The sequence below is a fragment of the Lolium rigidum genome, chromosome 3 (assembly GCF_022539505.1).
Source record: "Lolium rigidum isolate FL_2022 chromosome 3, APGP_CSIRO_Lrig_0.1, whole genome shotgun sequence".
Lineage (NCBI taxonomy): Eukaryota > Viridiplantae > Streptophyta > Magnoliopsida > Poales > Poaceae > Lolium > Lolium rigidum.
In genome coordinates, this window is record NC_061510.1 from 39,564,285 (window position 1) to 39,625,471 (window position 61,187).

At 43.9% G+C, this 61,187-nt stretch overlaps 5 protein-coding genes across 5 annotated transcripts; 3 read left to right on the forward strand and 2 right to left on the reverse strand.

Moving 5' to 3' along the window:
• The first annotated feature begins 16,733 nt into the window (after window positions 1-16,733).
• Window positions 16,734-22,501, forward strand: LOC124694709 (protein RRP6-like 1). The gene is made up of 14 exons (XM_047227664.1): window positions 16,734-17,042; window positions 17,939-18,094; window positions 18,896-19,054; window positions 19,140-19,223; window positions 19,360-19,439; window positions 19,531-19,581; window positions 19,686-19,785; window positions 20,058-20,140; window positions 20,232-20,277; window positions 20,548-20,635; window positions 20,712-20,881; window positions 20,996-21,385; window positions 21,465-21,572; window positions 21,927-22,501. The coding sequence occupies exons 1-14, from the start codon at window positions 16,734-16,736 to the stop codon at window positions 22,179-22,181; spliced, it is 2,079 nt and encodes a 692-aa protein (XP_047083620.1). The 3' UTR covers window positions 22,182-22,501.
• A 1,001-nt stretch (window positions 22,502-23,502) lies between these two features.
• On the forward strand, window positions 23,503-25,002 carry LOC124701473 (phosphoserine aminotransferase, chloroplastic-like). Its single transcript, XM_047233541.1, has one exon. The coding sequence runs from the start codon at window positions 23,503-23,505 to the stop codon at window positions 24,763-24,765; it is 1,263 nt and encodes a 420-aa protein (XP_047089497.1). The 3' UTR covers window positions 24,766-25,002.
• A 1,920-nt stretch (window positions 25,003-26,922) lies between these two features.
• LOC124694711 (splicing factor 3B subunit 2-like) lies at window positions 26,923-33,785 on the forward strand. Its single transcript, XM_047227665.1, has 19 exons — window positions 26,923-26,950; window positions 28,111-28,328; window positions 28,440-28,556; window positions 28,670-28,798; window positions 28,911-28,973; window positions 29,833-29,940; window positions 30,653-30,730; window positions 30,879-30,971; window positions 31,451-31,537; window positions 31,646-31,747; window positions 31,851-31,970; window positions 32,076-32,138; window positions 32,238-32,383; window positions 32,466-32,559; window positions 32,671-32,729; window positions 32,838-32,877; window positions 32,976-33,067; window positions 33,145-33,214; window positions 33,306-33,785. The coding sequence occupies exons 1-19, from the start codon at window positions 26,923-26,925 to the stop codon at window positions 33,375-33,377; spliced, it is 1,779 nt and encodes a 592-aa protein (XP_047083621.1). The 3' UTR covers window positions 33,378-33,785.
• Window positions 33,786-34,888: 1,103 nt separating this feature from the next.
• LOC124694712 lies at window positions 34,889-37,518 on the reverse strand. Its single transcript, XM_047227666.1, has 10 exons — window positions 37,207-37,518; window positions 36,887-37,096; window positions 36,211-36,309; window positions 36,076-36,117; window positions 35,891-35,989; window positions 35,714-35,806; window positions 35,479-35,592; window positions 35,352-35,384; window positions 35,210-35,260; window positions 34,889-35,127 (listed from the first exon to the last, which is right to left on the reverse strand). The coding sequence occupies exons 1-10, from the start codon at window positions 37,516-37,518 to the stop codon at window positions 35,038-35,040; spliced, it is 1,143 nt and encodes a 380-aa protein (XP_047083622.1). The 3' UTR covers window positions 34,889-35,037.
• An 876-nt stretch (window positions 37,519-38,394) lies between these two features.
• LOC124695747 lies at window positions 38,395-42,491 on the reverse strand. Its single transcript, XM_047228565.1, has 10 exons — window positions 42,272-42,491; window positions 41,891-42,103; window positions 39,903-40,010; window positions 39,778-39,816; window positions 39,596-39,694; window positions 39,416-39,508; window positions 39,178-39,294; window positions 39,055-39,087; window positions 38,923-38,973; window positions 38,395-38,742 (listed from the first exon to the last, which is right to left on the reverse strand). Exons 1-10 carry the CDS (start codon window positions 42,443-42,445, stop codon window positions 38,644-38,646), a joined length of 1,026 nt encoding a protein of 341 aa, XP_047084521.1. The 5' UTR covers window positions 42,446-42,491; the 3' UTR covers window positions 38,395-38,643.
• Between the last annotated feature and the right edge of the window lie 18,696 nt (window positions 42,492-61,187).

Consider the following 61,187-nt stretch of genomic DNA (forward strand, 5'->3'; position numbering starts at 1 on the left):
AAGGAAATATTCTCGTAATTGGACGAAATCAACGCCCGGGGTCCTATTTTTGCACGAAGCTTCCGGAAGACCGAGGGGAAAGGAAGTGGGGCCACGAGGCGCCGCCACACTAGGGCGGCGCGGCCCAGGCCCTGGCCACGCGGCCCTAGCGTGTGGGGCCCTCGTGTGGCCCCCCGCGTTGCCCTTCCGCCTACTTAAAGTCTTCGTCGCGAAACCCTCTGTACCGAGAGCCACAATACGGAAAACCTTCCAGAGACGCCACCGCCGCCAATCCCATCTCGGGGGATTCAGGAGATCGCCTCCGGCACCCTGCCGGAGAGGGGAATCATCTCCCGGAGGACTCTTCATCGCCATGATCGCCTCCGGAGTGATGAGTGAGTAGTTCACCCCTGGACTATGGGTCCATAGCAGTAGCTAGATGGTCGTCTTCTCCTCATGTGCTTCATTGTTGGATCTTGTGAGCTGCCTAACATGATCAAGATCATCTATCGGTAATACTATATGTTGTGTTTGTCGGGATCCGATGGATAGAGAATACTATGTTATGGTGATTATCAATCTATTACCTATGTGTTGTTTATGATCTTGCATGCTCTCCGTTATTAGTAGAGGCTCGGCCAAGTTTTTGCTCTTAACTCCAAGAGGGAGTATTTATGCTCGATAGTGGGTTCATGCCTCCATTAAATCTGGGACGAGTGACGTAAAAGTTCTAAGGTTGTGGATGTGTCTGTTTCCACTAGGGATAAAACATTGATGCTATGTCTAAGGATGTAGTTGTTGATTACATTACGCACCATACTTAATGCAATTGTCCGTTGCTTGCAACTTAATACTGGAAGGGGTTCGGATGATAACCTGAAGGTGGACTTTTTAGGCATAGATGCATGCTGGATAGCGATCTATGTACTTTGTCGTAATGCCCAATTAAATCTCACTATATTTATCATATTATGTATATGCATTGTTATGCCCTTTTCTATTTGTCAATTGCCCGACTGTAATTTGTTCACCCAACATGCTTTTATCTTATGGGAGAGACACCTCTAGTGAACTGTGGATCCCGGTCCTATTCTTTACATCGCATACAATCTACTGCAATACTTTCTTTACTGTTTTCTTCGTAAACAATCATCTTCCACACAATACGGTTAATCCTTTGTTACAGCAAGCCGGTGAGATTGACAACCTCCATTGTTTCGTTGGGGCAAAGTACTTTGGTTGTGTTGTGCAGGTTCCACGTTGGCGCCGGAATCCCTGGTGTTGCGCCGCATCATATTTCGCCACCATTAACCTTCAACGTGCTTCTTGACTCCTACTGGTCCGATTAAACCTTGGTTTCTTACTGAGGGAAACTTACCACTGTGCGCATCATACCTTCCTCTTGGGGTTCCCAACGGACGTGTACATCTACGCGCATCAGTGATCTCCGGAGACTCCTTGTCCCACGTGTGTAAAGGTGACAGTGTGTGCACCGTGTGGGTCTCTTAGGCTATATTTCACAAAATACTTATTCACTGTTATGAATGGCATAGTGAAGTGCTTATTTATATCCCTTTATGATTGCAATGTGTTTTGTATCGCTACTAGTCTATGTGCTACTCATGTGATGTTATTAAAGTACCTGCATGGTGTAATGGTGACAGTGTGTGCATCGTGTAGTTCTTGTCGTAGGCTATGATCATAATCTCTTGTAGGTTATGGAGTTGATTATCGCTATGATAGTATTGATGTGATTTATTCCCCCTTCATAGTGTAAAGGTGACGAGTGTGTATGCTATGTTAGTACTCGGTCTATTTTGCAAAGATCTATTATGCTCTAAGGTTACTTAAACATGAATATCGAATGTTGTGGAGCTTGTTAACTCCGGCATTGAGGGTTCGTGTAATCCTACGCAACGAATGGTGTTCATTATCAAACAAGAGTATATGTAGCACAAATGAGAGAAGTTATTATTTATTATGCGATCAATGTTGAGAGTGTCCACTAGTGAAAGTATGATCCCTAGGCCTTATTTCCAATACTGCAAACACCGTTTATTTACTGTTCTACTGCATGTTTACTTGCTGCCATATTTTATTCAGATTGCTATTACCACTCATATACATCCATACTACTTGTATTTCACTATCTCTTCACCGAACTAGTGCACCTATACATCTGACAAGTGTATTAGGTGTGTTGGGGACACAAGAGACTTCTTGTATCGTGATTGCAGGGTTGCTTGAGAGGGATATCTTTGACCTCTTCCTCCCTGAGTTCGATAAACCTTTGGTGATCCACTTAAGGAAAACTTGCTGCTGTTCTACAAACCTCTCCTCTTGGAGGCCCAACACTGTCTACAAGAATAGAAGCACCCGTAGACATCACCCATCTTTGCCATCTCTCCTTCCCGGTCTCCCGCACGCTAGCGGCGGCGGAGAGAAAATCCCCGTGCGCCCGTGGCCGGCGCCACGCCGGCGACTGCGAGCCCATCATGGCGCCTGCTCGGCGGGGCTTCCATTCCCCCTTTCTTTCTTTTCCTCCTCCCCACCCGAGATCCTCAACAGCCACCGTGGAGAGAACTAGCGGCGCGGTAAGAAGGAGCAGCAGCGGCGCCCCCCTGCCCCTCTTGCCGGCGTGTGCGTGCACCCGAGGGTGGGCGCATCGCCGTCAAGCGGCGCAGAGGTGGTACCGATTTTCTTTGCCGGTGGCCGCGCGCAACAGCAGCAGCAGCCGGTGTACTTTCGGCGGTGGTGGCGTTGTGGCCCCACTGCCCCTTTTCTTTCTCGCCGGCGAGCCCAAGGCCCCGGCCTGTAAGGATTTTTCTTTTTTCCTTCTCGGATGTGATCTATGGTTAGGGTTTTGGGGATTTTCCTTTTCTTTTCTTTACTGTCCCGATCACAAGATCTAAGGCCCTAGTGGCTCTAATACCAATGTTTAATCTCTAGGACCGTCTAGATGTAGATCTAATGCCGGGTATTACTATGTCTGTAAACGAGTAAACGAATACTGGTACTGTGGGTTTACCTTGTCCCTGCGAGTAGGACGAACCCGTGGAAGTTGTCATGGTGGTGATGGCGACGATGACGGCGTGAGGTTGAGGGAGAGAGGTGGCGGCAGAGCTTCCCGTCGGCACTGCACTAACCCTAATCGGTGGGTCGACTGGTGGGGCGAGTGGCAGCTCAGGGTAACCTCGTACCGAGTGCCACTGGCCCCTACCACTCTATATAGTGCAGGCGACAGGGGCCCACCAACCAGCGAACGGTTGGGCGCCCCCGATCAGGGCGCGGACGAGGTCAAGGGGTCGTGCCAGAGCCGTTGGGCTCTGGTGCGGTGGAGATCAATCCTAACATAGTCTTCCTGCAATAAAAATTTAAAAGAAGATAATTGAAATACACAAGCACCACACTATTCAGTTGGAGAAAATAAGTGACAGCGCAGGGTCTATATCATAATCTTGGAGACAACAAATAAGCTCCTACTGTACATGCCAGGCTCCACGACGCAAGACCTTCGTTTCTAAATAACTGAGAGCGCAGGGTTTGTATCATAATCTTGGAGACAAAAAAGAAAAGACTAGCAGGGAAGGGACCCCTGCGGCATTTTATTAAGACAAAACTGCTGAGCTCAACACCTGCTGAGCTGGAACTCGAAAGCCATCTGGTGGACGCCCAGATCCCAATCTTGGAGACAACAAATAAGCTCCTCCAGGTCATAATCTTGGAGACAACAAATAAGCTCCTACAGGCTCCACGACGCAAGACCTTCGTTTCTAAATAAGTGAGAGCGCAGGATCTGTATCATAATCTTGGAGGCAACAAATAAGCTCCTACATGCCAGGCTCCGCGACGAGACAGGACATTCGTTTCTAAAGTAAAACACCACGGTATCAAATAATTGCAAATAATTATTTGATCTAACCTGGGTTGATTCCAAGCTTGGTGAGATTTATAACTTTTTGCAATTCATTTTAAACTTCTTAACATGTTTGTTTTATTGTAGGCATATTAGCTTTAAATTCTAAAGTTTTGCATTAGTTGCATAATTAGCTTCCTTTGAGGAAAGATTAAATTCAATGACTTTTCGAGCCATTGTTATACTTGGAGTACTTTCAGCTTTATAATTATTGTATTAGATGTATGAATAGTATCTTGCTTGTACTTTACGATGAGTTTAGGATCTTCCACACTCCACACTCCACACTGATATTACTAGTAAAAGAATAACTTCTTGTTAGTATGTCACAATCATTAATTTAACTTCAAAGAAAAAAAGAGTAAAGAGAAAGATTACTTGAATTAAATAGCTATGAAAAAAATTGAAAATAAGCTAAGCCAAGTGCTATAATAATTTATGAAGAAGTACACGTTGAGAAATATTTATTTATCTCTCGATTTCATTTGATTGAATATGATGATCCTATCACATACTAATAGGTGATCTTCATACATACTATTGGTACAAAGTTGTGGAAGCCTCTAAGTCATTTGAGATGTGGAAGTGTGATAAAACTTAAGTAGTTTTTTTATAATTGTTTCTTCAAAAGCCTCATGTATTTTAGCGACTCGAGCTTCATGAACATGATGATCTTGTCCATTAAGCTACTATCTTAATCAGGGATGAGAAAAAGTCCAACCTTGGGAAAGTTGATAAATACATTTTTGAAGCATGTTTAAATTATCTTTTTTGCATGAGTGGTGTGGTAGGATTTTGGTATTTTACGGTGCTAGCACGCACCTTTTATGATTGTTCCCACGGGATCCAAAATTATGAGGGTATTGATGAATATATCATTTGGATCTGTCATATTGGACATAAATATGATATTTTCAAGTGATAAAAGTCATTTAAATGGTTTTCCACAGATCTCGGTGAAAGGGCATCGCGAGAGGCTACTCCGGTGGTTTAACAACCCTCGGTATGGGCAGGGACCACCCCTACCGCGCGCCCGTACCATGCGGAATAGAATCCGGCTCGTCAAATACTTTTATCATGCGAAGACGGATCTGATATCCGACATCCAGAGCCACCGGAAATCGCGGAAACCTCACCTCTGGAAGGGATCTGGAAGGGAAACTTGCAGAGGGCACCATCCTTACTGCTACAAGGATCATTGGAGGCTAAGGCATCATCACCATCATCATCATCCGCTGCATATTCATCACCATCATCATTCCCATATCGTTGTAATCCCATTTACTATTGTGGATTTGCACTTGTATTCACCCATACATTTGTATTCAATCCATATTCCTATGATGATGTTGTTGGTTGCTTTCATGAGTGAGTAGTTTACTTTGTTATTGGAAAGATGGAGAAACCCTAGAAATATTATGATATGAAATAAACATGATTTATCACTTTGTTTCATAATTATGTGTTCGTTTTCTCTCTAGATATTACAACAAGTCGACCATGTAATATTTGCCTTCGGTACTAGAGACAAAATTGCCTTTAAACATGTGATAGTATGTACGAGGCTACATGACATAATGTATCGGCATGCTATTCATGTGATCAAAGGATATAATGAAAGATTCGCAAAGCTCATATCAATATCCATGGGAAAACCCATAATTACGAGGGACTGAAGTCTTACTTACGATCATCATAGTGGTTATTCGGAATGAAATAACAAATGAATTTCTATGATTTTCTTTTTATGGAAATCTTCCCACACATGTTATGAAGAAAGATATATATTTATCATAATCGTGACTAATACCAATGTTAGAGGTGGAATCTATATTCCCCGATAATATTTTTCCTTAATGCAGTTTCATTACTATTTACATCGTGATTGTTTTTCTGATTACTTTACTTTTTTAGTCATTACTTTACACACACAACAACTCTCTTAAAACACTCTTACTTGAGCAGCACATCCGTAAATACTCTTGCCCCTAAAGCTAGAGGTGAAAAGAACCTCTTAGTCCAACCACTGTTCCCCAGCTGAGTAACAACAGCTATTAAGTAAATGAATACAGATCAAAGCATTACGCTAGATGATTGTGTTGTTGATCCCAAATAAATCACTAAATATGTACCGTTATTTCCCCTTCCTGTCACTGAGATTTAGCGATAGCACGCCGTTCTCCACTCATTCCATCTCTTCCCTTGATCGATCCGATAGACATGGGTACTTGCAGATCATCGAATCGAGGCAAAGAGATAAGGATACAAGATTTCAAAACTCCTATTCAATCTTTACATATATTATAAGATTATATGCACATAAACGCTGCGAGGATTCACCCAAACCCATAGACCGTGAGGACTACTCACACATAATATCAATATCAAGATCAAAGATAGAAATCATTGTGGAAAATATTTGGGTTGAAATCACAATATTCTTACAATAGTCACCAATTCTGAAGGAGATCTCTATTACAATGGTGATGGCTATGACTATGGAGGAGATGGAAGATGAAATGCACGAACTATGGTGGTGGATCTCCTTCGGTGTGGTGTAGATGGATCTGATGGATGGCGGCTCTGTTTCGCGACGAATGGCTCTCCCTTTGGCGACGGGTGCTTCACATAATTTATAGGGTTTGACCTCGGGAATGTTGCGGCGTGCAGTACGAATGGACGTTACGGGCGGGGCTTGCCCATACCAGTGTACGCTAAACCTTCTAGAACCGCCTTTTGAAGCCTGGTTAACTTTGCTGCACTTGTGATATGATTCTCTTCAGTAATTGCGAGTCCATTTTCCATTGTGACGTGATTTCCTGCACACCATTCAAAGATAGGAGAGATTGCACATCTTTGCAATAATTAGTCATTTGTAACAAATTGAGAGGTAAACTTAGTCAATTTCTTAACTTAGCTAAAGGTTTAATAAACGCGAGAAAAAGTTGCGTATTTCACAGCCATCAATAACCTATATACATAATTGATGGTAAAAAAAAATGCCCGATTAGGTGATACGTCTCCAACGTATCGATAATTTCTTATGTTCCATGCTACTTTATTGATGATACCTACATGTTTTATGCACATTATATGTCATATTTATGCATTTTCTGGAACTAACCTATTAACAAGATGCCGAAGAGCCGATTCGTTGTTTTCTGCTGTTTTTGGTTTCGAAATCCTAGTAAAGAAATATTCTCGGAATTGGACGAAACTTTCGCCCGGGGTCCTATTTTTGCACGAAGCTTCCGGAAGACCGAAGACCTAATGAAGTGGGGCCACGAGGCAGCCAGGGGGTGGCCGGCGCGGCCCGGGCCCGGCCGCGCCGACCTATCCCCTGGGCCCCTCGTGTGGCCCCTCGCGTTGACCCTCCGCCTACTTAAAGCTTCCGTCGCGAAAACCCCGGTGCCGAGAGCCACGATACGGAAAACCTTACCGAGACGCCGCCGCCGCGAATCCCATCTCGGGGGATTCGGAGATCGCCTCCGGCACCCTGCCGGAGAGGGGATTCATCTCCCGGAGGACTCTACACCGCCATGGTCGCCTCCGGAGTGATGAGTGAGTAGTTCACCCCTGGACCATGGGTCCATAGCGGTAGCTAGATGGTCGTCTTCTCCTTGTTGTGCTTCATTGTTGGATCTTGTGAGCTGCCTAACATGATCAAGATCATCTATATGTAATTCTATATGTTGCGTTTGTCGGGATCCGATGGATAGAGAGTACTATGATTATGGTGATTATCAATCTATTGTTCATGTGTTGTTTATGATCTTGCATGCTCTCCGTTACTAGTAGAGGCTCTGGCCAAGTTTTTACTCTTAACTCCAAGAGGGAGTATTTATGCTCGATAGTGGGTTCATGCCTTCATTGATACCTGGGACAGTGACAGAAAGTTCTAAGGTTGTGATGTGCTGTTGCCACTAGGGATAAAACATTGATGCTATGTCTAAGGATGTAGTTGTTGATTACATTACGCACCATACTTAATGCAATTGTCTGTTGCTTCGCAACTTAATACTGGAGGGGGTTGGACGATAACCTGAAGGTGGACTTTTAGGCATAGATGCGGTTGGATGGCGGTCTATGTACTTTGTCGTAATGCCCAATTAAATCTCACTATATTTACCATGTCATGTATATGCATTGTTATGCCTTTCTCTATTTGTTAATTGCCCGACTGTAATTTGTTCACCCAACATGATTTTATCTTATGGGAGAGACACCTCTAGTGAACTGTGGACCCCGGTCCTATTCTTTACATAGCATACAATCTACTTGTTTTACTCGTTTTCTTTGCAAACATCTTCCACTCGATACGTTTAATCCTTTGTTACAGACAAGCCGGTGAGATTGACAACCTCACTTGTTTCGTTGGGGCAAAGTACTTTGGTTGTGTTGTGCAGGTTCCTAGTTGGCGCCGGAATCCTCGGTGTTGCGCCGCATCACATTTCGCGACCATCAACCTTCAACGTGCTTCTTGGCTCCTACTGGTTCGATTAAACCTTGGTTTCTTTATGAGGGAAAACTTGCTACTGTGCGCATCATACCTTCCTCTTGGGGTTCCCAACGAACGTGTGAGTTACACGCCATCAAGCATAATTTTCACGGCGCCGTTGCCGGGAGATCAAGACACGCTGCAAGGGGAGTCTCCACTTCTCAATCTCTTTACTTTGTTTTTGTCTTGCTTTATTTTATTTACTACTTTGTTTGCTGCACCTAAACAAAACACAAAAAAAAAAATTAGTTGCTAGTTTTACTTTATTTACTGTCTTGCTCTCTATATCAAAAACACAAAAAATTTAGTTACTTGCATTTACTTTATCTAGTTTGTTTTATTTACCGTTGCTAAAATGAATACCCCTGAAAATACTAAATTGTGTGACTTCACAAATGCAAATAATAATGATTTCCTATGCACACCTATTGCTCCACCTGCTACTACAGCAGAATTCTTTGAAATTAAACCTGCTTTACTAAATCTTGTTATGAGAGAACAATTTTCCGGTGCTAGTTACGATGATGCTGCTGCCCATCTCAATAATTTTGTTGAACTTTGTGAAATGCAAAAGTATAAAGATGTAGATGGTGATATTATTAAATTGAAAGTGTTTCCTTTCTCATTAAGAGGAAGAGCTAAAGATTGGTTGCTATCTTTGCCTAAGAATAGTATTGATTCATGGACTAAATGCAAGGATGCTTTTATTGGTAGATATTATCCTCCCGCTAAAATTATATCTTTGAGAAGTAGCATAATGAATTTTAAACAATTAGATACTGAACATGTTGCTCAAGCTTGGGAGAGAATGAAAACTTTGGTAAAGAATTGCCCAACCCATGGACTGACTACTTGGATGATCATCCAAACCTTCTATGCAGGACTAAATTTTTCTTCGCGGAATTTATTGGATTCAGCTGCTGGAGGTACCTTTATGTCCATCACATTGGGGGCGGCTACAAAACTTCTTGATAATATGATGATAAATTACTCTGAATGGCACACGGAAAGAGCTCCACAAGGTAAGAAGGTAAATTCTGTTGAGGAAACCTCTTCCTTGAATGATAAGATTGATGTGATTATGTCTATGCTTGTGAATGGTAGATCTAATGTAGATCCAAATAATGTTCCTTTAGCTTCATTGGTTGCTCAAGAAGAAAATGTTGATGTGAATTTCATTAAAAATAATAATTTCAACAACAATGCTTATAGGAACAACTCCGGTAATAACTATAGGCCATATCCTTCTGCTAATGGTAATGGTTATGGTAATTCTTATGGGAATTCTTACAATAATAATAGGAATGTACCCTCTGGTCTTGAAGCTATGCTTAAAGAATTTATTAGTACACAAAGCTGCTTTTAACAAATCCGTTGAGGAAAAGCTTGATAAAATTGATACTATCGCTTCTAGAGTTGATAGACTTGCCTCTGATGTTAATCTTTTAAAATTGAAAGTTATGCCTAATAATGATATTGATAATAAGATTACTACTACAGCAAATGCCATCCAAGTTAGAATTAATGAGAATATAAGATTAATGGCTGAACTGCGAGCTAGGTGGGATAGAGAAGAAAATGAAAAACTAGCTAAAGAGAATAATGTAGCTAAAGTTTGGACTATTACCACCACTAGTAATGCTAATTCTTCACATGTTGCTGCACCTCCTACTATCAATGGTAAAATGATTGGTGTTGGCAATGTTTCTACTCCTAGTGCAAAGCGAACAAAACGCTACTGAAATTGCTAAAGCTGCTTGAAACCGCTTGTGATAAAGCTGCTGAAATTTTTTCCAACCTTGGGAACAATGATCCCATTGCTGTAGCTCATAATGATTTAGATTTTGATGATTGCCACATCTCTGAAGTTATAAAGTTCTTACAAAAACTTGCTAAAAGTCCTAATGCTAGTGCTATAAATTTAGCCTTTACAAAACATATTACAAATGCTCTCATAAAAGCTAGAGAAGAGAAACTAAAACTTGAAACTTCTATTCCTAGAAAGTTAGAGGATGGTTGGGAGCCCATCATTAAAATGAAATTCAATGACTTTGAATGTAATGCTTTATGTGATCTTGGTGCAAGTATTTCGTTATGCCTAAAAAGATTTATGATATGCTTGACTTGCCACCATTGAAGAATTGTTATTTGGATGTTAATCTTGCCGATAATGTTAAAAAGAAACCTTTGGGGAGGATTGATAATGTGCATATTACGGTTAACAATAACCTTGTCCCCGTTGATTTTGTTGTCTTGGATATCGAATGCAATGCATCTTGTCCAATTGTGTTGGGAAGACCTTTTCTTCGAACTGTTGGTGCTTGTTATTGATATGAGGGAAGGTAATATTAAATATCAATTTCCTCTCAAGAAAGGTATGGAACACTTCCCTAGAAAGAGAATGAAGTTGCCTTTTGATTCTATTATTAGAACAAGCTATGATGTTGATGCTTCTACTCTCGATGTTACTTGATTTGCACTTTCGCGCCTAGGCTGAAAGGCGTTAAAGAAAGCGCTTATGGGAGACAACCCATGTTTTTACCTACAGCAATTTTTTGTTTTGTTGAGTCTTGGAAGTTGTTTACTACTGTAGCAACCTCTCCTTATCATGTTTTTGTGCCAAGTAAAGTTTCTATGTCAAAGTTGATGTTATATTTGGGATCGCTGCGCAGAAACAGCATTGCTGTCTGTCACGAATCTGGGCACAGTCCTCTGTAGAAAATTCGAAAAAATCTGCCAATTTACGAGCGTGATCCTCAGATATGTACGCAACTTTCATTAGTTTTGAGTTTTTCCATTTGAGCAAGTCTGGTGCCATCTTAAAATTCGTCTTTACGGACTGTTCTGTTTTTGACAGATTCTGCCTTTTATTTCGCATTGCCTCTTTTGCTATGTTGGATTTATTTCTTTGATCCATTAATGTCCAGTAGCATTATGCAATGTCCAGAAGTGAAAATAATGATTGTGTCACCTCTGAATGAGTGAATTATTAATTGTGCACTAACCCTCTAATGAGTTTGCTTGAAGTTTGGTGTGAAGGAAGTTTTCAAGGGTCAAGAGAGGAGAATGATATACTATGATCAAGAGGAGTGAAAGCTCTAAGCTTGGGGATGCCCCGTGGTTCACCCCTGCATATTTTAAGAAGACTCAAGCGTCTAAGCTTGGGGATGCCCAAGGCATCCCCTTCTTCATCGACAACATCATCAGGTTCCTCCCCTGAAACTATATTTTTATTCAATCACATCTTGTATTCTTTGCTTGGAGCGTCGGTTTGTTTTCGTTTTTGTTTTCGTTTGAATAAGATGGATCCTAGCATTCACTTTGTGGGAGAGAGACACGCTCCGCTGTTGCGTATGGACACATGTGTCCTTAGGCTTTACTCATAATGTTCAAGGCGAAGTTTCTTCTTCGTTGAATTGTTATATGGTTGGAATTGGAAAATGCTACATGTAGTAATTCTAAAATGTCTTGGATAATGTGATACTTGGTAATTGTTGTGCTCATGATTAAGCTCTTGCATCATATACTTTGCACCCATTAATGAAGAAATACATAGAGCTTGCTAAAATTTGATTTGCATATTTGGTTTCTCTAAGGTCTAGATAATATCTAGTATTGAGTTTTGAACAACAAGGAAGACGAGTGTAGAGTCTTATAATGTTTACAATATGTCTTTTATGTGAGTCTTGCTGCACTTGTTCATCCTTGAGTTTGCTTCAAATAACCTTGCTAGCCTAAACCTTGTATCGAGAGGGAATACTTCTCATGCATCCAAAATCCTTGAGCCAACTACTATGCCATTTGTGTCCACCATACCTACCTACTACATGGTATTTCTACGCCATTCCAAAGTAAATTGCTTGAGTGCTACCTTTAAAATTCCATCATTCACCTTTGCAATATATAGCTCATGGGACAAAATAGCCTTAAAAACTATCGTAGTATTGAATATGTACTTATGCACTTTATATTTTATTAAGTTGCTTGTTGTGCGATAACCATGCTTCAGGGAACGCCATCAACTATTGTTGAATATCATGTGAGTTGCTATGCATGTCCGTCTTGTCACGAAAGTCTATCATTTTAGTGGTTGGAGCATGCAAAATTGTTAGAGAAGAACATTGGGCCGCTAACTAAAGCCATGAACCATGGTGGAAGTTTCAGTTTTGGACATATATCCTCAATCTCATATGAGAATAATAACTTTGCTACATGCTTATGCATTTAAGAGGAGTCCATTATCTGTTGTCCATGTTGTCCCGGTATGGATGTCTAAGTTGAGAATAATCAAAAGCGAGAAATCCGAAATGCGAGCTTTCTCCTTAGACCTTTGTACAGGCGGCATGGAGGTACCCCTTTGTGACACTTGGTTGAAACATGGCATGCGAAGATCCGGTAGTCCAAGTTAAGTAGGACGAGGTGCGGGCACTATTAGTATACTATGCATGAGGCTTGCAACTTGTAAGATATAATTTTCATAACTCATATGCTTTATTACTACCGTTGACAAAATTGTTTCATGTTTTCAAAATAAAAGCTCTAGCACAAATACAGCAATCGATGCTTTCCTCGTTGAAGGACCATTCTTTTACTTTTATTGTTGAGTCGGTTTACCTATCTCCTTCCACCTTAAGAAGCAAACACTTGTGTGAGCTGTGCATTGATTCCTACATACTTGCATATTGCACTTGTTATATTACTTTATGTTGACAATTATCCATGAGATATACATGTTACAAGTTGAAAGCAACCGCTGAAACTTAATCTTCCTATGTGTTGCTTCAACACCTTTACTTTGATTTATTGCTTTATGAGTTAACTCTTATGCAAGACTTATTGATGCTTGTCTTGAAGTACTATTCATGAAAAGTCTTTGTCATATGATTCACTTGTTTACTCATGTCATTACCTTTGCTTTGATCGCTGCATTCATTACATATGTTTACAAATAGTATGATCAAGATTATGATGGCATGTCACTTCAGAAATTATCTTTGTTATCGTTTTACACCGCTCGGGACGAGCGAGAACTAAGCTTGGGGATGCTGATACGTCTCCAACGTATCGATAATTTCTTATGTTCCATGCTACTTTATTGATGATACCTACATGTTTTATGCACATTATATGTCATATTTATGCATTTTACGGAACTAAACTATTAACAAGATGCCGAAGAGCCGATTCTTTGTTTTCGCTGTTTTTGGTTTCGAAATCCTAGTAAAGAAATATTCTCGGAATTGGACGAAACTTTCGCCCGGGGTCCTATTTTGCACGAAGCTTCCGGAAGACCGAAGACCTAATGAAGTGGGGCCACGAGGCAGCCGAGGGGTGGCCGGCGCGGCCCGGGCCACGGCCGCGCCGACCTATCCCCTGGGCCCCTCGTGTGGCCCCTCGCGTTGACCCTCCGCCTACTTAAAGCTTCCGTCGCGAAACCCCGATCCGAGAGCCACGATACGGAAAACCTTACGGAGACGCCGCCGCCGCGAATCCCATCTCGGGGGATTACGGAGATCGCCTCCGGCACCCTGCCGGAGAGGGGATTCATCTCCCGGAGGACTCTACACCGCCATGGTCGCCTCCGGAGTGATGAGTGAGTAGTTCACCCCTGGACCATGGGTCCATAGCGGTAGCTAGATGGTCGTCTTCTCCTTGTTGTGCTTCATTGTTGGATCTTGTGAGCTGCCTAACATGATCAAGATCATCTATATGTAATTCTATATGTTGCGTTTGTCGGGATCCGATGGATAGAGAGTACTATGATTATGGTGATTATCAATCTATTGTTCATGTGTTGTTTATGATCTTGCATGCTCTCCGTTACTAGTAGAGGCTCTGGCCAAGTTTTTACTCTTAACTCCAAGAGGGAGTATTTATGCTCGATAGTGGGTTCATGCCTTCATTGATACACGGGACGGTGACGAGAAAGTTCTAAGGTTGTGATGTCTTGTTGCCACTAGGGATAAAACATTGATGCTATGTCTAAGGATGTAGTTGTTGATTACATTACGCACCATACTTAATGCAATTGTCCGTTGCTTCGCAACTTAATGCTTGGAGGGGTTCGGACGATAACTCTGAAGGTGGACTTTTTAGGCATAGATGCGGTTGGATGGCGGTCTATGTACTTTGTCGTAATGCCCAATTAAATCTCACTATATTTACCATGTCATGTATATGCATTGTTATGCCTTTCTCTATTTGTTAATTGCCCGACTGTAATTTGTTCACCCAACATGCTTTTATCTTATGGGAGAGACACCTCTAGTGAGCTGTGGACCCCGGTCCTATTCTTTACATAGCATACAATCTACTTGTTTCTTCTGTTTTCTTTGCAAACATCTTCCACTCGATACGTTTAATCCTTTGTTACGACAAGCCGGTGAGATTGACAACCTCACTCTGTTTCGTTGGGGCAAAGTACTTTGGTTGTGTTGTGCGGGTTCCTAGTTGGCGCCGGAATCCCTGGTGTTGCGCCGCATCACATTTCGCGACCATCAACCTTCAACGTGCTTCTTGGCTCCTACTGGTTCGATTAAACCTTGGTTTCTTTCTGAGGGAAAACTTGCTACTGTGCGCATCATACCTTCCTCTTGGGGTTCCCAACGAACGTGTGAGTTACACGCCATCATTAGGCCGCCCCTAGGGCGCTTAAACACTGCCTAGGAACAAGGCGAATGCCAACAACCTCGCCATTTTATTAAGATATAAAAATCTATTTTTTATTTCACTGATATTACAATGCAATGGATGATTGCTTAATTGCAAGAACCAAAATTCACCTTTAACCTCATTGTTTGAGGCCGATGTTGCATTTCTCCCGCTTCATCTTTTGTTTCATGAAGCTCTCTGTTCCGAACAATCTTCTCCATGGACGGTACCAGATACGCGGTCCTTGAATGCGTGCACTTGGAGCTCATGGATCATCCTCTCGAGCTCCCACCCAATACGAGCACACTCACCATGCATCCTGCCATCCTCCACTCGCCTTGAGCTGATGACCTCAACCCAAATTTTAAAGAGACATCATATATTAGTTAAAGAAAGAACCAATATAAACATTGTATGTTGACGAGGTGACGAACACAAATGCGTCTTTGGAACGACGATGGAGGACTCCGGTGCGGTTACACGGTCCAACGAGGACAACATGTAGGACTTGAGCTTATGCACCATCCCTTTCGCATTCGAATGGAGAAGTGTGGAGAGTGTGTAGTACTTGGTGGTGAAATCTTGGTTTTGCCTTGTCGATTGGGGATAGAGGGGAGAAGTGTGGAGTGCGGATTGTACAAGTGGATGAGATTCAGGGCTTGAGTGGGAGCCGTGCGGCGGAAGGAGTGAGGAGCTAGGACTAGGGCAAAGTTTCACGGGTTTTTTCTCATGGGCCCTAGAACAATTGCGGGCAACTATGTGGGTTGTGTTCGCACATAGACCCATAATAATTGCCCATAAATGATAAGCTCGACTTCGTGTTGGTGGCCATTCTTGTTTGCGAGGCATTGTTGACCAGTCAGCAGGACACGGCTGATCACTCTCCGCCATTTGACCCGCTTTTGACCGTTCCAGATCTTCATTAGAAGATATATGATAATTTTTTATTTCCTCCGTTCCAAATCCCTCGGCGCAGATTTGTTTAGGTACGCATGTATCTAGACGCGTTGTGGTGCCTAGATACACGAACTACTTGGAATGGAGAGCAGATATATTATTTATGTACTAGATAGATTAGGATATTTATTTATTCAGATAGATTACGATATTTATTAGGATATATTGCGGCATTAATTTAGATAGATAGAGATGAGGATATTTATCCATTAATTACCCAACGTAAGATGGGGGTTGCGTAGCGTAATGTACGCATGAACAGCTGACGACGAGCTCAGGGAAAGGCAAGGCGAAGGAAGGCAAAGGCTAGGGGCATAGACACAGAGCGGCGTCGCGTCACGCGTGCCACCTGATCGGCGGCAGCCAAGGCCGCCGTCCCGTCAGGTCATAAATAAAAGGGCAGCCAGGCTAGCTGCTCCTCCTCCGCTGCGCTGCCTGCCCCGGAGTAGAAAGAAACCGCCATCGTCTCCACCGCTCCCCGGATTTCCCCCTGCGCCGCCCCGCCGCGCTCCTCCGCCCCCAAAACCCTAGCTCCTCCCCCGCCCCGCCCTTCCCGCCGGTGCTCCGCCGCCGCGCGAGCAGGGCCTCCGCCGATCCCCAACCACCGCCGCACGCTGCCCCGCCCCACCCAACCTCCGCTTCTCCAATAAATCTCCCCACCACCAACCTCCGCGGCGGCACCGACGCCTCCGCGCCGCTCACCCCCGCGCCGACCAGCTCACCCGCTCCGCCATGGACGGGTCCAAGGCCCCGAGCGAGGGGGCCGCGGCGGAGGACGGGTCCCATGGCGCTCGCGGGGACAGGAGCAAGTTGCCCGCTGCCCAAGACGGCGGCTCCAGTTCCGGCGCCGGGTCCTCGAGGGTGCCCGCCGCCTACGGCGCCTACGACAAGTCGCCGGGGGCCAAGCCCAGGGTCACCTTCCACGATCCCACCATCCCGCGCCCGCAGGATCAGTACAAGATCATGGTCAACAACCACAGCGTGCCCTTCGATCATGTCTGGCTAGACCAGACCGACGACGGCAGGCCTATCCACCCCTTGGTCAGTGCTTCGCTTCGTTTCGTTTCGTCCGTTAGTTGGTTGGTTTTTCTGTGAAATCCGTTAGTTAGTTAGTTATGTGTGCCTGTTTCGTTTTCTTTGGCTTGGTTTGTTCGGCTTGGGGGGAACTGGGAGTTGCGAATGGACTAGAAACAGTTATACCTGCAGAGATTTCTTTGTTGTATCGGTAGTCGTCAGTAATTTGTATCAAGAACCCATACAAGAATAACTTGTATCTGATCGAACGCTAATGGTTTCTTCTAGTTCAGATTCTGTCGAATGAGCAGAAAAGCAGTTCGAGCTTGTTCTAATTTTGGGGGGATGCATCGCATATTTACATTAAGATGGGGTCAAACTGGGAGTTGCGAGTGACCTAAAAACAGTTATACCTGCAGAGATTGCTGTATCTGATCAAACGCTAATGGTCCTTTTCAGTACCTTGGTTTCTTGTGGTTTAGATTCTGTAGAACGAGCAAAAAAGTAGTTCGATATTGTTTTCAATTTGGGGGGGATGCGTCACATATTTACATGGACTCCACAAGATGGGGCCATGATAGCATGTCTCTTTATTCTAGAGTGGAAGTTCGAGATGCCATTTGCATTCAGAGTAGCAGAGATGCATACATTTGCTTATTCTTTTTTTGCTGGACAATTCATTACTTAGCTCGAAAAGGACCAAAAAAGTAAGAATCTAGTTTGTTACAAGACAACTTATGTGGCCGTTGGTTTTTGAAAAGGTAAGGGCTCAGGAATCTCCTCAATATAGATTGACCTGTACCACTCAAAAAGTGGTATGGTGTTGTGCTTTTCCAACTCATGCCTGTTTGTTCTGAGTTGTACATTGATTGGCCTGTGTGCATGTACTAAAAATTGATGTAAATATACTTGTCTTATTGCAGGAAAAACTAAATGCGGAACAGTTTATTGACAGAAATGCTCCTGAAACTGAACCAGTAAGGCCAGCTGATGTAGAGGATACCCCGTTTACGCTAGTAGAAGACCAGAAAGGCTTGACAGCATTAGTTAACAAGTTGAAGGATGTAAATGAATTTGCTGTAAGCATTTGTAATTATGTATTGTTTAAATTTCAGATTGATATATATCATACTTGTTTGCTGCCTACGTTGTACTCTATTAAATTTCAACTTTTCAAGTCTATAGTCTTGCGTTCCATGCATTTCTTCTTGGAATTAAAACAAAATGCTTCTGTTGACATTTGTTCCTGCTATCAGATTTTATACTATGCACATAAGCCATGCTGTAATTTTGTCAAAGTAATCAAGTGGAACATGGCTGAGTTTTTGTCAGATGGTAGCTGTTGTGGGATCTAATTGAGTTTGACAGGCATATCCTGAACCATTTGTTCTCTTCAACTATTGAGAGAAGTCTTAATCCATTCTACTTTAGAAGTTTTTGACAAAAGCACTTATCATAGTTCCATAGGTGTTTCTATCCTACCTGTTATCATCAAACTCCAGCCATAAATCCAGTGGGTTTTGTTAATGTTAAATCATTTTACGTCAAAAAATAGGAGCTTATATCGCTGCATTCTACTTTAGAATTCAATGAAATCGATATATTACAGTCTCTTACGTATGCTGGGTAGTTACTTCTATTGTTTCCCTCCCCTGCCTTGTTTTACAGTTGGATTACACTGCCCTGTCTTCCTGCCATGAATTACACATCTTAAATATAAACAAAATTCTATTCCATCTTTTGATTTTTTTTTCTTGTCGTAGAAGGACCCATTTATGTACTTTTATGCTTGGGTCATTTGGCAAGGAACAAGACAACTTCCAAGGCCTTGGTGACTGCTAGTAACGTAACATTTGCTTCATTTTGTGTGCTGTTTTCAGGTCGATTTGGAGCATAATCAGTATAGATCATTTCAGGGTTTGACCTGCTTGATGCAAATTTCAACAAGAACAGAGGACTTCATTATTGATACCCTTAAGCTACGCATAATAATCGGTCCCTACTTGACAGAACATTTTAAAGATCCAACCAAGAGAAAGGTTTTCTTTGACTATCAGATTATGTCGGTCTTTATGCACGTAAATTTCCTTTTAATCCTTTTCCCAATTGTTCTTGGGAAAATAGATAATGCACGGGGCAGATCGTGATATAATGTGGCTCCAACGGGACTTCCGACTATATGTGTGCAATCTTTTTGACACAGGACAGGTACTGGTTAAAATAGGACTGCTAATACCATGATTGTTGATTGTGTGTTTCTGTTTGTCTCTTACTACATTCTCCTCTGAAAGCTATTTTTTGTCATATTAACTTAAGTGTGACTTTCCGGTCCAACACCGATCAGGCTTCAAGGGTCTTAGAGATGGAGCGAAACAGCTTAGAATACCTATTGCGTCACTTTTGTGGAGTCACAGCAAATAAAGCGTACAGCTCATTTACCCATGAATTCTGGACTGATCTTCTTTATTATTTATCGTGAGATTTGTTTCTGACCAAAGTAAGCATTTTCTTGTAGATATCAAAATGCAGATTGGAGGTTAAGGCCACTCTCTGATGAAATGATCAAGTATTGTGCATATAAACCATATTTCCATGCCTTTTAGTTTTGTCGTTGTCCTTTCTTTCTCACTATTTATGTCTATATATTCATTTGAGATTACCCCTATACAGGTATGCTAGAGAAGATACACACTTTCTGTTCTATATATATGACTTGATGAGACTTAGACTACAACAAGAGTCTACATCTGAAAGGGATCTTCTTCTAGAGGTTAAACTTATGTTCTATTGTTTTCCTTTTGGTTTTGATATGTTGAATTCATATAAATGAGCATTGTTTGATGGTGCTTGCTTCCCTGAATCAACCCTTAATTTAGAACTAACAGAGCTTAAAAACTGGCAAGTTGCCCGTTGTGGTGTCCTTTGTATTCACACAAATCTGTGATCTGCATTTACTGATGATTCAGAACCAACTTATTTTCATGTTTGCCTGACAACTGTATAGGAACGGGCACTCTGATCTGTAGTTTTTGGTTACCGCAGGTTCAACAGCGCAGTAATGAAATTTGCTTACAGTTGTATGAAAAGGAGCAGCTGACAGATAAATCTTATCTCCACATATACGGGTTTGTGGAAATCATTTTTTTACATTCAAAATATGTGCTCCACCTTCATAATGTGCGTGCTTATCCCATTAACTCGAGTGTGTTACTACAGGTTGCAGGATCATGAATTGAATGCAAAACAGCTGGCTGTTGTTTCTGTAAGAAATTACATTCTTCGTTATGCATCCCTCATTATTATTCTGTTCTGAATAGACTTGGCATAGTAACATATTATGTGGCACTTTCCTTATAGATGGTTTTATAGTTGTCTGGTATCAAATTTTCTGTTGATCGACTGCTGGCAAGATTTCATAACTTTCGACCACTTAAGTAATCTGGAGTAGTATGCAATGGAGTATAAAAACTTTGTTGATTCTATTCTGCATTCTCATGAAATGACAGTACGGTAACATTCTTTTCATACTCAGGCTCTATATGGATGGAGAGATTTCGTAGCTCGTGAACAAGATGAGAGCACTGGTTATGTATTGCCAAACAAGGCTTTGATTGAGATAGGTATTACTGATTTCTTTGAATCTTGCTGTGCTGCAAAACTTTATGTATTGGCTAACTCTTCTTTTAAATTCAAAAGCAAAGAAGATGCCTACAACTGCTGAAGATTTGCGAAGAATCGTGAAATCAAAATATCCAGTTGTTGATGCTAATTTCGAAATAATCTTGGAAATCGTATGGAATGCAACTGGAGATTCTAATGCCTTTGAAGCAATAGCTGAGCAATTAAAGAAGGTCCAGCTTGGGCAGGTCAGTTAGGCTGAATTTGTGTATTTAATTTTCTCATTTATGTGTTAAGAGTGATAATGGGTATAAACATTGGTGCTTAAGGACTTATTTTGAAATGTATGTGATCTTTTGCAGTTAGACTTGAATAATATACTGGACACTGGTGAAGTTATTGAAATGGCTCCTAGGGGTGCTGATAATGTTAGGATCAGTCTTGATTCAGCTGATCAATATTCCGTAGCTCCTTCATCGACTGCAAATATCAGAGTTACTTCTAACAGTACGGATAATGTTAGGATCAGTCTCGATTCAGCTGATCAATATTCTGTAGCTCCTTCATCGACTGCAAATATCAGAGTTACTTCTAACAGTACGGATAGTTTTACTACTGATGCTACTTTGACTGGTAGCATGTGGCTACACGACAAGAAGAAAACCATACCATCATCTGAAATTAAGATCTCCAGGACCCTATCAGGCCTGAGTAGACCATTTAATAAGGAAGCGATGAGCAATAATAAGCAAGTGAGACATATTTTTAGTATCTGTAATTTCTGTATTCTTGTGGGGTATTTGATTATAGATGTTTTCTTTTCCTTTGCAGGAGACTTTTGGAGCTCTGGTAGCCGATCCAATACCTGTCATGCAGACACCTGTCATGCAGACACCTGTTATGCAGACAGGTTACTTTGGAGGATATTCAAATGAGCAGGTATATGCTCACAAGTCAGAATAGTGATTTTGGGGTGTTTGTAAATGTTCATTTAAAATACTTAATGTTTGCTTATTGATGTATTTTCTTTTGCACTGCTGTGACGAGTTACAGATAGCACATCCTTGGTCTTGTGTTAGTCCGACACTTGGTGCCAATTTTTCTGAATATTTGCCTGTAGTTCTATTGATTATCAATATAGATTTTGCAAAGGAAGCATTCACTGTAGGTTGACTTTAGTATTGATAGGAAAAAAACATATGCCCGTGCATTTGCAAGTTGCCCTTTCAGTTCTGTTAACTCTTATAAGTATTGGAAATGATTGTGACTTTGTCAAGTTGTGTGGCATTGCAGGCTCAAAGCGATGTTGAGTCTTCAGCTTATTACTACACCCAGTTTCCAGAATATAGCAGTTCTGGTGGGTGGATCCCTCAGGATCTTCAGGGCATACCGACCTCTGGGTATCATGATGGTTGTTATTACGGGCATCAACCATCGATAAACCAAAGCAGTACAGGAACAGGTCAGGCTGCTGGTAGAAATAATGCAGGGGGTTTCCAGGACTGGAGGAAGCAACAGTCTTCACCTCATCCGGGGCAACCCAAGTGATAGTGCTCCGCCTATAACTGTGGCACATAAACCCCGCTGATTCATCATCCTGTTGTGCAGAAAGTAGTTATAGAAAAAGAGATTAGAAAACTGAGCCGGTTGGTTTTCGGGACTAACAGAAATGCGAGAATAGCCTGTAACATTTGAGTCGTTGACTGTATGTAGATGCAGGACATGTAAGCTGTCATCTGAATTGATTGTGTCTGTATGTAACAACTGAGACATGGTGTGCTGTGCCATGGTGGTGAACTTGCACAGGTGGTATACTGTAAAACTGGTACAGATAGCAGAGGTTAAAGAGAAACCAAAACTTTAGATACTGAAATTGCTCTCTTTGTTTTGATTGTACCATATCATGCCAATTGCTAAAGAAAAACAGTAGGGTCGAGCTGGTATGAATACGTCTTACCAGAATCTTATTAGTCATCTTGGATGGGAGTGAAGAGTGATTTTTTGTTATTGTTTTGTTTTGGCAGTAGATGAATTGTATAATATTCAACACAAAAGTCGAACATCTCGTGCCTCGAATGCACAAATGTGCGTATCTTGCTCACCAAGAGTTGATTTAAAATGGCAGCTAGTAGGCTCTCCGGGTCAAATCACACCACTCTCAGATTCTCCAAGAAGCAGAGATCGTGTTGGCTACTTGTACTACTGGCACAAGCAGCGGTGTGTCTATTCCGCAGCAGCAACGCCCGTTCTAACAAGGTGTTAGTACAAAAATACAAGTGGCATGAGTAGTATTTTGCTTCAAATACATTAGCAGCTTCTTTCTCGCAAAACTTTGTGGCACTTCCGTGTAAAGTCACCATTTGTTCCACATCAACAGCTGTATATAATCATGCAAAATTATGTCGGAGTCTGGACTATCAGTATTACTTCCTCTTTTTCACCAAAAGTGTCTTAACTTTATCAAAATTTGGAAGATATATCCAAATTTTAATAAAGTTGAGACACTTTTGGTGGGTTGTGGCTCTTGATAATTTGGCTGAAAAATATGGCAAAATGCACTCAAAAAACCCCAAACCACCTTCTTTGACGAGTTGCTCCAGATTTGAGATTTGAAACAACAATCCTAGGATATTATTTTTGAAACAACATATACAAACCTCGCTGTCATGGCAGCCCCAATTTGCAGTCCCCCTTTCCTTTCAAACTTTAATGGAGTTTTTTCCAAAAATAAATGCAGTATATTACAGCCAGCGGCACAGCACCACTACTCCACCAACCCCCGGACTCTGACGCCTCTCCCTCTATAGATCTCTCTTCCCCCGTCCCCTGCCGCACCAACCCACCCAAAACCCTCTCCCCCCATTCCACCATGGCCGCCGCCGCCACCTCCAGCCCCCACTCCATGCTCCTCCACCGCCCCAGCCCGGCCGCCGCCGTCTCCTCCATCCGCCTCCCCGCCCGCGCCGCCAAGATCTCCTGCGCGGCCGTCGCCGCGCCCTCAGCCGCCGCCACCGCCCCCTTCGCGGCCGCCGGCGAGCGCGGCGTCTACAACTTCGCGGCGGGCCCGGCCACGCTCCCGCTCGCCGTGCTCCAGAAGGCGCAGGCGGAGCTGGTCGACTACCGCGGCTCCGGGATGAGCATCATGGAGATGAGCCACCGCGGGAAGGAGTTCGACGCGGCCATCAAGAAGGCCGAGGCCGACCTACGCACGCTCCTCTCCGTCCCCGACACCCACGAGGTGCTCTTCCTCCAGGGCGGCGCGTCCACCCAGTTCTCCGCCGTGCCGCTCAACCTCTGCGCCTCCCCCGCCTCCCCCGCCGACTACCTCGTCTCGGGGTCCTGGAGCGACAAGGCCTTCAAGGAGGCCAAGAAGTTCTCCGCCGCGTCCCTCGCCTGGTCCGGCAAGGACGGCAAGTACACCTCCCTCCCACCCCTCACCTCCATCTCCCAAAACCCCGACGCCGCCTTCCTCCACATCTGCTCCAACGAGACCATCCACGGCGTCGAGTTCAAGGACTACCCGGTCCCCGCCAACAAGTCCGCCCTCCTCGTCGCCGACATGTCCTCCAACTTCTGCTCCAAGCCCGTCGACGTCTCCAAGTTCGGCGTCATCTACGCGGGCGCGCAGAAGAACGTCGGGCCCTCGGGCGTCACCATCGCCATCGTGCGCAGGGACCTCGTCGGCAACGCGCAGCCCAACACCCCCGTCATGCTCGACTACAAGACCCACGCCGACAACGCGTCGCTCTACAACACCCCGCCCTGCTTCGCCATCTACATCTGCGGGCTCGTCTTCGAGGACCTGCTCGCGCAGGGCGGGCTCGCCGAGGTGGAGAGGAAGAACCAGCACAAGGCCGGGATCCTCTACGACGCCATCGACGCCAGCGGCGGGTACTTCGTCTGCCCCGTGGAGAAGCCCGTGCGCTCGCTCATGAACGTGCCCTTCACCATGGCCAAGGGGGCCGACTTCGAGAAGAAGTTCATCGCCGAGGCCGCCAAGGAGAACATGCTGCAGCTCAAGGGCCACAGGTCGGTCGGCGGCGTGCGCGCCTCCATCTACAACGCCATGCCGCTCTCCGGTGTGGAGAAGCTCGTCGCCTTCATGAAGGATTTCCAAGCCAGGAACCCTTGATTTGGCCATCATCCCTCTGGTATTGCTTTTGTAGGATGCTCTGTCTGTTGTTCCTCATATTATAATTAGGCTCTATGCAAGAGCTGGGTCATATTAGTATATTGGTAGTAACTATTTTGCAATGCCGCTGCATTTTGGTTTTCGTGTTTGTGGAATCTCCTTTTCCATTGCTCACCATTGAGATTGGAACATGTTGTTTGGGAATAAAGGTAGATGGTCGATTGTCTTGAGAGAGTATCTGATGCTGCTGACTGCTGTATTCCTGTATGGCTTATGTTGCAGTGGTTTAGTAGGATGGCTTGTTGTTGTTCACAACATAATCAATTTAGATTTGCTATCCATCTGTTGTATTAGTATGGTTAACTATCTTGCAATGCTGCTGTATTTTTATTTTAGTGTTTGCGGAATCTCCTTTCTATAATTCCATTGAGATTGGAATATGGTCCAGGAATAAAGGTAGAGATGGTCAATTGTCTTATGATAGTAGCTGATGCTGTTCACTGCTTATTCATGTATCATTCATAGCTTATGTTGCAGTGAGCAACTTCAGGTTTGGCTGCTTTTGTCCTCTTCAAACAAAGCAAGTTCGATTGGTTTTGCTTGTGTGCTCTTTGATGTCCATTAATAAGATTATCCGACAGACAGGGCATTGTTGAGTATATCTATTGGATATGGTAAATTTGGAGGTTGGTGAGCACTAAGCAGAGTTTGGTGATGAAGCATGCTTGCTGGTTCTAGTGTCGCTTTCTTGACTCTCTCGTCATTGATATTCGATACGATGAATCACCCAAAGATAAAACAGATGTTGGATGTGACAATTTTGTAGCTTTGAAGTTCAAAATAGACCTTTTCAAATTTGAAGTTCCAAATCGCAGGTTAGCAAAACAGCTGCTGGGGAACTAGAACAGCAAGCTGCCTTTTGAAGTTGTGAGGTTGATGTGGCCGGTTGATCTCTCTTTCTGCCGATTCCAAAACAAAAAGTCATTGAGTAGTTCTTTTGTTTGATATCAGCTTCTGATTTGAGTTCCTGCAGTGAAACTGATTTGTTCGATCACTCCATGTGAGTGCTTTTCCCCATTATATTTTTCTATCGTGTATATTTTTCAGAGACGTGAAGAACCTGAAGTGCAGAGTAACTTTTCTCAGGCAATGTTGAAGTGTAGCTTTATATTAGCTGCAACTTTTACCTAAAAACAAATATTAGTAGCCACTTGGTCAGCATAATGTCGTCCACAGAGCCTACAATGCCATGCCGCTCTCCGGTGTGGAGAAGCTTGTCATGTTGGATTTCCAAGCCAGGAACCCTTGATTGGCCATCATCTTCTGTTATTGATCTTGTGCTATTGCTTTAGTAGGATGGTCTGTTGTTCGTCGTAACATAGTCCTATGTGCAAGTGCTGCGTCATCAGTCATCACTTGTATCAGATCTGCTATCCACCTGTAGTGTTAGTATGGTAATATTTTGCAATGCTGCTGCTGTTTTTCGTGTTCGTGGAATCTCTTTTCCATTGCTCACCATTGAGATTGAAACATGTTGTTCGGAGGTAGATTGTCAATTCTCTTTTGAGGGTAGCTGACTGCTGCTGCATTCAGAATACAATTCACAGTTTATGTTGCAGTTTGACCAACTTCAGGTTTGGTTGCTTTTGTCCTCTTGGAAGTAAACAAATTTGGTTGGTTTTCCTTGTACACTCTTTTGATTTATCCGATGATGTGATTTTCAGGGCATACATGTGAGGATTATATTCTGCATATATATAGATTGACGGGTTGGTGAGCAGCAGGCACTCGAGCGTTTGGTGATTAGTTATATTTCTGGTTCTCGTGCCCTGTCTTACTCTCCTGTCACTGATTCGATACGATGAATCACCAAATAAAATATATATTGGATGTCACAATCATTTGGTGCAGCCAATAGCCAGAAATACTTTCAACTTTGAAGTAGAAAAAACACACTTTCATATTGCCGTTGGCAAACAGCCGCTGAGGAAGCAAAACATATGCTAACTTTTGAAGTTGTGAAGTTAGTATTGTATGGCCTGTTGATCCCACTTTATGCAAATTCCAAGGAGGCGGAAGTCTTGCACGAGTACTTCCTTGGATACCAGCTTCCGATTTGAGTTCCTCAATTGAAGCTGTGAATTTTTCGATCACCCCATGCCGGGACTAGTAGATTGGGAGGTTGGTGAGCACTAAGCAGAGTTTGGTGATGAAGTGTGCTTTGCTGGTTCTAGTGTCCCTTTCTTGACTCTCTCGTCACTGATTCGATACGATCAATCACCCAAAGATAAAACAGATGTTGGATGTGACAATTATTTGGTACAACCAAGAACCAAAAACACTTCTAGCTTTGAAGTTAAAAATAGACACCTTCAGATTTGAAGTTCCAAATCGCAAGTTAGGAAACCAGCTGCTGGGGAATTAGAACAGCAAGCTGCCTTTTGAAGTTGTGAGGTTGATATGCCCGGTTGATCTCTCTTTCTGCCGATTCCAAAGCAAAAAGTAATGCAGTAGTTCTTCTGTTTGGTATCAGCTTCTGATTTGAGTTCCTGCAGTGAGACTGAGCAGTTCGATCACTCCATGTGAGTGCATTTCCCCATTATATTTTTCTATCACATGCTACTGTGTATATTTTTCAGAGACGTGAAGAACCTGAAGTGCAGAGTACCTTGATTGGCCATGATCTTTTGTTATTGCTCTTGTGCTATTGCTTTAGTAGGATTGTTCGTCATAAAATAAGTAGGCTCTGTGTCCTCTGTTGCGTCAGCGATGATGTGATTTTCAGGACATACATGTGAGGATTATATTCTGCATACATAGTAGATTGAGAGGTTGGTGAGCAGTAGACACTCGAGCATTTGGTGATGTGTTTCTGGTTCTGGTGTACCTGTCTAACTGTCTTACTCTCTCTTCACTGATTTGATACGATGAATCACCAAATAAAAATATACTCCTATGTTGGATGTCGCAACCAAATAACACTTTCAACTTTGAAGTAGAAAAACACACTTTTCAATTGCCGTTGCCAAACCTCCGCTGGGGCCTGGGGAAGCAAAACATATGCTACCTTTTAAAGTTGTGAGGTTAATATTGTATGGCCTGTTGATCTCACTTTATTATGCAAATTCCAAGTAGGCAGAAGTCTTGCACGAGTACTTCCTTCATACCAACTTCTTTTTTTATCACACCATGTGAATGTTTTTTTCCCTTCATTATTTCCTATCGTGTTAAAGATAAAAAGGCCAAAATATTCGGGCCTGAAAAGGCCGGCCCATCCAATAGAAGCTGACCACTGTCGTTAACTTACCCCCTAATAAAAAAAACAAATATCCCTGAGCCTGTGAGCCATCACCGCCCCGGCCTTTTTCCGAACGCCGACCACCATGGCCGCCGACCTTAGCTCCGACCTCCCCAACGGGACCCCGGCCGCCGCCGACCGGAAGAAATCGCGGGAGAGCGAGCGCCGCCGCCGCCGCCGGAAGCAGAAGAAGAACAAGGCCCCGTCCGACGTCGCCGCCGCCGCCGACGCGGGCGAGGATGACAAGCCCGATTCCAAACCCCCGGTACGTGCAGCGCCTCCTGGTACCCTAGGGCTTGGGTGGGGTTGATGAGCGGCGGTCGTGCTCGCCTGCCGCAGCGGGTCTGACGTCGGGTTATGCTGTGCGCGCGCGCAGGTGGAGATCGAGGTCGAGTACGTGCCAGAGGAGCCGGACCTCGCCGACGGCCTCCTCGCTGACTTCAAGAGCATATTCGAGAAGTTCACCTTCAAGGACTCCCCCGCCGCAGCCGAGGTATACTAGCGTTTCTCGCCCCCATCATTCTCAGAAGGCGGAACCCTATGGAATTTGTAATTCGGCCGCTTTGCAGTGGAATCGATTCTCACTAGTTTGTAAGTTGCTGGTAGGATGGGGAGAAGAAGGATGAGGCTGGCGCCGACGCGGCGAAGAAGGGGTCAGGGTCGGATTCGGACGATGACGAGCAGGACGGCCAGCAGAAGAAGAAGGAAGGTGGCATCTCCAATAAGAAGAAGAAGGTTTGTATAATTTCTGTCTCTGTCTTTCTGTTGTTAACTTACCTGTTATGATCGTTTCTTCTGTGTTGCGAGTTGCTGAAGATAAATTTTGTGTTTGATCTGTGTTTTAAAGCTGGAACAAAGGATGAAGATTGCAGAGCTGAAACAGATATGCAACAGGCCTGACGTTGTTGAAGTAAGCCACCATCCTCTTCATCGGTATCATGCACCTTTAATAGCTTCAATTGATGTGTTGCTGTTGCATCCTATCACATTTGTCCATCTAGTGTTTCATTGCCGAGAGCTTCCAATGCTAGTACTAGATCTGAAGTGAATCCTCAAATTTGACAAAAATGTATCACTTCGCTCGTAATTAGTTGATGAAACTAAAATTGTGTCGTTGAATTTGTTTTGAAGCCATGAACTAATCTCATCTGGTCATATAGTTACCATTGGCTGCACATTGGGTAACAGAAGACTTTGTTTTGTTCTTGGTCTCTAACTGTGAGATATATTCAGCATTATTCAATCTTTCTGTTTTATCTGAGTAAATAATGTTTACCAAGTTTCAAGGCAACTTTGAAACTAATGTTAGGGTGAATTGCTGGAAAAATGTATTAGTAACTTGCGCCACATAGCTATAACTAAGCCTATAAGATTAAGATATATTTCTGTTATTAAAGGCTATGATGGCATGCATTGGTGGTGTGAAAAATTAATCATGGTCATAATAAGGTTAACATATACTCCCTCCGTTTTATGAAACTTGTCTGAATTTTATCAAAATTTGGATGTATCTAGACACTATTTAGCATCTAGATACGTCCAAATTTTAACAAAGCTCAGACAAGTTTCATGGGACGGAGGGAGTATTTCTGTTATTAAAGGCTATGATGGCATGCATTGGTGGTGTGGAAAAAATTTAATCATGTTCATAATAAGAGGATGAAAAAGAAAAGCCTTCACTAAATTATCTGTTTCTCGAACTGCATGCCAACTTTGTAAAATTATTTATGGATTGGCTCCAGTTAATGCAACCTTACCTTTTCTGCTAGGTCTGGGATGCGACTGCGTCAGATCCCAAGTTACTTGTCTATCTGAAGTCCTACAGGAACACTGTACCTGTCCCAAGGCACTGGTCTCAAAAGAGGAAATTCTTGCAGGTTCGTAATGCATCTACCATGAATAAGATTACTCTGTTTTACATAATTATTTAAGGAATACTTGCGTGCACAGATGAATAATAAGATCGAAACACACTTGTAAAAGTAGTTTCCTGAAATTGTTACAGTAGGGTTAGTTTTGAAATGTGTAACATGCCCAACCCAAAATTCACTCAAAGCTGGGATGGCATGCATGTGTTACTTAGGTTCCGTGTTTCCATTATCCAAATGTTTAAGCTTGGAAACACGACTATTGGGCAAACATGCACTTTACGCTAGTTAGCTCAATTTAAAGTGGCAAAGGGTTACAATGGGGTGTATGTTATTAGAAGGGATGAGGGAAAGTAAAGTCGATAAGGTTTTTCCCCTCCCTCTTATACTGATATACAATTCTTGCAGGGATGCTGCAACCTCCTTGGAGCATGGGCTTGATGGTACAGTACTTAAGTGATACTATAGTATAAATCTAAGGTGTTTCAGCTAGTTAATCAACACGAGGCATTTCCTTGAAAGAGATTATGCTCTAGCTAGAATCTGGGCCTTTTGGCCCTCCTTTGTTGCTTGCGCATAAAAGTATATCATTGGCTGATCTCATTGCAATATGCAAATTCAGTTTTATACCTTCAGAACCTTAAGTTTAGCTTTTTTTCCATAGTCTATATTATTTATTTCTTGTCAATCAGATTTTACATCGCTATGCTATTTCTTCCAGGGCAAGAGAGGTATTGAGAAACAACCGTTCCAACTTCCTGACTTCATTGCTGCAACTGGAATAGAAAAAATAAGACAGGTAAATGAATATCTTCGTTCTTTGTACTGATGCTAGGGATGTTGCATCTTGCATGTCCCTTGTCAAGTTGTTAAATATCAGAGCTGTTTGTTATTTGCATATTATTTTATATTTCACAATAGTAAGTGGTTCTCCTAATGCATTCCAGGCATATATCGAGAAAGAGGATAGCAAAAAGTTGAAGCAAAAGCAGCGGGAGCGTATGCAGCCAAAAATGGGGAAGATGGATATAGATTATCAGGTCAGAAAGTTCTGGTTGAGACCAATTAAGACGCGTATAAAGCTCATGCCATATGTACTTTTGTAGTTTTGTTTTCCCATAATGGGCAAGACAGATGCAAGATGTTTTTGTGACATCGAATAGCATATTTGCTCTGCTTTCTCTGTATTCTGTACATCTATCTACATGCATATTTGGTTTGCGAGGTGTTCTTATAAGCTTCTGTCCTGTAAATATGATGTATGCCACTTATTATGTGCTGTCATCTCGTCCCTATATTAAGGCTACTAGCAGAGTAATAGTGATAACGTTCATGTGAAAGTATCCTAACTAATAGGGTACTAATAGAGTAACAGTGATAATGATCATTTGAAAGTGTCTTTAACTCTTAACTAATATTGGGATGTGTTTATTTTATATGTTCAAATTTCAGACATGTGTTTTCTGGCATGATTCACATGCAGAAAAGCTAAGTCTCACCATAATTTTTTGGTGTGCAGGTTTTGCACGACGCCTTCTTCAAATATCAAACAAAACCAAAATTGAGTAGTCATGGTGACCTGTATTATGAAGGGAAAGAGTTTGAGGTATTTTTGTTTCGTTCTCTTTTGATTTTATGATGTGTCAGAAACAGAGATGTCTGTCTTCAAACCTAGCATACCGAGCATAATGTTATACTTCTGTGCACTCAACAGGTCAAACTTAGAGAAATGAAGCCAGGTATGCTGTCAAGAGAACTTAAAGAAGCTCTTGGCATGCCTGATGGTGCGCCACCTCCATGGCTTATAAACATGCAGGTATTGCTCTTTTTAAAAGAACACCCCAAAGCGGCTGTTCATCTGGTTAACTGCTCTTTTTGTCACTGGCCAACTGTCAACTCACACCAAATAATTTTGGCAGAGATATGGTCCTCCACCCTCTTATCCTTCGCTGAAGATTCCTGGTCTGAATGCTCCAATTCCTCTTGGTGCTACTTTTGGTTACCGACCTGGGGAATGGGGAAAGCCTCCTGTGGATGAGGTATGCTACATTAAATTGCGTTTTACGGGCTCGGGTGTAGTTAAATGCTTCTCTAACAAACTAATAAATTTATTTTCTGTTCTATTTGCTTGTTTTGACTTACAGCATGGACGCCCCCTCTATGGAGATGTCTTTGGCATCCTACAGCAGGATGAGCCTAATTATGATGTGTGTATAACCAGCTATTCTTTCTGTATATTTTCTTTGGTTCGTGTGATTTGATCTGAACTCCTAGTTAGCTGACTGTCGTGCTGCATTGTATTCCAGGAGGAGCCTGTTGATCGCAGCAAGCACTGGGGAGACTTGGAGGAGGAAGAGGAGGAGGAGGAAGAAGAGGAGGAGGAAGAGGAAGATGAACCAATGGAAGATGATGAAATGGAGGAAGGCATTCAGTCTGTCGAAACCATGTCTAGGTGCTACAACAATTCTTTGATCGCTTGATTAAGTTCTTTTTTCTAATGTGCTAACTTATTATGCTTCTTTTTTTGTTAATAGCACTCCCACTGGTATTGAAACACCTGATGCTATAGATCTTCGGAAGCAACAGAGGAAAGAGCCTGAAAGGCAAACCGAAAAACAGCTATACCAGGTCACAGGACTACCCTTCAGTTTTGTGGAATTTCAGGCCAATTCTCGTTACAGAGCTTTGGTGTTTCTTTTAGCAGTCTGTAACCTATATTTTGTTCTTTTTCATCTGAAGGTTCTTGAGCAGAAAGAGGAAAGAATTGCAACTGGGGCACTCTATGGATCAAGCCATACGTATGTAACACCAATAAAAGCTTAGTTATCTGTACCATGTTTCTGATGGTTTCATTTATGATTTCAACAATATGCAGAACTCATTTTGTATCTTTGCTGCTTTTACAGGTATGTGGTTGGGGCACAGGATAAAGCTGGCGTTAAAAGGGTGAGCTTTTAAATTTGTTGCACCAAGTATACAAGTACTCCTGAAGTATGCATGCTTTGGTGATTTAATTAAGATTTTCTCGTGGTCCTCTTTTGCAGGTTGATCTTCTAAAGAATCAGAAGTCTGACAAAGTGGATGTCACCATACATCCTGAGGAGCTCGAAGATTTGGATGATGTTTTGGCAGCCAAGTAAGAATAGTTTTAGTTACCTGGTGTTTATCGGTCCGTGACTGTCCGAGACATTAACACCTTTCTGTAAAATCCAGGTACGAAGAAGCACGAGAGGAGGAAAAGCTACGGAACCAGAAGGAAGATTTCAGCGACATGGTGGCAGAGGTATCTTTTCACGGTTCTTGCTATGTGGCAGTTCAACTAGAGGCAAATGCTGATTTTGTTGACCTGTACCTTTTTTTTCTTGATTTTACAGAACGCGAGCAAGAGGAAGAGGAAGCACGAGAAGGACGGGAAAGCTTCAAAAAAGAAAGACTTCAAGTTCTAGATGTCGCAGTCGGGTTACAATTTTTTTTTATTCAGAAGGATGTTTTCCATTTCTTCTTGAAGGCTGTACTTTTAAGATGTATGTATACGTATGCATGTATGAGCTACTACCTCTGGTCTGAATTAATCGACGCGCACTCTGCCTAGCCATTGTTTACTTCTGGCATTACCCGCGTCGATTAATTAAGAACGGAGGGAGAAGTTGTCTGTCGATCGTCCTAGCAATCAGCCTGTCCGTGGGGCTGGCGATGGAACTAACAGATAGATGATGATGAATATGTAGATGATGAATATGTATGCGGTTGTAGTCAATAATTCATGTCAACACCTTATTATGCTGAGGTTAATTGTTAGCACAATATAGTTTTGTGGTGAAGAGTAAATCAACTCAGGCCAGTTTTCAGTTGCACGGTTGGTAATTATGGTGCTGGAATTCCTTTTGACTAGTTGAATATCTTTTTAAATCTATCAGTGCTACATGTATAGATATGCTCTACGCAGCTTGTTACCTTCTTCCTTTTTGGGGGGCAATAACTTTGTGATAAGCATCACCTCTGTTCACATTGTAATTGTTATGTATCAAGCCGATCATGTACTCACAAGTCACAACCTTGCCTCAATTTATTGAGGTCCTCATCTAGTCATCTTCCAGTCTGACCTTAATCCGACGAGCCACTCATGGCAATCAAGGAACTCGTGGTTGCTACAGGTCTATTTTAGAGTTCAAATTTTGTGGGATTGTGGATACATAGTGTCAAATTGTTAATGTCGATTTTTCTTTGACAAGCATAGAGGAGAAAAGGCTCAGGTGCTAGATAATAATTATAGCAATAGATCCAACAAACTGACATGAGCTTAGCAACAGAAGCCTCTGTTAGGACTTAGGAACAAAAGTTACACTGGTTTTGGGCAACAAGTTTCATGACTAGCGATGAATTTATTTAACTCAAACCTAAAATCAGGAACGGCCTGTTGCCATGTTGTATTGTAAAATCCCCCCTTTTTTAGTGGTAGTCACCGAGGTTTTCCAGCACTTGATAAAAAAGGTTCGCTTCTGCTGGATTCCGTAGTGGATGCCGCACGGGTGAGACTCCGGTATGCGCGCACGGGTGAGACTCCGGTATGCGCAGAGAGCTCACCGATGTCGTACGGCACTTGAACACCTCAGGTGGAATCCTTCGTGGGCGTGAATCTCGCCGCTGCAGCACGGTCTCCTCGCCATATGAACAAGGGAGAAAATAATTTAAAAAAAGAATCCTGAAAATGAGGCAATCGGGAGCATTTACATCATTCACAGTGCAGAATCTCCTGAAAGGATATGTATTCATTGGCAATCCGGAGCATTTACACCATTCACAGTGCAAGTGACAACACTTTTGAGGCAAACATGTGTAGAGGGGAAGCAAATGAGGATGATCATGAAACTTCCAAGTATTGGAGGCAAACACAGGAAAACCACGGTGAACTTCATACACAAAAACAACCAATACATAAGCATGTCACATACACACCACAAAATCTAATCGAAGTATTGAAGGTCGGCGCGGCAGGGCGCGCATGGACCATCTAGTACTCAATCACATGTGGCAGCACAGTAGCAAAAGGCGAAGGGATAGTCCGATTTAATAATCTAAGAAACGAAAGCATGTTTGACTATTATCTCAATCTTCATCAGCATCAAGAATTCCAATGACGCGGGCAATGTGTATCTTCTTTATGATATACTCCTCATAGGACTTCGGCTTTTGAATCTGAAAAAGGAAATGAATTCACTAGGTAAACTATCCTTTTCAAAAGCACGCCTAAAGCAGACTCGTAAAATTATCACAGTACCCGCTTATTAACTGCATCTGCAATCAACTCCTTAGCTTTATCCTCTTTAACCTGAAGGTAAGCAGACGAGATAACAACCACATATAAGAACATATTCAAGATGGATTCCAATTGTATATCACATGGAAAAGACAGTACTTACTTCTGGGGTAATGGTTGCTGTGCATGTAAGAAACTGAAGGGAAATGAAATTGAAGAGATAAGCAAATATCCACAAAGGAATATATTAAGTACCAACATCAAATTATCTATAAACCAAATAAGCCCACCTCATCTTCCACCATCATCATGGCTTCCTCATGCTCCAGTGCAGCTTTCATCATATGTTGGCGTAACGGAAACATGTTGAGATTATAAACCTCCCCCAGAGCCTTCTCGAAACTCTGAACATTATTCAAGGGAAAAGCCATGCATTTCTAAGCATATATAAAGTGCATGTAAAAAGGAACCACCATAAAAAAAGTTGCTTTTGCAGAAGACTGGCGTATATTGCAGAGTACTAACCATTCCCTGAGTGACCCGCCGCCAAATCTCAAAATAGACACCATCATACTCCTTAAACCAAAAAGTATCATAAGACATGCTCTCTTTACACTCCTGAATCGAAAGAACGCCACCGTTAAGACACTATATAGTAACCATCATAAGCTACATTAAATTAATGTATGTGAGGGATCCTACATAGTAACCAGTGAAAGCTAAACACGAAGTGATCTTGTGAAAGCTAGTAGCAGCAATCTTAATTGCCTGTAAAGTTCCCCGGGATGATATCTTACCCCACTGAACAACAACAAAGTTATGAGAACACCACAAAAGATATAGAGATAACAAAGTCATTCCAAGATTATTGTGTGACACATACTTACCTTGACAGATGACCGGTCCATATCTACATAAGGTTCCATCCACTGTTTCCGGAGAAATGAAGTTTTTAGTCCAAAGAGATTTCAAAGCATTGTAAAAAGTAAAAATATTTTCATAATATGATCTATGGTGCATACCTTGAGTTGCTTGGATAATTCCTGACAGTACTCCACATACTCTTTTTCCAGCTCATAGCTATGAAGGTATGTGTGGTACTCACTCCACTTGCTGTACCCCTGCATTCAAGGATAGGGAGAAAACTCATTGCTTAGATATCTTTATGTCAGAGTACATAACGTAAGCAACTACATTTTAACTGAAGATATGAAGCTGCAAACAACAATTCTATTTTAACCAGAATAGATGAAGAACTAAAGTAGTGGCTACTATTTATCAGAAAAAACAATTCATTTGATTACAAGAAGGTCATTACAGGCAGTCAAAGAGTCTACCGGTAAACTATTATCCTAAAAAAGGAATGTAGTGAGCAGAGCACCAAGCAACAGGTGAAAAGACCGTTTTGATACTGGCACAATATTTGAGTTAGCAATAAGTTACACCTTCCAGTATGTCAAAATATTATGAACCGATCTGTTTACTAAAGCTCACTAGTCGTAGAATGAACTCAGTATCTCAGTGTAATTGGTGAAAATCTGGTCTTCATACACTTTTCTGCATTTTTTTTTAAAAGAGGCCACCCTAATTTTGGGGAATATAATTTGATTGTAGCAGCCATACAGCTGATGTAATAGGTACAGTTGTGCACAATTGTAAATTGAAGGACTACTCATCCATAAGAAGCCCATGACTAACATGATTTTTAGGAACTAGGCGTTGGTAGTCATCCAGGAAAGAACATGCCAAGTAATCAGGGTGAAAGCACCAATCAAATCTCCCGTCTTGCTCAAAACGCCAGAAGAACCTCTCTTTCTTAAGAAACTCGTTGTTACAGTCATCCTCAGATATATCAAGAATCCTCTTCAGTTTATCGTCACGCAGCTCTTCCTTGGATGCTTGTTTTAACTGGAGAGAATTAATGAGATGGCAAATATGATGATAAAATTAGACGCAAACTGGAGCCGGTAAGATAATTCAGCACATGTAGCACAGAACAAGTGAATTGTGGAGTGAACCTTGTGTTTGTAATATCTGAGGCGACAGAGTGCGTGGCGATCGTACAGCTTAACAAGTTCCTCGCCTTTCAGCCGGACTTTAAGGTCGATCCAAGGAGGTTGACAGGCCAGCCGGTCGAAGTAATGGAGGAACTCCTGCTCGCTGAATGCCTCTCCGATGCCCAACGCGTTAAGCTCTTGGATCAGAAGCTCTGCTTCTTGTACGTCTATGCGTGGTTCCGTAGCATGTAGTACAGCCTCGTCGGAATTGGATTCTTCAGGGTCTAGTGGGGAAGTACCGGCGTCGTCTTTTGCACGGTGCTCGCGCGGCATCTCTTCACCCGAGCACGAGCCCGAGCCCGTGGCCGCCGCCCCTTTCCCCGATTCGGCGGCGATATCTCTGGAAACCCTGACCTATAATCAGTAATCAGAAAACATGGTGGTGAGAACGTATACCTGGCTGTGCAGGCGTCCGACAGATCGCTCGATTAGTAGGAAGACGACTCAGACGAGGTGCCGAGGTGGACACGGAGGAACGGGGCAATTTGATTCTAATCCTAATCCGTTTGATATTCCTCTGAACCTGCTTACAGAGTTTCTTTTTTGTCGATCCAATTGATGGTCAAAGCTTTTCTTAAACCTAATGCACCATGACAGAGGGAGTAATATTATTGGGGTGCGCAAGTGATCATAAATATTGCTCGAGCAATGGCACAGTGGAGTGGACTAGGTACTAGACTTACCATGAGCAATTTGAATCTGACAAGAATTGATCAGTAGGTTCTTTAGTCCCCGTCTTAATTTGCTCGTCACCGAGCCGATACGATGAATCACAAAAAATTAAAAAACATATGTTGGGACAAAACTACTTCAAACATTGGAAGTTTCAAACTGCACATTGGCTAACAGCTGCTGGGCAAGTAAGCAGCAAGCTGCCTTGCGATGGTCTCACTTTCTGCAAATTCCAACGTGGCAAAAGCGTTACCCCCTTGTCAGCTTATGATTTGAGTTCCTGCAATTCCCCAAGATATTTTTCTATTACATGCTTGTGCGTTCAGTCAGAGGTGTGAAGAAGTTCAAGTGTTCACTTTTCTGAATCAATTTCTATGCTTATGTTGTCCGCTTGAATGTTTCTTTGGAACAGTTATCTATTCAGCTGCGTACACCCGATCATGCCAGTCCTTTGGCATCAAAAGCTTAGTTCTCTTTCTCCCAAGGAAATACAAATCGTAATTTACTAATTGACGAACTATAGACTAGCAAGAAAATCTCTGCCCATGAGAAAAATATATGTTAACCAGTACCATATTTGCTCCTAACCTGCATAATTAATCTAGAGCAGTCTATTGTAGGTCACTACCATTTCTGGATATACAATCACACGCAGGCAGCACAGTAGCAAAAGGCTGAGGGATGGTCCAATTTTATAATATGGTAAACACTTGTTTGACAATTATCTCATTCTTCAGGATCTTCATCTGGAGGAAGGATTCCAATAATACGAGCAATTTCTATCTTCTTTTTGATATACTGCTCATAGGACTTTGGCTTATTGACCTGAAAACAGAAATGGGTTTAACTAGGCAGATTGTCTTTCAAAGGCACACATGTAGACGTGATTTCATCTACTCCCTCCGATCCATAGCAAGTGTCGGGGCTTTAGTTCAAATTTGGGCTAAATTGAACTAAAGCCCCGACACTTATTATGGATCGGAGGGAGTATCATAGTTTACATACCAGCGTTTGAACAGCCTCTGCAATTAACCTCCGAGCTTTCTCCTCTGTATCCTGGAGCCAAGCAGACCGGATATCACATAAGAGAACATATTCCAAACACTTGCATATCACATACAAAATACAGGTACTTACACCCGATGCAATGTCTTTCGTGCAGGTCTGGTACTGAAGGAAGTAAGATTAAAAGAGATAAGCATATGCACAAAGGAACATCAGGTTACAACTGCAGATTATCTATTAACCAAAACAACCCACCTCCGTTTCCATCCACATCATGGTATAGTCACACTCCAGTGCACCTTCCATTCTATATTGGCGTAACGGAAACCTGTTCAGCTTACAAACCTCCTCTAGAGCGTCCTTGAAGCTGATCTGAACAGTATTCAAGCCAAAAGTCATGCGCTGGTAAGCATAGTGTTTGTAAAAACAATGAATCACCAATGAATAGTTGCTTAGTTAAACAGAACACTGGTGTACAGTGCACATGACTAACCGATTTTTTAGTGACCCGCTGCCAAATCTCAAAATAGAGATCATCGTACTCCTTAAACCAAGTAGCATCATAGCCCATGCTCCGTCGACACTCCTGAACAAAAGATTTCAACTGTTAGATACTGTACTGCATCATAGCCATTGTAAGCTACATTAAATTAATGTATGGAACGAAACCTACATTGTAGCCACTGTAAGCTAAAGACAGATCGATCTCGTGAAAATCAGTAGCAGCGATCCTGATTGCTTGATAAGCTGCCCGGGTAGTTATGTAATCCCACTGAGCAACAATAAAGTTATGCGGGCGTTACAAGATATAGAGATAACATTGTCATTACATGATTTTCGTATTGCCATACTTACCTTCCGAGATGGACAAGTACAAACATAATCTTCCATCCACTGTTGCCAGAGCAAAAGTTTGTTAGTCCAAAGAAATTCAAAGAATTGAACAAAGAAAATAAGATTTCATAAATATGATTTGTGACCTTTAGTTTCTTGGATAACTCTTCACAATACTTGACATACTCCTTTTCAGTCTTATAGCTACGAAGGTACTTGTGGTATTCACTCCACCTGCCGTACTCAGTACCACCCTACATACAAAAGGATAGGGCGAGATAACCAATTGCTTAGAAAACTTTAGAATGATCGAGTACAAAACGCAAATAACCATAATTTAATTAAAGATCTTAATCGGCAAAAATTGATTTTATTTTAAAGCAGATACAGTAAAGAACTGAACAACAAGGTGAAAGAAAAATTCGTTGGCTGGCACTGGACAGTTTCTAAATTGATATACACAATCCAGTACATAATACTGTGACTGCTTCCTTTAAGACAAATATTACGAAAAAAACACTAAATATAGCATGACTGCACACGTCCGTGTAATTTATCAATCTGGAGCCTGATATACTTCTTTAAGTTTTATAAAGCACGACAACTTAGAGCTTATTTAGCACATATCATGATTTACATTGATCATCGCTCATCAGATCATGGAGACTTCTCGAAACGAAGAAGAGATTGGACCGTTTCGTCCTGTCGCTCCCGCGAGCGCAGGGCGAAACCCTAGCCTTCCCCAACTCCAGCCCCTCCTCCCCCCGCCCCTCCCTCGCCGCCGCCAGAGGGCGTCGCCGGGCAAAGCCCCGGGGCGCCGGCGGCGGCGGGGCTTCTCTCTCCCCTGCGTGGCTGTGGTGGCGCGGGCCGGTGCGGTCGGCGGGGGCGCCGTGCTTCTCGTCTGGCGCGGCGGCACGGTGGCCTGACCACGGCGCAGTGAAGGCGCTTCTCCGGCGGGGTGGCGGCGCAGCTTCTGGCGTCTGGCCGGCTGGCGCGGCCCTGCGACGGCGCGCCGTGGCCATGGGTGGCGGCGGCGGGCCCGGATCCGGGCCGGCGGGCCTAGGTCCGGGCCTCATCGTGGCTGCCTCGGGTGGGTGGCCTCGATGCGTCGGGTCGGCGAGCAGCGAGGGCGCTGGTTCGTCTCCCCGATGTCCTGCGGCGGGCATCGTGGTGGGTGCCTCGGTCCGGCGTCCTCGACTCCTCGGGATGTGAGGCGGCGGCGGGCGGCGTCCGCGGCGTGGAGCTACGGTTCACGTCGGTTCCGAGGTAGTAGCTGCTGTCCCGGGCTCCTGCTCATCCTCCCCCACCTCCCGGACGAAAGTCCAAAATCTTGTTGATTGGGCGGCGGCGACGCGGCTGCTGCGCCGTGACCTTCTTGGAGGCGCCGCCCGGGGAGGTTTCGGTAGGTTGGCGGAGCCGAAGGTTGCAGCTTTGGGCAATGTCGGTCCTTGAGCAGCTGCGGTGATCTCTAGCCCGTATGCGTGCGTCGACGACGGTCCGCCCCGTCCTCTCGTGAGTGCTCCCGGCGGATTTCTCGTCGTTGGTGGATGTCCAAGTGCTCGGCGAGTGCGGCCGGTATGGTGTGATCCTTGTCAAGGTAGTCTCTCCAGGGTGGCGTCGGGTCCGGAGCCCAACACCTCTGCGGCTCTCGGGTGAGCCTCTCTCATGTCCGATGGTTCGACGCCTTCGAACCGGGCGAGAGGGCAGGGCCCTCTTCGGCATGAGAACAGGTTGGTGCTTCGGTGCTCGGAGTTCCGGCTGTTCTCCTCGGAATCAAGACTACAATTCTGCTCCGGGCAGTGCCTCGCCGTGCCTCCGGTCGGTGTCCTTGGTGTCGAACAGCGGCGGTCCGCACTCCTGCAAGCTTATCCTCGCTCGTAGTGCAGTGTTGTAATTCGTTCTGTATGTACCCGTGTATCTGTCCTGCCGTGGTGTGCGTGTGTGGTGTGGTGTCCTGTTGTAACTCCTGGCCGGTTGATGGCTTTGTTAATTCAAAGCTGGGCTTTCGAGCCTTCTGTTTAAAAAGATCATGGAGACTTCAATGTGATTGTAACAGCCAGACAGTTGACTACAATTGACCAATAATTATAAATTGAAGGACTACTGATGCATCACAAGTCAGAACATAACTCACATAGTTTCGAAGGACAAGTCGTTGATAATCAGTCAAGGAAGAACAGAATTCATAATCAGGGTGGATAAACCAATCAAGTGTCATGTCTTTCTCAAAACACCTGAAGAATCCCTCCTCCTCAAGAAATTTCTGATCACAATCATCCTCAGGTTTATCCAGAAGGCTTCTCAAGTTATCATCAAGCATATTTTCCTTGGACGTTTGATGTCGAAACTGTAGATAATGAGATAACCCTTACATCAAATAAAATGTGCAACAGGAGGTTAAACAATGCAGCACATGTAGCATGGAACAAGTAAATGCTAGAAACTGAAACACATGTCATGTGAAGACAGATAGTTATTATATACTCCATATACAGATAAGAGTTGTGGACTGAACCTGGTATTTTAAATATCTGAGGCGATACAGTGCATGGAGAAGCTCTTGCTTATCCATGGCAGCATCTTCCAGCATGTCACCAAGATAAATCTTAGGAGGACCGCGAGGAAGCCGTTTATAGTAACCAAGGAACTCCTCACTGCTGATCTGCTCTCCTATGCAGGAAGCATTCATCTCTTCGATCAATCGCTTCACTTGTTCGCGTGCATCTTCTTCATTGACATGCACAATCTCGTTGGAATCGGATTCTTCGATGCCCTTGCCTGCATCAACCTCCGCTGTGAGGTGTTGGTGCAGCATATCTCCACCCAAGCCTGTGTCAGGCTCCAGCATTGAGCTCTGCTTCTGAAGCACCCCTCCGCTCAAGCCTGTACCAGCCTCGCCTTCACGATCCTGCGCAGTGGTGTTCCCGTGAAGAGCACCCAAGGCGGCAGATCCTCCGCTTGAAGCCGCACCCTTCTTCTCCATCCTACACTCGAGCCCGTGACCGCCGCCCCTTCCGGCGATGCGTTGTCGGCGGCCCTCCGGTCGAGGCCGCAGCAGTGTTCAGTATCTCCCCAGATCCCAGTCGAGCCCGCCACCCACTTTCCGACATGCACCGCCGGCACCCCTCCGCTCGAGGCCGCCGCCGTAGCTTTCTTGTGCACTATCTCCCCACTCGACCCCCTTTCGACGATGCGCCGGCGGCATCCCTCGAACCCTCAACCTAATCAGCCAGGGGCCATGGCAGAGCCGTCCAAATTAATCACGCCCAAATTCCAAACAGTACACATATTACTCCTTCCTTCGCAATTACCTCGAGTTACGGGTTTATAGTTAAAGGTTGACCAAATATTCATGAAAAAATTATAACCATCTAAAACATAAAATCTATTGTGTTAAAATCGTAAAAAAAAATTAAAATTATATGCGTTATAATTTGAGTGTTAATTTTTTTTTAGATTTTTGGTAAACTTTACAAAAATTTAAGTAAACCTAGAATGTGATATAGTTATGAATGGAAGGTAGAAACACCATCTTTCGCCCCAAGGAAGATAGAAACACCATATAGTGCTCTTTACGAAAATTCAATTCGGCTTCCATGTGTATTTGCTCCCTCCACAAATCAAACATATTTTGAAGTGTTGGATTTTTTTGATAAAAAACAGATGCATGTGTTCGTCAAGTTTCGTGAAAATGATATTTTTTATGTTCTATGTTAAGAAGAGAATTTTATCTTGCGAAAAGCTTTAGTTTTAGCACCGATTTTTCTTTTACACACCACAGACAACAAGTCGATTTTGAGAGTGGATTTTGTAGTTACATGGGTGAGGATCTTTTCGTCACCGTCCGTTGTGCTTTGAGAGTCAGATAAAAGGAGGAGAGAGAAATGAATATTTTTATCTACCATGATGAGCATGAATCTCGAAAAGTAAATGAGCGGTGACGAAAACACGCACACCCACGCGTAAGTACAAAAGTATTTCTATAGATTTTTCATGAAACAACTTTACTGGTGGGTAGCACGTGAAGATGTCCGTGCAATTTTTTTATTTAATTTTTTGACATTTCAAAATTTATTTAATATGTATTTTAAAATAAAGGGAGCATATGCTCAAAAAAATGTTATAGCTACTTCTATGACTACCGAGAAAACTCTAAAATAATTAGATTTATTTCATTAGTTGTACATATATACTTATACATGAGTGTACAATTGCCCATCTTTCTTTTAATTGCACATGAATTGCAAATTAATTGAGTAGCGTGGCTAAAATTTAAGCTACTTCTAGGTTGACCAAGAACTTGCCACATAGTAATGATATAATTAAATAACTCGGATAGAAAAAACTGAAGTACAAAACCATTTTAAAATAGCTACATAGCTACTATTCAATTTGTTTCTTGAGGTAGGAAAACATCAGTTTAAAAATTGTATTACAAACATCTATAATCATCAGACTTGTCTAGAAGGTGCAATCTAGTAATCAAATTAAGAAACAACTCTGTTTAAACCCTCGAGTTTGTTAAAATTGTTTTATATGGCCCTTCATACATTTCTAGTACATAGAACCATGATATGTTGACCCAGGGGCGGCACTGGGGCGAACCCTAACCATTGCCTCCAGCCAAATCTTCGATGGCCTCACCTTTTTTTCATCATCTTAAAAACATAAACTATTTTATTGCTCTATATTTTAGTTTTAGTGTTCTATTTTTAGTACCGTACTTTACATCATCTATTAGAGATGCTCCAATCGTGTTTTTTTCTGAGAAGTTGTTGTAATCACATTCAACGTAGGAAAGACAAACCAAGATAAAGATGACGTGAGAACCAACTTGTGGTTGGGTAGTTAGGAGGGTAGTGGTCCCTCCAGCCCACCAATGTTCAAACCTCAGGTTTGACACTTTGGTGTCTCATAAGAGCGAAATATTATTTAGTGGGAGGCGACGTTTTCCGTCTACAGCGAGACGCCTGTGGTGACTTCATCAATCTCAAGACCCGTTGGATGGTGTTTCATGGACTCAGTCTCTCAGAGATGCTCATAGGGTAGGATGCACGTGCATGTGTTTGTAGGGGTGAGGGTATGTGTGTATTTGGAGCGTTCAGGTATATACTGTGTTTCCATGCGAAAATGTGTGGCAAACTCATGTCGATTATGATAAGATGGTGATGGAAAATTGGCACAAAGGGGCTGGCCAATGATACGTCCAAAACGTATCTACTTTCCCGAACACTTTTGCTATTGTTTTGCCTCTAATTTGTGTATTTTGGATGCAACTAACATGGACTAACGCTGTTTTCAGCAGAATTGCTCTGGTGTCTCGTTTTTGTGCAGAAATCCAACTTTCAGGAAAATCCTCGGAATTTATGCCAAAGGTCTTATTTTTCCAGAAGAATTACGGAGCCAGAAGGGCAAGCCAGGTGGAGGCCCGAGGCCCCCACACGCTAGGCCGGCGCGGCCCAGGAGGGGGGCGCGCCGCCCTGTTGTGTGGCCGCCTCGGCTGGCCCCCGACGCCCTCCTCTGGACTACTTAACGCCTTCGACCTAAAAACGCACGGGGGTTAGACGAAATCGCCAGAAGACATCCAGTACGCCGCCACCATCGCGAAACTCCGTCTCGGGACCAGAAACTCCGTTCTGGCACTCCGCCGGGACGGGGAATTGGAGGAGATCATCGCCATCATCACCACCGACGCCTCTCCATCGACCAGTCATGTTTCCCCCATCCATGTGTGAGTAATTCCCCCGCTGTAGGCTGAAGGGGGATGGTAGGGATTGGATGAGATTGGTCATGTAATAGCATAAGATTGTTAGGGCATAGTGCCTAGTGTCCGTAATTGGTACTTTTATGATATTGTTGCAACTTGTTATGCTTAATGCTTGTCACTAGGGCCCGAGTGCCATGATCTCAGATCTGAACATGTTATTGTTTCATGATGATATGCATTGTTTTATGATCTTACCTGCAAGTTGTATACACATGTTGCCGTCCGGAACCCGAGGCCCCAAAGTGACAGAAATTGGGACAACCGAAGGGGAAGGCGGTGATATGAGGATCACATGTGTTCACGGAGTGTTAATGCTTTGCTTCTGTGCTCTATTAAAAGGAGTACCTTAATTTCCAGTAGATTCCCTAAAGGCCCGGCTACCACCGAGTCGGTAGGACAAAAGATGTTGTGCAAGTTTCTCATTGCGAGCACGTACGACTAAATATGGAACACATGCCTATTGATTGATTAGTACTTGGATACCGTTTTATTATTATCTGCAAATGCCCTGCTTTAATTGTTACATGAGTTTCTCTCATCCATGCAACGCCCGTTCATCCATCCCTGTGCCTATAGTATTTTAATCCTGCTGTTTACTATAATCACTACTGATGTCTTTGTTACTCTGCTGCTGTTATTTTACTACTGCTACTGCTATAAAACTGTTACTACTGATAAACTCTTGCGAGCAAGTCTGTTTCCAGGTGCAGACTGAATTGACAACTCCGCTCCGCTGTTAAGGCTTTCAAGTATTCTTTGTCTCCCCTTGTGTCGAATCAATAAATTGGGTTTTACTTCCCGCGAAGACTGTTGCGATCCCCTATACTTGTGGGTCATCAAGACTATTTTCTGGCGCCGTTGCCGGGGAGCATAGCTTTATTTGGAAGTTCACTTAGATTGATATTGTTCGCTGCAAATTCTCCATCATGGGTAAACCTCGCGATACTAAAGTTGCCATATTACCATCCACTACAAGAAAAGGTACAACTCTGAGTACCTCTGCTGCTCTTGATTCACCATCTGTGATAGATAAACTTGTTTCACCACCACAAGCTTCACATGCTGGTACTTCGCTAGATCTGAAAGTTCCTCTTATAATTTTGATGATGCTTCTACTGTACTTGATAATGATGGTTCATTAGGATCTTTTCTAGATGCTACAATTGCTAGGTCTAGACAAATTGAAAATACCGAAACTCCCGATGAAAATGCTGCTACACCCGTTAATTCACCCGAGGTCTGTTGAATACTCTAGTGATGATCCTGATGAGGATTATGTGGAACTTGATGATGATTTTATTGATAAATGCAATGCTACTACTGATGCAAGAAAAATTAAAAAGTTGCTTGCACAACATACTGTTAGATATAAACTGTCTCCTGATCCTAAATTTGCAACATCTCCTATAAACATTAAGGATAAGGATTATGATTTTCTCTTGATTTATCTCATATATCTATTGTTGAGAAAACACCCTTTTGTGGTACTGAAAAAGAAAGTGCTGTAGAACACATGATTGAGTTGTCTACTCTGAGTAGCTTGTTTTCTGATGATGTTAAGAAGCGTACTTATTTCGTTGCTAAAAATTTTCCTTTCTCATTAAAGGATGATGCTAAAACTTGGTATAATAGTTTGCCACCTGATTCTATTAATAGTCCAAAAGAATTGCTTGATGTTTTCTTCCGGAAATACTTTCCTGCTAGTGCTCAACATATTGCTTTGCAGAGAATTTACAATTTTGATCAGGAAGATGGAGAGAAATTGCCTGAGGCTTGGGCGAGATTTTGTTCTCTTATTAGAGCTCGGCCTGAACATGATTTGGAAAAGCATGATTTACTTGATATATTTTATAGTGGACTAACCATTGAGTCTAGGGCATACCTGGATAGTTGTGCTGGTTGTGTTTTCAGGAAAGAACTCCGGACGACGCTGAAGAATTATTGGCTAGAATAGGCCGGAATCATGATGACTAGTCTACACCTGAACCAACCCCGACACCAATATTGAAGAAGAGGGGTATGATTAAATTAAATGATGAAGATATGAGGGAAGCCAAGAAGTCTCTTAAAGAGAAGGGTATTAAATCCGAAGATGTGAAGAATTTACCTCCTATAGAAGATTTATGTAAGATCACTCCCCCTTCATCCATGATTGAGGTACACTCTCTTGAACGCTTTACTAGGGAAGATATTCCGTATTCAAAACCTCCTGCTCAATGCTCGGATGAGTTTGATAATTATATTGTTAAGCAAAATAATTTCAATATGAGAGTAGAGAATCATTTAATGGAAAATTGTCGAGCTATTAGTGAATTGCATGGTATTGTGGAGAGAACCTCCAATGATGTTAAGATGCTTGTTAAACACTTTCATATGGTTCAAACTCAAATTGATCAACTCACTAAAGTGCAAAATGACCTGTTGAAAAATAATTCTAAAGAAAAACATGCTTATGAAGTAACAACTAGAGGCGGTGTTTCTACCCAGGATCCTCTATATCCTGAAGGGCATCCCAAAAGAGTTGAACAAGATTCTCAACGAACTGAAACTAGTGCTCCTTCTAAGAAAAAGAAAAAGAAACATAAAACTGTTGTAGAATCCTCTGAGCTTGTTAATGATCCTAATAGTATTTCTATTTCGATGCTTGAAGCCGAAAGTGGTAATGAACATGATAAAGATAACGATAAGAATGATGCTTCTGATAAAGAAGAGGTTGAAGAAGAACCTGAGAAGCATGCTAAAAATAAAAAGTATACCAAAGAATATTTTATTGCTAAGAAACATGGTAATGAAAGGGAACCTTGGGTTCAAAAGCAAATGCCTTTTCCTGCTAAGAAACTAAAATCAAAGGAAGAAGAACACTATAATAAATTTTGTGATTGGATGAAACCCTTATTCCTGCAAATCCCTTTGACTGATGCTATTAAATTGCCTCCTTATTCAAAGTATATAAAAGATATTGTCACTAACAAAAGGAAATTTCTAATGAGGAGATTTCCACTATGCTTGCTAATTACTCTTTCAACGGCAAAGTTCCAAAGAAGCTTGGCGACCCAGGTATACTGACTATTCCTTGTTCTATTAAGAATAATTATTTAGAACTGCTCTATGTGATTTGGGAGCGGGTGTTAGTGTTATGCCTTTTTCTCTTTATAAGAGACTTTATTTAGATAAGTTGATACCAACTGATATATCTTTGCAAATGGTCGATAAATCTACTGCTATTCCTGTTGGTATATGTGAGGATGTTCCTGTTCAAGTTACTAATAACCGCTTGATATTAACTGATTTTGTTGTGTTGGAAATGCTCGAAGATGATAATATGTCTATTATTCTTGGGAGACCTTTTCTTAACACCGCGAGGGCTGTTATTGATTGCAATAAAGGAAAAGTCACTTTCAATGTCGATGATAAGGAGCATACCGTTTATTTTCCCAAGAGGATTGATAAAGTATGTGGAGTTAATACCATTTCTAATGTGAGAACTATCAAAGTGGGAACTATTGATTGTCCAATATATGAGCCTAAAGAAGAATATCAAACTCTTGTGATTGGATCCATATCAATACAATACAAGGTAACATGATTGACTTGAGGTTTAATTCTTCTTATGTTATGTAAAATTTATTTGGTGACGCGGAAACTAAGTACCTGGGGTGCGGAGGAACTTGGTAGCCTGAGACGTACAGTGAGAAAATTAAGGCAAAAGCTAGAACATCTGCGCCTTAGCTCGATGGGCCGCGGCCCAATGGAGGAGGAACATGTCGTGGTGAAAAAGCTACAAAGGGCCTTACATCAGGAGGAAATATGGATTCGGCAACGTTCCCGCGTCTCATGGTTGAGGGAAGGGGACAGGAATACTTCGTATTTCCATGCGCAAGCTGCTCAACGAAAACGTATGAACAAAATTGAATTCCTGGAACGAGCTGATGGATCTGTGTGTGAAAATGCAGAAGACAATAATACCGAGGTTCAAAAATTTTACCAATCTCTTTATCACTCTCAGGGTTTTAGGGAGATGGATGAACTTCTGGATATTGTGCAGCCAACAGTGACACATCAAATGAATGAAGGTCTGACAAATTGTATACAGAGGAGGAGGTGAAAGCTGCTTTATTTCAGATGGCTCCTTCAAAGGCCCCAGGAGTTGATGGTTTTACTGCAGTTTTTTTTCAGCGGCACTGGAATCCAATCAGTAAAGATGTGGTGCAGGCTGTGCTTGATTTCCTCAATGGAGGAGAACTACCTGTGGGTTTGAATGACACTTCTATCCCTCTCATTCCCAAGGTACGGAACCCGCAAAAATTTCCCAATATAGACCTGTCTCTCTCTGTCCAGTGTTGTATAAGATAGGTGCCAAGTGTATTGCCAATAGACTTCGCATATTTTTGGGGGAGATAATTGGGGAAGAACAAAGTGCTTTTGTCCCTGGTTGCCTTATTACGGACAATGTCTTAATTTCTTATGAAAGTGTCCATGCGATGAGACGAAGGAAAAAAGGGAAAAAGGATTTTTTGTGCTATCAAGCTTGACATGATGAAGGCGTATGATCGAGTAGAATGGCATTACCTACAGGCTATCATGTTGAGGCTTGGTTTCAGCGATGCATCTGTCAGACTTATTCTGAAGTGTGTATCCTCTGTCAGGTTTACAGCTCGGGTAAATGGTGAACTCCTACCTTATTTTACCCCTTCTAGAGGACTGCGGCAAGGTGATCCTATATCACCTTATTTATTCCTGCTCCGTGATACGTCTCCGACGTATCGATAATTTCTTATGTTCCATGCCATATTATTGATGATACCTACATGTTTTATGCACACTTTATGTCATATTCGTGCATTTTCTGGAACTAACCTATTAACAAGATGCCGAAGTGCCGGTTCTCGTTTTCCGCTGTTTTTGGTTTCGAAATCCTAGTAACGAAATATTCTCGGAATTGGACGAAACGAAGACCCAGTGTTCCTATTTTCAGCGGAAGCATCCGGAACACCCGGGAAGGACCGGAGGGGGGCACTGGGCCCCCAGACCATAGGCCGGCGCGGCCCAGGCCCTGGCCGCGCCGCCATATGGTATGGCCACCCCTTCGACCCTCCTGCGCCGCCTCTTCGCCTATATAAAGCCTCCGTCGCGAAAACCCTGACGCGAAGAACCACGATACGGAAAACCTTCCAGAGCCGCCGCCATGGCGAAGCCAAGATCTGGGGGACAGGAGTCTCTGTTCCGGCACCTCGCCGGAGCGGGGAAGTGCCCCGGAAGGCTTCTCCATCAACACCGCTGCCATCTCCACCGCCATCTTCATCACCGTTGCTGCTCCCATGAGGAGGGAGTAGTTCTCCATCGAGGCCCGGGGCTGTACCGGTAGCTATGTGGTTCATCTCTCTCCTATGTACTTCAATACAATAATCTCATGAGCTGCCTTACATGATTGAGATTCATATGATGATGCTTGTAATCTAGATGTCGTTATGCTAGTCAAGTGAGTTTTACTTATGTGATCTCCGGAGACTCCTTGTCCCACGTGTGTAAAGGTGACAGTGTGTGCACCGTGTGGGTCTCTTAGGCTATATTTCACGAATACTTACTCACTCGTTATGAATGGCGTAGTGAAGTGCTTATTTATATCTCTTTATGATTGCAATGTGTTTTGTATCACAATTTATCTATGTGCTACTCTAGTGATGTTATTAAAGTAGTCTATTCCTCCTGCACGGTGTAATGGTGACAGTGTGTGCATCCGTGTTAGTACTTGGCATATGCTATGATCATGATCTCTTGTAGATTGTGGAGTTAATTATCATTATGATAGTATTGATATGATCTATTCCTCCTACATAGTGTGAAGGTGACAGTGTGCATGCTTTGTGTTAGTACTTGGTTTAGTCGTGTTGATCTTTCTTGCACTCTAAGGTTATTTAAATATGAACATTGAATTGTGGAGCTTGTTAACTCCGGCATTGAGGGTTCGTGTAATCCTACGCAATGTGTTCATCATCCAACAAGAGTGTAGAGTATGCATTTATCTATTCTGTTATGTGATCAAAGTTGAGAGTGTCCACTAGTGAAAGTCTATTCCCTAGGCCTTGTTCCTAAATATCGCTATCGCTGCTTGTTTACTCGTTTTACTCGCGTTACTACTGTCTGCGTTACTACCGCTGCGTTATTATCGCTTGTTTACTCGTCCCGGGCAAAGCACTTTTCTCGGTGCCGTTGCTACCGCTTATTCATACCACTTGTATTTCACTATCTCTTCGCCGAACTAGTGCACCTATTAGGTGTGTTGGGGACACAAGAGACTTCTTGCTTTGTGGTTGCGAGGTTGCATGAGAGGGATATCTTTGACCTCTTCCTCCCCGAGATCGATAAACCTTGGGTAATCCACTTAAGGGAAATTTGCTTGTTGTTCTACAAACCTCTCGCTCTTGGAGGCCCAACACTTGTCTACAAGAATAGAAGCTCCCGTAGACATCAAGCACTTTTCCGGCGCCGTTGCTCGGGGAGGAAAGGTAAAAAGGCACTCATACTCCGGTCTCGGGTAAAGTACTTTTCTCGGCGCCATTGTGTTTGTGCTCGAAGCTATTTCCTTTAGATCCTGCAATTGCATCTTTTTGTTTCTTGTTTACACTAGTTTGGCATAATGGACAACAATGAGCTTCTTATTCTATTTCCTGATTTAAAACATGGATTGTTTGATGCGAAAATTAAAAAACCTATGGAATCTTATTTGCATGATGGTAGTAATATTAGTATGAACGCTTTGAACACCATTGTTGATAATAATGTAGAAAGTTCTAAGCTTGGGGAAGCTGGTTTTCATGATCTTTTTAGTCCCCCAAGCATTGAGGAGAAAATTTTCTTTGATGATACTTTGCCTCCAATTTATGATGATTATAATAGTGGTCTTTTGGTACAACCTACTATGGAGAGTGAATTTTATAATGATTATACTATGCCTCCTACACTTGATGAGAATAATAATGATAGCTACTTTGTTGAATTTGCTCCCACTATAACTAATAAAATTGATTATGCTTATGTGGAGAGTAATAATTTTATGCATGAGACTCATGATAAGAATGCTTTATGTGATAGTTATATTGTTGAGTTTTCTCATGTTGCTACTGAAAGTTATTATGAGAGAGGAAAATATGGTTGTAGAAATTTTCATGTTACTAAAACACCTCTCTATGTGCTGAAATTTTTGAAGCTACACTTGTTTTATCTTCCTATGCTTGTCACTTTGCTCTTCATGAACTTGTTTATTTACAAGATTCCTATGCATAGGAAGCATGTTAGACTTAAATGTGTTTTGAATTTGCCTCTTGATGCTCTCTTTTGCTTCAAATACTATTTCTTGCGAGTGCATCATTAAAACTGCCGAGCCCATCTTAACGGCTATAAAGAAAGAACTTCTTGGGAGATAACCCATGTGTTATTTTGCTACAGTACTTTGTTTTATATTTGTGTCTTGGAAGTTGTTTACTACTGTAGCAACCTCTCCTTATCTTAGCTTTGAGTTTTGTTGTGCCAAGTAAAGTCTTTGATAGTAAAGTAAGTACTAGATTTGGATTACTGCGCAGTTCCAGATTTCTTTCTCGTCACGAATCCGGGTCTACCTCTCCGTAGGTAACCGTTGACTGCCAAAACCCACCGGCGGGCAGCGGCCTTGTCAACACCGTAGAGCCGGGAAGAGCCTAGAGCTGCGGCTGGCCGAGACCCCTCCGAGCGACGGCCCGCAATGCTCTTCCGGTCACACGCGGCGATGCGAAGTGCAAGGGCGTGCCACCCGACCTATACCCGGCCGGGAAGGTGATGGGGATGCCTCGCTTAGTTTCTGCGCGGGCATACATGTAAACGTTAAATACGAGCCTCGATCGGCTCTCGGGTTATCCCGTGAATCGGCTCAAAGAGCCGATCCACCCATGATTCGTACGGGGTGCACGAATACTTGGTGGTCCTGCTTGATCAAGATAGAGCTAATGAGATCTACGACGATTTAGGGTTTTCACCGCATAATCGGATCATCCTACTCCCGAGTTGGGCCTCGCGGCCACGCACGGTGCTCGTAAGCCGATCCTAAACAAGGCCTAAAAACCAACATGAAGTTGATCCTCGGAACATCCTGTTTAGGACTTGCGAACGCCACCCCACGTGCCACTCGGATCCTCCCCCTTTGTAAGGCCTAACTATTGCGAGATATTAAACTAATCCTTGTAGAACAAGGAGCAACCGTAACGGATCAGATCTACTAAATAATGATCAAGCGGGGTGCCGCCCCCACACCTGAGATAGGCGTGAGGGCGGCTAGATATGCAAGGGTTGCACTACGTAAGCATGCTTAAACGAAGAACAATGCTAACCCTAACACATCTAATGATAACTACGTTGCTCGCCATCAAAAGCGCTTCGATACGAGCAACGCATGAACAACGTGGGGCTTGTGCTGCCTAGATCGCAAGATGCGATCTAGGCGACATGTCGCTTACCTGATAGAAACCCTCGAGACGAAGGAGTTGGCGATGCGCCGAGATTGGTTTGTTTGGGGTTGAACGTGAGTTGTTGTTTATTCCATAAACCCTAGGTACATATTTATAGTCCAGGGGACTTTCTAATGCGGGCGTGCACCAACCGTGCACGAATAAGATTCTACTTTCTAAACTAAGATGCGATCTAAATTTTTACGGATACAAGGGCCATTAAACCCAACTTGGTATAACGAGCCGATTCACGTAATCCTCCATGTATACTTCTCTAAGCCCATCTTGATTACGGCCCACCTCTGACTCGGTTAAATTCTGGTGATAACACATGCCCCCCTGGTTTTGGAATTGGTAATTCCAAAATCACTCTGCTTTCCTTCGCCGGGTCATGTCGTGGCAGAACCGTCGCAGTATCCCTCATGATGATGCCTTGCCTTCTCAACTTCTCCGCGTGACCTGGCAGTTTTTTTTCTTTTTTTTAGGCACCACTTCCTCGGAAACTGCTGTGGCATTGAATTTCCACTATATCCTCCTTCGATTTAACCGCTGCACAGTTCTCCTCTGTATCTCCTTCGCACTAGCACTCCAAAAGCCTTCCCAGCCACCATGTCTTCTTCCTCCTCTGCCCCATCGGATCTTGCCAGCCAATCCTCCACGTCCCGTGAGCCGACGCCGGAGTACAACGCGGCGGCGGTCCACGCGGCCAACACCCGCCGCGCCATTGCGGCCGGGGAGGAGTCAGACCACGACTTCTCCATCTGGTCCGAGGACGACCAGTCCTCGACAGACGGGGAGAGCGACCTCTGCTTCCTCGCCGTTGGGGAAACGAAGGAGGAGAGTGACGACGACAGCTTCTCCTGCGACTTCACCTCTTCCGGGGAGGAGGAGGAGCAGGAAGAGGAGGAGGAGGACGACGACGAGAGCTCCTCCGACGAGCCGCCGGCCAAGCGGTTCCGCCCTTGGCCGGGCAATCTTAGCGACTTCGACAGCGACGAGGACGACGCTGACGAAGAAGATGAAGACAACGAGGGCCCGGTCGGCGGCCATTGGAGCGACGACGAGCCCGCCGGGAGCGGCGCCGATAGTGGCGACAACGGCGACGACGAGGGCGGTGATGGCCCATAGATAGGAGCTCTAGAATAGGGCCGATAGTAGCAGATGGGGCAATGGATCCCCTAGTATTTCCCTTTTGAGAGCAATTAGCTCTTTATGTAAGGAATCTCATCTTAATCAATGAAGAACTTTTCCCCAATTTTGATTTTGCCGATTCCTTCTGAGTTTAATTGAGCCGATTCTCTCTTCTACTGACCTTGCCGATTCGTCCCCTTTGCCAATGCGTGATGAGCCGATCGCACCGCATCGGTCCTTTGAAATTCACCCTTCTCTTCTTCAGCTGATGATTTTCTAAATCTGGTGGAAAATGCAGGATCTTTAGGAAAACCTTCGAACTTCTCCAACCAAACCCAATAATCCTTTTCAGTACCCATCATTGTGAAGAAGGTTGCAATGAAGGATCAGCCGATGGTATCCCCATCGGTTCACTAGGCCTGCTGCCCCCCGAGCCTTACTCGAGCCTGCTGCCCCCCGAGCCTCACTCGAGGCGAGAATGTCAGAGAGAACGCGCCACAGCCGATAATCTTCCGTTTCAACTGAACTAGCCCCAAAGATTGGAAATCCTTGACAAAAAGGTTCAGGAACCCGGATCGGCTCGAAGCAGCTGGAGAAGTTTCCATTGTTTTACTCCCTCGAGGCAACAGAAGGCACCACCGTTGGTCTGGATTTGGTGGAGACTCGATAAACATTGCATAACTCCACTAAAGTCGACGGCTGCGCATCGGCTGCTGGCTGCGCATCGGCTGCCTCTCAATTCAATTCTAAAGTCGATGCCCTCGCATCGGCTGTAAAAAAATTTATTTGGCCGATTTTTCTTAATTGGCCCCCATATTCCAATACCCATCACCAGAAGATGAGATGCTTCCGTTGCATATCCTTATATTTTATCTACCTGGGTGCCCCCCCGAGCCGATTCTGTCAAGAGAATTGATGGTATCGGCTCTGTTGGATAACATGTTGAACCCAGGCAGAATGGTGGGTGAGGTTAATTTTGGCCGATTGCTGGAATCGGCCTCCACGCTGCTTGCCCGTTGAAGGTTTTGTAAGTTCCCTTCATAATTTTTGGGGCCGATCACAAGGATCAGCCTTGCCCGATTTGCTCATTGGTTTAATCTTGCTACTCGGTCAGGCTGGATAATACCAACCCAACCTCTGACTTGATGCGCCTGCTGTCGTCCACCTTGAGTGCATCGTACACTCGTGGCGCACTAAGCTCTGTCGGCAAGACGAGTACCATGTTTGTACCAGCCGATGTTTCATCATCGGCTTTCCTTTGTTTGGGGCGCCACTCCATTTTCCGTGGACGACCCTCTTCATCCAGGGTTCGCTGAACCTTTGCAGCCAGATCAGGTCGTGCCTTCCTTAGTGTATGCAGGTATAACCTTTCGGCTTCCTCCAGGCCGCGCAATCGCTGAACCCTGCGCTTTTGGGAACGGCTGAGTCCGTCAGGGCACCACCTCGGACGGTGGTACCTGTCTTCTTCTTCTTCTGGTCCCTCGTCTTCGGAATCCTCAAGATCTGCCCAACGAGGTGACTCGCAGCGCTTGCTTTGTGGCGGGAGAGGCCCTAGGCGCTCGAACACAGACACGTTGGCTGCCTCCTTCTTCTTCTTGTTGCATTCTGGGCAATTGCCGATTGTGGGCAATCGGCTCACTCCTGAATCCCAGCAGTGCCTGAAGAAGGGGCAGTCCCAGTGTCTGGCGTTGTCATCTTGCTCCCTTGATGTTCCCGTGGCACAGCGCTCGTGCTCCTCCTCAACGCGATCCTGCCGACGATGTCTTCTGGCTTCTCTAGCCAGACGATCTCCTCCATCATCACAATTGGACCGCCGGCGTTGGTCATACTGACTCACATATTTGTTGAGGAGGTGATCGAGAGAGGGTCGCTGATATCTTATATTCTTCACCTCTCCCTCCGTGACATAGCGCTTGCCATCGTGACGGAGCCGATCGCGTGGAGCGGCCTCCTCTCGTATCCTTGCTATGAGAGCAGCTGCCCTCATCTCCATCTTTGCCGAGTGGTTCCCGGTGTCCTACCATGTTGATGCTGAACGAGGGACCTGGCCGGCAACCCTCGGGGTAGGTGACTTCCACCATGTTAACGGCGGGGAAGGGTTGGGTGTCGACCTTCATGGCGTACTCGGTTGAAAATTAGCCGCCCCTTCTCTATCGCCGCTTGGATGTGCTCGGCGCCACACTCTGCAGATCATTGGTGGCATGGGAGAGCGAGTTGTGGAATTTGCGAGTACGGCTTTCCGTTCAGGCTCTTTCGCCGTGGGGAACTTGAGACCTTCAGGAATCGTCAACTCGTTTCTCCTTGAGCGGGAGGTCGAAGATTTGTTCGAGTCTTGGTCACGTCAAAATCAAATCCCCGGGCGGCCCCGGTGGCTTTACCCACTTGCAGGACACGGGGTTCCTCCCCGAGTCCACTCAGCCACTGCTATTTCTTGGTCTCCCGCAGGCACTTCATCTTCCTCTGTATCGACCATGACTACTGCACGCTTGAACTTGTCTTGGTACAGGTCGGGGTGGCGCTGTTCATATGCCGATAGTTTTTGAACCATGTGCGCCAGCGAGGGATAATCTGCTTGGGAGGCCATGTCCTTGAGCTGTGTTGCAAGGCCGGCTACTGCCAACTCGACTGCTTCCTTTTCAGTTATACGAACCAAATAACATCGGTTCCTAAGATTCCTGAAGCGCTGGATGTACTCTGTCACCGTTTCCCCGCGCTTCTGACGTAGTTGTGCTAGATCGGCAATGCCAGACTCGGAAGCTTCCGAATGGTATTGCATATGGAACTGTTCTTCCAATTGCTTCCAAGACTCGGATGGAGTTTGCCGGCGAGAGGTGTACCATCCAAAAGCCGATCCCGTGAGGGACCGTGAAAAGAGCCTCACGCGTAGCTGATCCGACACCGAAGCCGGTCCTAGTTGAGCCAAATATCGGCCGACGTGCTCGATGGAGCCGGAGCCATCCGATCCACCGAATTTGGAGAAGTCGGGGAGCCGATATTTAGGTGGCAGCGGGATCATCTCGTAATCGTCGGGGTACGGCTTGGAATAGCCGATCGCCCTTCTTTTCGGCACCATGCCGAACCGGTCTCTCGCATGGTACCGATCCGATCCGCCGTGCTGGCCGTAGGAGTTGCACTGCGAAGATTCGCCGGGGTGGCGTACTTAGCCAGCCATGTTTGCTTTTCCAGCTCTGAGCCAACTGCAGGAGCCGGGCTCGGGAGTTTCGTCGGTGTGGCGTACTTAGTTAGCCACGTCTGCTTCTCAAGCTCTGTCGCCGACGTTCCTCCTGTCTTCGCCGGAGTCCCCGATGTTGTGGCCTGGTTTGTGAGTGCCCAGTCACCACAATCTGGCACATACGTGCACGTGTATCCTTGGGGGATCTCCTTAGGCGCCTCCATTAAGAACCGGTAGTCACTAGGGTCACCACCAATCTTGTAGACGAGGAATGCCGGTGTAGTCGGCACTTCAGCGAGTGCTGCCAACGCATATGGCAGCGGTGGACGGGATCGGAATGGCAACTCTCCTTGATGAGTCCCGAGAGCTGGTCCCGACGGCGAGTACCGGTGGCTCATGATCTCCTGGATTACGCGCAGAGCGACACGCTCCAACACGTTGACCAAGTTTTCGTAGTGGCGATGTAGCGAGTGAGCCACCAAGTAGTTGATCTCCTCGCCGCGAGTCCCCGGTGCGTTCCTCCGACGGGGCGAGAGGTCTATCCCATCGAGGGCACCTTGCGGTGAGAATCCCTTCCATCCGATGCCATGGGAACGGGTTCTCCGAAAGAGCCGATGAGGTCGGCTTCGAGGGTGGCCTTGATCTCGTTGTATTGCTTCTTGAGCTCGTCGGGCAGCTCCTCGTAGGTGACCGGCGTGCCGTCCGCCATCTCGGATGTAGATGGCGATGTGGTTGATGTAGACGATTGTCCCACCGGGCGTGCCGAATGTGTTGACTGCCAAAACCCACCGGCGGGCAGCGGCCTTGTCAACACCGTAGAGCCGGGAAGAGCCTAGAGCTGCGGCTGGCTGAGACCCCTCCGAGCGACGGCCCGCAATGCTCTTCTCGGTCACACGCGGCGATGCGAAGTGCAAGGGCGTGCCACCTGACCTATACCCGGCCGGGAAGGTGATGGGGATGCCTCGCTTAGTTTCCCTGCGGGGCATACATGTAAACGTTAAATACGAGCCTCGATCGGCTCTCGGAGTTATCCCGTGAATCGGCTCAAAGAGCCGATCCACCCATGATTCGTACGGGGTGCACGAATACTTGGTGGTCCTGCTTGATCAAGATAGAGCTAATGAGATCTACGACGTTTTAGGGTTTTCACCGCATAATCGGATCATCCTACTCCAGGTTGGGCCTCGCGGCCACGCACGGTGCTCGTAAGCCGATCCTAAACAAGGCCTAAAAACCAACATGAAGTTGATCCTCGGAACATCCTGTTTAGGACTTGCGAACGCCACCCCACGTGCCACTCGGATCCTCCCCCTTTGTAAGGCCTAACTATTGCGGATATTAAACTAATCCTTGTAGAACAAGGAGCAACCGTAACGGATCAGATCTACTAAATAATGATCAAGCGGGGTGCCGCCCCACACCTGAGATAGGCGTGAGGGCGGCTAGATATGCAAGGGTTGCACTACGTAAGCATGCTTAAACGAAGAACAATGCTAACCCTAACACATCTAATGATAACTACGTTGCTCGCCATCAAAAGCGCTTCGATACGAGCAACGCATGAACAACGTGGGGCTTGTGCTGCCTAGATCGCAAGATACGATCTAGGCAGCATGTCGCTTACCTGATAGAAACCCTCGAGACGAAGGAGTTGGCGATGCGCCGAGATTGGTTTGTTTGGGGTTGAACGTGAGTTGTTGTTTATTCCATAAACCCTAGGTACATATTTATAGTCCAGGGGACTTTCTAATGCGGGCGTGCACCAACCGTGCACGAATAAGATTCTACTTTCTAAACTAAGATGCGATCTAAATTTTTACAGATACAAGGGCCATTAAACCCAACTTGGTATAACAGGCCGATTCACGTAATCCTCCATGTATACTTCTCTAAGCCCATCTTGATTACGGCCCACCTCTGACTCGGTTAAATTCTGGTGATAACAGTAACTCAGAAAATTAAGCCAATTTACGTGAGTGATCCTCAGATATGTACGCAACTTTCATTCAATTTGGGCATGTTCATTTGAGCAAGTCTGGTGGCCTAATAAAATCCATCTTTACGGACTGTTCTGTTTTGACAGATTCTGCCTTTTATTTCGCATTGCCTCTTTTGCTATGTTGGATGAATTTCTTTGATCCATTAATGTCCAAGTAGCTTTATGCAATGTCCAGAAGTGTTAAGAATGATTGTGTCACCTCTGAACATGTTAATTTTTATTATGCACTAACCCTCTAATGAGTTGTTTCGAGTTTGGTGTGGAGGAAGTTTTCAAGGATCAAGAGAGGAGTATGATGCAATATGATCAAGGAGAGTGAAAGCTCTAAGCTTGGGGGTGCCCCGTGGTTCACCCCTGCATATTCTAAGAAGACTCAAGCGTCTAAGCTTGGGGATGCCCAAGGCATCCCCTTCTTCATCGACAACATTATCAGGTTCCTCCCCTGAAACTATATTTTTATTCCGTCACATCTTATGTACTTTCCTTGGAGCGTCGGTTTGTTTTTGTTTTTTGTTTTGTTTGAATAAAATGGATCCTAGCATTCACTTTATGGGAGAGAGACACGCTCCGCTGTAGCATATGGACAAATATGTCCTTAGGATCTACTCATAGTATTCATGGCGAAGTTTCATCTTCGTTAATTTGTTATATGGTTGGAATTGGAAAATGATACATGTAGTAAAATGCTATAATGTCTTGGACAATGTGATACTTGGAAATTGTTGTGCTCATGTTTAAGCTCTTGCATCATATACTTTGCACCCATTAATGAAGAAATACTTAGAGCTTGCTAATTTGGTTTGCATATTTGGTTTCTCTAGAGCCTAGATAACATCTAGTATTGAGTTTTGAACAACAAGGAAGACGGTATGGAGTCTTATAATG

What these genes read in the sequence shown, in the direction of transcription:
- LOC124694709 (XM_047227664.1), top strand. Translation starts at nt 16,734, where the DNA reads ATGGACGGGTCCAAGGCCCCGAGCGAGGGGGCCGCGGCGGAGGACGGG. An exon ending in AAGATCCAACCAAGAGAAAG is followed by an intron (nt 19,055 to 19,139) that starts GTTTTCTTTGAC and finishes TTGGGAAAATAG; the next exon opens with ATAATGCACGGGGCAGATCG. An exon ending in CGATGAGCAATAATAAGCAA is followed by an intron (nt 21,386 to 21,464) that starts GTGAGACATATT and finishes TTTCCTTTGCAG; the next exon opens with GAGACTTTTGGAGCTCTGGT.
- LOC124701473 (XM_047233541.1), top strand. Translation starts at nt 23,503, where the DNA reads ATGGCCGCCGCCGCCACCTCCAGCCCCCACTCCATGCTCCTCCACCGC.
- LOC124694711 (XM_047227665.1), top strand. Translation starts at nt 26,923, where the DNA reads ATGCCGGGACTAGTAGATTGGGAGGTTG. An exon ending in AGATGGATATAGATTATCAG is followed by an intron (nt 30,972 to 31,450) that starts GTCAGAAAGTTC and finishes TTTGGTGTGCAG; the next exon opens with GTTTTGCACGACGCCTTCTT. An exon ending in TCAGCGACATGGTGGCAGAG is followed by an intron (nt 33,215 to 33,305) that starts GTATCTTTTCAC and finishes TTGATTTTACAG; the next exon opens with AACGCGAGCAAGAGGAAGAG.
- LOC124694712 (XM_047227666.1), bottom strand. Translation starts at nt 37,518, where the DNA reads ATGCCGCGCGAGCACCGTGCAAAAGACGACGCCGGTACTTCCCCACTA. An exon ending in TGGACCGGTCATCTGTCAAG is followed by an intron (nt 35,990 to 36,075) that starts GTAAGTATGTGT and finishes GTTGTTGTTCAG; the next exon opens with TGGGGTAAGATATCATCCCG. An exon ending in TGATGATGGTGGAAGATGAG is followed by an intron (nt 35,385 to 35,478) that starts GTGGGCTTATTT and finishes ATTTCCCTTCAG; the next exon opens with TTTCTTACATGCACAGCAAC.
- LOC124695747 (XM_047228565.1), bottom strand. Translation starts at nt 42,445, where the DNA reads ATGAATGCTTCCTGCATAGGAGAGCAGATCAGCAGTGAGGAGTTCCTT. An exon ending in TCAGATATTTAAAATACCAG is followed by an intron (nt 42,104 to 42,271) that starts GTTCAGTCCACA and finishes CATTATCTACAG; the next exon opens with TTTCGACATCAAACGTCCAA. An exon ending in CAGAGGCTGTTCAAACGCTG is followed by an intron (nt 38,743 to 38,922) that starts GTATGTAAACTA and finishes TTCTGTTTTCAG; the next exon opens with GTCAATAAGCCAAAGTCCTA.